Source organism: Xenia sp. Carnegie-2017, unplaced genomic scaffold, assembly GCF_021976095.1.
Source record: "Xenia sp. Carnegie-2017 unplaced genomic scaffold, XeniaSp_v1 HiC_scaffold_4, whole genome shotgun sequence".
NCBI lineage: Eukaryota > Metazoa > Cnidaria > Anthozoa > Malacalcyonacea > Xeniidae > Xenia > Xenia sp. Carnegie-2017.
Window position 1 is genome coordinate 804205 of NW_025813504.1, and position 66960 is coordinate 871164.

General features: G+C 35.1%; 4 protein-coding genes across 4 annotated transcripts; 3 read left to right on the forward strand and 1 right to left on the reverse strand.

Moving 5' to 3' along the window:
• The first annotated feature begins 6578 nt into the window (after positions 1–6578).
• LOC124455442 lies at positions 6579–8382 on the forward strand. Its single transcript, XM_047006081.1, has 3 exons — positions 6579–6846; positions 7829–8223; positions 8293–8382. The coding sequence occupies exons 1-2, from the start codon at positions 6769–6771 to the stop codon at positions 8198–8200; spliced, it is 450 nt and encodes a 149-aa protein (XP_046862037.1). The 5' UTR covers positions 6579–6768; the 3' UTR covers positions 8201–8223; positions 8293–8382.
• Positions 8383–13460: 5078 nt separating this feature from the next.
• Positions 13461–40699, forward strand: LOC124455441 (myotubularin-related protein 5-like). The gene is given in 27 exon segments (XM_047006080.1): positions 13461–13666; positions 14456–14655; positions 15347–15533; positions 15750–15878; positions 16615–16785; positions 18633–18706; positions 18991–19111; positions 19114–19185; positions 19956–20089; positions 24085–24435; positions 25574–25749; positions 25982–26241; positions 26762–26973; positions 27307–27354; positions 27744–27878; positions 28789–28893; positions 32816–33001; positions 33667–33933; positions 34719–34882; positions 35234–35396; positions 36296–36376; positions 37776–37905; positions 38445–38581; positions 38797–38910; positions 39417–39507; positions 39938–39963; positions 40368–40699. Coding segments are annotated over 27 exon segments (3975 nt in total). The 5' UTR covers positions 13461–13518; the 3' UTR covers positions 40461–40699.
• Positions 40700–41676: 977 nt separating this feature from the next.
• On the forward strand, positions 41677–59542 carry LOC124455814 (nephrocystin-3-like). Its single transcript, XM_047006433.1, has 6 exons — positions 41677–41735; positions 51224–51461; positions 51915–52394; positions 53340–53883; positions 56317–56388; positions 58423–59542. The coding sequence occupies exons 2-6, from the start codon at positions 51246–51248 to the stop codon at positions 58701–58703; spliced, it is 1593 nt and encodes a 530-aa protein (XP_046862389.1). The 5' UTR covers positions 41677–41735; positions 51224–51245; the 3' UTR covers positions 58704–59542.
• Positions 44074–49874, reverse strand: LOC124455813. The gene is made up of 5 exons (XM_047006432.1): positions 47200–49874; positions 46173–47114; positions 46033–46101; positions 44573–45978; positions 44074–44462 (listed from the first exon to the last, which is right to left on the reverse strand). Exons 1-5 carry the CDS (start codon positions 49872–49874, stop codon positions 44074–44076), a joined length of 5481 nt encoding a protein of 1826 aa, XP_046862388.1.
• Positions 59543–66960: the final 7418 nt, after the last annotated feature.

Here is a 66960-nt window from a genome sequence, read left to right on the forward strand (position 1 = left end):
ATATGGACGGATGGATAACAACTGCGGATGAAAAATTATGGATGGACGGATGACATTCGCGGACGAACGGATGAGCTATTAGAGAGTTTAAGATGCAACTGCTACGATAAACAGCTACGGTGGCCCGTGTAATAGGTAGACTGAGGCGAGTGAGGTCTATGTGCGCGCGAAATTTAACCGTTGTTTACTTTAAGAAACGTGAGGTGCTCGCGACGGTAAAATTTAAAATGTCTTTTGAACAACTTAGAACAGCTTTAAATTTGGCTTTTGCGGATAGGTTTTTAACTGAAGAAGAGTTTCTCGTTTTATATAACGAGTATAAGTCAACAAATCCCTCGTATCCTTACTGGGAATATGATCCTTTTTGATTGGATAGCGTAACTTCGTGTGAATGTGAATCAAACTTCAGATTAGCAAAAGAAGATATTCCACTGTTAGTCGAATTTGTACGCCTTCCCGATCACTTTGTGTGCTCCCAAGGGACTCGAGGTTAAAGAGGTTGGCGTATCCGTGCAGATATTTTGACATGATTCCAACATTTGCTCGGCCAGTGCCCGAACTGTGTATGCTATCGAACTCCATATTATACTGGATTTACGAAAATCATGGCTTTCGTGTAAGATCTTGGAATCAACCATTTCTGTCAAGAATTTCTCTGCAAGAATACGCCAATTCCATTTCGAGGAAAGGATGTCCTTTAAATAATTGCTTTTGCTTCCTGGATGGGACAGTTCGCCCTATTTGCAGACCAGGAAAGAACCAAAGAATTGCGTATAATGGGCACAAACGTGTACATGCTCTTAAGTTTCAATCCGTGGCACTGCCTAATGGTTTGATAGGAAATCTCTATGGCCCTGTTGAAGGCAGTTGCCATGATGCCCGCATGCTAAGAGAGTCTCATCTTCTAGAATCATTGGAAGAAGTTGCTGTAACCCTGCTGGAGGTTTGCTGTGCATATATGGTGATCCTGCATACCCACTGCGACCAAATTTGATGTGTCCCTACCATGTGGGAGGGGTTCCTGTATTTACAGCAAATATGAAAGCATTTAATGAAAGTATGAGCTCTGTGAGAGTTTGTGTCGAGTGTTTATTCAGAGATGTGTCTGACTATTTTAAGTTCATTGACTTTAAGAAGAATCTGAAGCTAGAGTTAAGTGCTGTAAGAAAACAATACAGAGTCAGTGCTTTGTTTAGAAACATTCTTACTTGCTTTTAAGCCCGGCGCACACGGGAGCTATGTGCTTAGCAAAATGTCATTCGTGTCAAGTGGTGCAAGCAAGTTGCTCTCGTGTGCGCGTACTGTTTCCGACGACTTTTGCCTTTCCAGGCAGAACTGGCAAATATCAAACATGTTTGATATTTTTTGCCACGCGTGGCGAAATGCTTTGTCGATTTGTCCGTGTGCGGCGTCTTGAAGCAAATTGCTTTTGTGTTATCATCACAGCGCATGCTCAATAAATCTCATATCAACTTCTTGCTTCTTGTCGTAAAACATGGACGAAGCGGTGGACTATGAGGTTATTAAATGCGCCTTGCGCTTCTCGTCTCATAATCCACCGCTTCGTCCATGTTTTACGACAAGAAGCTGGTAAACGCCTGCGTCTACGGCGAATTAGCAACAGGCATAAAAGTGCTATTTCGTCTTGTTCTTCGGAATCAGAAAATGACACAGAATTTAACTCATTTGAGGAAGCCGCCATTTTGGTTTGATATGAGATTTATTGAGCATGCGCTGTGATGAAAACACAAAAGCAATTTGCTTCAAGACGCCGCACACACACAAAGCATTTCAAACATGCCAGTTCTGCCTGGAAAAAAAGTCGTCAAACAGTACACGAGAGCCTCGCGCCACTTGACACTAATGACATTTTGCTAAGCACATTCTGGAATGGCATTACCTCACAGGTGTTTAAGGTGAAGCCTCCAACAGTTTATAATTATTTAGCTTAAATGAAAGGTTATGGGGTATTCCAAATAAGTATTTTTACTTTCTTTATTAAACATAACAATACATTCAATATCAATGTTTGGCATGAATAACAAAGGAAGTGAGTATTATGTTTTAGGAAACGGTAGTTAAAAATTTACTTGGCTAATTTCCCCAAAATGTCAGTCATCAACTTAAGCTGATCATTTTACATTTTCAATTGCTCTCTCTGAAGTTCAGCTTGAAGATGTATTTCTTCCCTTCTCAGAGCAAGTTCTTGTTTTTGCATCTCTATGTCTCTCTCTCCTTTTCTGCCAAAAATGTCAGGGCATCAGAGCTACCTCTTCTCTTTCGCCTTTTTACTCGAACTTCCTTCTCACTTACCTCCTCTGAGTCTGTATCACGGTCTTCATTCTTCTTTGCTTTGGCCCATGCTGCCATAGCCTTATCACTACAATCCAAAGCCGTTTTTCTCTTTTGCTCTTCTTTCTTTTCATTCTTTGTCACAAGTATTGAAGGTAATTTCATAATCTCTACTATTTCTTCCAGTAATTTCTCCTTTTCTGTTGGAGGGTCAGGGGCAATACCACTACTTGATTCCTCTTCTCTACTTTTTTTTAGTGCTCTGCCAATAACCGAGAAAAGTTTTCTCTTACACTTCTTTGATCCCTGGGTACATTGGAGAAAACTGAAACAAAAAACTGAAACATGTACACATATTGACTTCAGTGATTATAAAAAAACCCAGAAAACTGTGAAGCCTAAAACTTTAAATTGAAAGGACAAACAATAAGAAAAATATTTGTCTTGTTAGCATGTTATCAAGCCAATAATTTTCTTCTTCTTACTTATTTCGTAGCTCTTCTTTTACCAATATTTTTTGAAGGATTGCTGGCTAGAAATCGTACTTCAAGTATAAGCATATCAATATCATAAATAAATTTGTCATAAGATACTAGAACTATATATAGCCAGCCACATATTGTATGATTCATTACATCGAGTAGATTAAATTCAACAATTCGGAAGACATGACTTAAAAATATTGATGAATGCTAACCTTAGCTGTCCATTATATCATTTCCATCCCCAATTTCGTCAAAAACACGCTTCGAAATGCAGTATTTTCAACTAGATTTTGACCTTTGTATTTACTACGCTCAACAGCTCCAAAACTAACCGTCGTAGAATAATGGCGGTGTAATTTAGCATTTCAGACATACGCATTATTACTCACCCAGTGCATTTTTCTCGGCCAACGTAGCCGTTTGACGTAGCTGTTGTATCTTAAAATCACTAATATCATACAAAACATGTATTTTGAGGCCCATCCGTGTTTTACCCAGATGGATAAAACGCAGATATGGCTTAAATGTGACTTTTGCGCTATTTCGAAGCTTATCCGTGTTTTAACAGGAAGGGTAAACGCAGATATGGTCTAAAATGTGACTTTTATGCTATTTCAAGGTTTTACCGTGTTTTACCGAAAGGGTAACTGCCTCATCTTCGGCACCACTGAATTCAGACAATTATTTTCTACCGTATTTTCCTCGATTACATAACATACAAAATAATAAATGTTGTTGAGCTCCTAAAGAAAGCAAAAAAACAACTCTTGCCATCAAGTTGACTTTGGTAAAGTTACAATCATAACTGGCTTAGCTACTTAGTGTCTTGCTTTTGAAGTAACCTATATATAAAGTCTTACACACTTTATTACGGTTAGGATGGCTAAAACTTGGTCATCTTTCAAAGTAAATGGATCAATTAAGGTATAAAATGGCGTCAAATGATAAAAAAGAAAGTAGCATATGAAGGATTGTCAACTTCTCCCTCCCCCACGCTTGTAGCTAGTGTTGTTTTCTGAAAACATGTTTTTCTTTAATGTTTTCATGCAGTATTTGCCCTTTTCTCCAAAAATGTAAATTGACAAAAGACTTGTGAATTTTTGATTACTCTTGCAGACATTTTTATCATTAGTTTTTCTTTTGTTTGAACCATTGAACTAAAATGCATGGAATGCATTGAAGCAAATATATTGAAGCCAATTCTTACACCAAGACATGCGTGTTTAGTGTTTCGAGATTGTCTAGCGGATTGAAAATAGATAGTGCAACGTTATTAAAACGCATTTTTCAACGTTAAGAAAGCGAAGCTAGAATCATTTTCTATGTCAGATATAAACAAATGACTGAGGTGTTGCTGGTTGAGGAAGTCAAGAAAGAGAGCTACATAGTCTATGTCTCAGAAACTGAATGAAAGAAAACTAAATAAAAGAATTATTGTCTAAGAAATGTTAGTAGAGAAACGCCTTAATTGACAAGACGAAAATTTCAAAATATTGCAAAGGCAAGGCCTAAAGCTTCCCCAAAAGCTTCTTTCATCGTTCATTTGTTGTTCGATGCAGGCATTAACTTTGAATTCACAGTTAAATGTAAAGTGAAAGCGACAATTAATAATTTAATTATTAAATTGTAATCGGTAAAAAACTGTGATAAAGAAAAATGTTAGAAGCAATGTCTTTATGGAAGATTTCAAATAATTTTTCAAATGGAATAATTGTGAACAATAAATTAACATTTTGCAGGCATTGTGACTCTTTCAATTAAAAAGGCAAAAAATGAAAAACAGGTTGTTGTTGGAATTGATTGTCGATCTTTTCAAACTGTGTAAGCCCCCTATTGCTACCATGAAACAAGTAAAACGAAGTCAAACTATAAAGAAACAAATGTAAAGGTTTAATGCCATGATGTTTTGGCTTAGAAGCGGGCTTGAGACTATGATATTTGGAGCGGCTTACAGAAAGGGGGACGAAGTAATGTCCTGATATCGCACAGGCATCTCGCTATAGGTTTTTGTTTTAAAATTTTATAGTATCTCTTAGGAGACTGTTTACTAAGATTGACTATTGTACATAACAATTAAGTACAGCAATAATTATGCTGACTGAGGTATGTTCTTTCAGATTTTGATAAAGTCTCTGTTAATGATGTACTCAGGCATCACTTTCCTATCTTCAATGATAGTTAGATTACGTAATAACTTCAATTCAACGAGAGAAGATCTGGGATTTCTTTGCAGTTTATACATTAGCACAGAGTTTTCCGCTCATCATCTTTATGATTTTTTCGGGAGTAATTGAGTTTTTAATTGTGTACATGAGGAAATACAACACGAAACAGGGGTGGATCCAGTGTATGTGAAATCAGTCACGCGACTACTGTTTATATATTTCAAAAATTATTTATGAAATTTAATGATTACAATTTTTTGTGATCATTAAATTTTTTGTGATCATTAAACGTGAAAATTTCCCGTTCTGTATTAGTTCTTATTTCATCGTCAATATTCTGTTTTATATATAAAAAATTATACAAATACCACCTTAATAAACAGATCAGTAGATTTTAACATGTTTCGAATTATATTAACTGGCTGACTGATAAGCGGGATGGCTCGACTGGTTCGACCGATAACGGAGTTCAAGAACGCTTATTTAAGCCATTCCATTGGTCAATAGCCAGATTAGTACACTGTTATTTTTGGGGTGTTGAACTAGCACTTTCTTTAGTGCTAAACTGACACCCGCCGGTGGTGTTAAATAAAAGGTGTTATTATAACACCAATATTGGTGTTGATTTAACAACATATGACCTTAAACATATTGTAGCGTGTTAAATTTACACCTCAACACTTTAACACCCAATGAATGGTGCTGAACTAGCACCTTCTTCTGCCACAAAGGTGCTAAAGTAACACTGTTTTTTGGTGTTAAGTGGTTGGTGTTAAATTAACGCCATTAGCAAGAGTTACAATAATTTATAAAGGGCGGTATTTCTGCACCACTCTCCTTGTAAAATCATGGGTGTCAAAATAACACTCATTTTAACTGTTTTTTAAACTTATTTTTTTACTTATATCAAACTGCAGCTGTTTTCGTTCTGACACGGATAACAGAACAGTTGACTTATGCGTTCATTTAAACAGTTTAAAAACTTCGTAAAAAATAGCGACAATACATATGTTATATTAACCAGAGGTGGATTAAGCATGGATTTTATAAGGGGAACCTTGGCTTTGTGAGTTCATTAAAACTTAAAAGTAACTCTTCTTCCTGTTCAGGGTCTGTATTATCAATCTCATGATTTTGATTAGCATTGTCGTTTTCCCTATCAGTATTCAACTCTGCGCTGTTCCTCGTATTGCGCACGATGTTATGTTTTCGAATAAGTTGATTTCTCAATGATAAAAATTTCTTAAACGTCCCGGCACAGCCATCGATGCCACAAACAACATGAAAATTTGGTTCATCACGATGAACACGGCCAAAATGTGTTATTAGTAATTGAAGAGAATCTGAAACGAATTCTAGGCAAATATTACATCGATATAGACGCTCCATGACATAATTCACTTCAAGAATACAATTCACTTCTGAAGAGAGTGCCGGCTCAACTCTGTTACCATATATGGTGTGAAATGTGATATTAGCGACTATATGCAAAAACGCGGTAAAATGCTTATAGCCAACTGTCACTGTCACACTTATCATATTTCATTTCATGATTTTCATCGTGATTTCACCTGTTTGTGCTGCGTTGTCAAATTATATTTTATTGTGAACTAAACGTAAAAGTCAATATTACAAGGCTTAAAGAGCCATTGGATTTAAGTTATTTGCTTTCGACGATCTCCCTTCTTTTAAAAAGGTAAATACAAAGCTTTTTTGAATGTATTTTCTTATGAAATTTCTTGTGACACATACTTCTCCTCGTGCTTATATTTCATGTAGAAATTTTTGTATTTGTGTTTTACAAATTTTTATACGTTTAAGGTCGGATGGATTCCACGTTGCTTGATAGTCTTAAGAAGGCAGGGGTAAAGGACAGTGTAATTTCTATTCTTGAAGATGAAGAGGTATGTGTATAAAATTAAATTTAGCACGAGTGCATGAATTTTTGCGTGTTGACGTTGTGACTAGACGACTTTTTGTTGCTTTTGTTAACACTGCTTGGTAAATATGGACTCCATACCGAAAAAACAATACTTGAATTTAGTGGGGAAATTATTGAGGGAAATAAAATGTAAAGATAAAAAATGACTAAGTAATCTAAGACGTCAAGCATTATGAGTGAAAGTTCAACTGCTGTGGTTCCAAACTACATTAGACTATGAAGTAAAAATACCAAATCATTATTATTGCAGCATGCTAAGTTGATGTTCGAATAAATTACTTCATTTTTTTTACTCCGGTCCGCGGAATCCTGGCAAATGCTAATAAATTAAGCTGTTTTAGTAATTTAAAAAATATTTAGCCAGTAAAAGATGTTTTAGCCAATAAATTAAGCTGTTTTAGTAATTTAAAAAAGATATTTGGAAAACGTTTTTAACAATGGATTTGAATGATAGTTTGAAACTCGGAAAGCGAGTTTTACTATGCCGACGAGCTTGGAAATATCGTGGAAAATGTTAGCGAAAATATAGCAGAAAACGTAAACATGGATGAAAGGGACGAAAGTTTTACGCATGAAATTCAAAATTACATTATGGCACAACTGCCATAACCGCTTGACAAAAAATAAATACGTTATTTACCGTTTATATTTCGGTCCGAATAGAAAAATAGTTCCTCTCGACATAAAAAACGGCCTTTGGCCTCTGGCCGTTTGGGATCTCTGGAAAACATTTTAAAATTTATTTCACGCGCGTTCTGATTGGTCAAAGCCCAATCCAAACATCAAATGGCTGTTCTTTTTTCGCTTGAATGGTTCTCCCCAAAGTCTCAGTCAGTGCAAGCGAAAAAACAACTCGACCAGTATCTTCCTGTACGAACCTCTCGCTCAGTCATTAACATATATATATCTTATTAATTTAATTTTGATTTTTTGTACTTGAATAGTTTGATTCAGCTGGTATTATAAACAATACATCTGATGAGCTGTTGAAGGCATGTGGCATAAAAGGAGGGCAAATTATACGAATCAAAAATTCATTGGCAACGATTAACAACTTGGACAAGTTTCTACTATTAAGAAATGTTCCATCCACCATTGAACCATCCACCCAGAAGATCGCTTTATCCACTAGTCATTCCTTTGCCATAAATGACAATGTCAGCAATTCTTCAGCGTCAATTGAAGAAGCTCATTTGTCAACAGGCACACCGTCACCTACAACATCCAGTACACCTCGACATACCATAGCATCTGAAAAGAGTGATCACCAAGCTTTGTACTTGTGGAAGAAAGGGAACCGAACAAGAACTGGATAAAAAATATTAAACTTCCTATTTCTGTATGTTAAATAATATACCTCATAATAGGTCACATTCTGATGTTAAAATTTATCTTTTGTATTTTACAGTTTTCTCCAAGAGTGCATGAAGCACTGCAAGCAGGAAAACTTAATGGAAACCTTAGGGATGAGTTTACTAGGGACATTTGTTCTTCTATTAAAGCTCATACAAAGTTTCCATCCAGAGAAGAAAAACAAAGAGTGGCGTCCATGATTGTAGAAAAATATACTTTTCTTGTCGATTCACTTGGAGCTGGTACAGTAAGTCATATTCATATTATTTAATGCATAAGATAATCTTTAGAAGAAATCCTATAGCTTTTCTCGCTATCTCTTATAATGTACAGCATGAACTTTCTTCGTTACAGGGGTCATGGTTGAAAGCAATCACTAATCGATTCAAAAACATGCGTACAAAGAAGACAAATTCAACAACAAGATCTGTTTGTGTGTCTGATGATGTTTATGATATGGATAATGGTGAGACTGCAGAAACGTGCGAAGAACATAAAAAAGCCATGGTAACCGAGATGACGAAAACAAACAAAAAATATAGACTAATTAAAGAGCTCATGGAGTTGAACAAACCCCTACCGGCGCCAAAAATTTATAAATGAACCAAAAGTGTTGAATGAGCTAATGACTGAGTATCCAGCTCTTCAGCTTGTTTCAGAGGTAAGAATAAATATTTTTTGAACAGAACTATTGCATAGAAATATCCTCAAAATCATGGGGGCAGCTAATTTTACCAGTTGTAGTTGACATATTGCATTAAACTTGCTTTTTTTTTGTAACTTGTATTTTTGCAACTGGAATAGGTAAAAGCAGAATTTGGTCGAATTTTGGCAGACGAAAATGCAGCCAGCAACATGGTTATCCATTACAATAATATGGTTCAAAATGTAATGAAATGGGCAGGAAATAGTGACAACAAACACATAAAAATATTGATGTCAGAGATGGAGGCCATGCTTTTGCAAAAACCTAATAAGGAAGCTGGTATGTGTATTCAATTAAGTCTGACCATTTACGGAGTTCCAGCGTTGGATTTATGGGAGGGGTGCACAGGGGTGCTTCTCTAAGCTCTCGTCAACAGCGTGGTGCATAGAGGGATAAAAAATGGCATTTTTCATGACTTTTAAGTTTTAATTAACGCTGAACATTTATTATTATTATATATAAAATATTTAGCAAATTTATTTGTTTCTAGCATTCGGATTTTAGTTGCTCACAAAACCAAGCCCCCCCCTAAAAACTCTATGCTCGATCCACCTCTGTAGAGTTTCATCTTAAAGCATGAGCACTTAAATCTACAATGGTAAAATGCGTATACTGTAATTATTAATCAGTTGGTTGTATATTTTGCAGATGTAAGGAGTGCAGTTACAGCATTGATTATTCAGGATGTGTTGAATGAAAAATCCACGGCAAATTGCTTAGTTTTCAAGATCTGCTGCGTAAGTAATAGATACCGAAACTATATAAAAACTGCATGGATAAAATTTTATGTATGCTTTAATAAAAATACAATTATATTACTGTCATGACATGACAATATTGTGTCTCACTTTCAATGACCTAATAATTCGAATTGTGTTTATGTTTATGCTGTTGTTTAGGAAGATGACTCTTTTGATGATGAAATAGCAAACACCACCTACCCACGACTAATTAGATCGGGAGAATTAGGGAGTCTGGACCCCCTTGTAATTGCTACCGAAGGGCAAATTTTTTTAAATCTGTCAAAAAAAAATATAGAAATTTCATTGTCTATAGTACTACTTCTAGCTACATTTTATGTACTTAATATGGAGTAATCACCAAAGGCCTGTAAAATTTATGCCCTTTTGGAAGTAATTTTGATGGGTAAGCCCGCAAATGCAAAGAAAAGGGTGTCAGTTCAAAAGTTTGTGAAAAGTTTGGGGCTTTAGAGATTATAATATAGTAGTATTTCTAAGATGTTTTATATATTTAGTTATATATATATACATTTAACTTTACTTGTTTCATATATTGACTTGTTTATAGTATGTTTTATGTTTTGTATATATTTATATGTGTGAATACATGCATATAAATCATTTGATTTTTTTAAATATATTTAATGCTCAGCATTTTTGTGCCGCGTGTTTAACTGGCTTACAAAAAACAATAAGAAAAGGGGTTACAAAATAACACCGAATTTAAGTGTCATTTTGACACCGGGCGTTAAGGGCTAAATTAGCACTTTAACAAGTGCTATAATAACACCAAGAATAGGCGCTATTTTAGCACCAAACTCGGTGCTAATTTAACACCAGTAAGAAAATAACACCCGAAATGGTGTTATTCTGTACCTTTTAATCTAACACGACTTTTTAGTGTTAAATTAACACCTTAAAATTTACAGTGTAGACGATCTGGGGATAAACTTGACCGATAAGCGGGGTGGCCGGACCGATAAGGGAGTCTAAGTGCTATCGTGTAATTGTTTCGTTTAAATTTTTGTATTACTGTGATTGGTTTGACCGATTTCGACTGATAAGCAACTGAACTAACATAATCAAGCTCACTGTCTGAATTAAATGTTTGATTGTTTCATAGTAATTTTCTAAAGCATGATAGAAACTACAATAAGAGCCACTATAAAAATTTAGGAAAATCTTTTACAAATTCATATATTGACATGAATACTGCTGTCCAGGCTGCAAATTTTTTCAAGAGGGTGAAAAATTTATGGTTGAATTGTAATTAAATGCATGGCAAAGACGATCTCGCAAGAGACATTTCAGTCATTGATGTTCAAAAGCAAGCCATCATTATTTAGAGTTTTCTAAACAGAGATTTACATCCAAAGTCGTAAGTAAATTATAAATAAAGTGTATGCATGACTGTAAAGTATTAATTATGCAAGTATGTGATGCGATTTATGTCAATGTGGCCTATGATAAGCAGATTGACCGTTATATGGCAGCAAAATTTTACATTCATTCAAATGTATTTCAATGGACAAAAATCTGTAGCCATAAGGTGCCATGCTCTTATTTACCATACTATAAACTAAAGTTTGGGGCTTTTCAGTTTATGATCATTGATCATTCAATCATTGGAAAGTTTTACTGCACATTGTTTAAGATTTGAGAAAACTAATATTGATTATATGAGAAGCTGTTTACTATAACCTGTGATTATGAGTCTTTTTCATAAATGAAGCTTTTTATTTTGACAATTTCAATAAAATGGTATTAAGCCTGAATATTTCACATACAAGAAATGTTGTCCCATGTCACATATTGTCCCCTTTTCACACTGAACACCTCATTTAGAGATTTCAAGGTGTAAGTTCGTTACCTTTGAAGAGTTGCCATCATGTGACGCGAGCTCACCCAAGTGGAGACATTTCCTCACAATACAAACATGTATTAAAGTCCACGAAGATCCTTACTTGTTACGTTTAGCTAAATATGGCTTTGTCCGAACTGTTTGCTAGCAAGTTGCACACGTCTAATCTTGTAGTACGATGTTTAAACTGTCGTTCTGTATAGGTTGTAAAAACTGCCGTTCTATATAGGTTGTAAACTGTCGTTCTGTATAGGTTGTAAAAACCGTCGTTCTGTATAGGTTGTAAAAACTGTCGTTCTGTATAGGTTGTAAACTGTCGTTCTGTATAGGTTGTAAAAACTGCCGTTCTGTATAGGTTGTAAAAACTGTCGTTCTGTATAGGTTGTAAAAACTGTCGTTCTGTATAGGTTGTAAAACTGTCGTTCTGTATAGGTTGTAAAACTGTCGTTCTGTATAGGTTGTAAAAACTGCCGTTCTGTATAGGTTGTAAAAACTGCCGTTCTGTATAGGTTGTAAAACTGTCGTTCTGTATAGGTTGTAAAAACTGCCGTTCTGTATAGGTTGTAAAAACTGTCGTTCTGTATAGGTTGTAAAAATGTCGTTCTGTATAGGTTGTAAACTGTCGTTCTGTATAGGTTGTAAAAACTGTCGTTCTGTATAGGTTGTAAACTGTCGTTCTGTATAGGTTGTAAAAACTGCCGTTCGTTATAGGTTGTAAAAACTGTCGTTCTGTATAGGTTTTAAACTGTCGTTCTGTATAGGTTGTAAAAACTGTCGTTCTGTATAGGTTGTAAAAACTGTCCTTCTGTATAGGTTGTAAAAACTTTTGTTCTGTATAGGTTGTAAAAACTGTTGTTCTATATAGGTTGTAAAAACTTTCGTTCTGTATAGGTTGTAAAAACTGTTGTTATGTATAGGTTGTAAAAACTGTTGTTCTGTATAGGTTGTAAAAACTGTTGTTCTGTATAGGTTGTAAAAACTGTTGTTCTGTATAGGTTGTAAAAACTGTCGTTCTGTAGCTATAGGTTGTAAAAACTGTTGTTCTGTATAGGTTGTAAAAACTGTCGTTCTGTATAGGTTGTAAAAACTGTTGTTCTGTATAGGTTGTAAAACTGTCGTTCTGTATAGGTTGTAAAAACTGTTGTTCTGTATAGGTTGTAAAACTGTCGTTCTGTATAGGTTGTAAAAACTGTCGTTCTGTATAGGTTGTAAAAACTGTCGTTCTGTATAGGTTGTAAAAACTGTCGTTCTGTATAGGTTGTAAAAACTGTCGTTCTGTATAGGTTGTAAAAACTGTCGTTCTGTATAGGTTGTAAAAACTGTCGTTCTGTATAGGTTGTAAAAACTGTCGTTCTGTATAGGTTGTAAAACTGTCGTTCTGTATAGGTTGTAAAAACTGTCGTTCTGTATAGGTTGTAAAAACTGTCGTTCTGTATAGGTTGTAAAAACTGTTGTTCTGTATAGGTTGTAAAAACTGTTGTTCTGTATAGGTTGTAAAAACTGTTGTTCTGTATAGGTTGTAAAAACTGTCGTTCTGTATAGGTTGTAAAAACTGTCGTTCTGTATAGGTTGTAAAAACTGTTGTTCTGTATAGGTTGTAAAAACTGTTGTTCTGTATAGGTTGTAAAAACTGTCGTTCTGTATAGGTGTAAAAACTGTCGTTCTGTATAGGTTGTAAAAACTGTCGTTCTGTATAGGTTGTAAAAACTGTCGTTCTGTATAGGATGTAAAAACTGTTGTTCTGTATAGGTTGTAAAGCCGCTAACAAATAACTGCTAGGAAAACAGTTTACACACACTAAACAACAAACGTCAAGGCGCGAGGATGACATTTTGCGCCAGTCATCGCCTATTGTCACGGTCTGTGATTTCTACCCACGTAATAAATGGGCATAAAAAACCGTCTGAATAGTTTGTCAGAAAACACATCAGTTCAATTACTGTTATTTTGTTTCAGAACCTAAAACCAGGATTGATGCAATCTGCATACACTTGCGTACAAGAACATCCCATTTGGCAAAATCCACAATTTTGGGAGGAAACATTCTTTAGCGATGTTCAAACGGATATAAAGCATTTATACGATGGAACAAGCACTAAAAAGAGGCTATCCACCGATAAACGTAAGCAAATTACTCTTCTCGTCCATGAATTACCACGTTATTAAGTTCTGTTAAGAAATAATATGTTTTTCGTGTTTGCTCAGGTTAACTCTCGTGCAGAGATCAATTGAATAACAACAATGCGAAACAGATCAATTCAAACCAACACTGAAATTTTTCCGCCAACATGTATTCGTGATTTATTTGCAAATTTTCTTTCATCGATTTGAATGATTGAGCTCATATCTGTTTGCAAAGACTAATGCAAACTCAGCCATAGACCAATCAGAGGCAAACTCAGCCATAGACCAATCAGATGCAAACTCATCCATAGACCAATCAGTGCACGGGTTTTGTTGTGTTTTTTTTTTAATAAATTATAACACCCATTAGTGCACTAACTGACATCGAGTCATTGTTTTAAGCTTGTAACAAACATATAATTTCTTAGTCCCTCTACACAAAGTGTTCAGGGTATATTGAAAGTACTTCGTCTGTCCTTTGTTATAATAGTTTTTCGAATGCAAGCAGTATTGGCGACAGTTTGTCTTATTACATATTTTTCACTCTTCGTTGACATTTTTGTTGTGGCTTATGGGATTTACGTAGAAAACTGTTCCAATATCATGTGAAGATTCATTTCATGAAAAGTTTAATCGCTAAGTTTTGAATAAAACTCTTAGGTAACATAAGTGTTTTCGTGTCCCCATTTCAACCCACTCTTTTCCCTGTCAATGGCAAGTTCAGGCATTTCCACACTGGCATTATAGACCTTATAAGGGAAAAAAAGTTGAACATTTTTTGTTGCAGTGTTAGCCCATAGTTCTGGCATTTTTGAACGCCTATCCACTCCACGAAACTCACGGAACAGCCTCACGCAAGCATCGCCTCCGTCATTAGTACCAAAACAAGACCTCATTGTTATCACGAAATCTGGTATCTACCCGCAGGATGTATCTGATTCTGATTTGATAGTGAATGATGAAGCGTTAGATATTGCTGCTAAGCAGGTGAGGCTTACTTTTTCACTCGAATGTGTCTTTACATGAAGATTATTTGTCTTCTTATCTTAATGGCGAGAGAAACCATTTTGTCGAGGCCTTACTTAAATAGGCTAAATGCATTTGGATGAAACGTGCTGCGTGAGTTAGCAATGAAGAATTGTGCGTGTCTTGTTGAACATGTTTGTTCCTGATGCTTTGCCTTAAGACACAAGTTCGGTTGTCATGATTCATTCTTTTTTTTTCTTTTTGCAATTTTCGTATCGGTTTCTTTTAGCAAATACAGAGTTCTTTCCTTTTTCTTTTTTAAACCACACTTTTTTATCCTCTTGTTATCAAAATGATACCTATATGTTTTGTTACATGTTTGTAAATGTAGATCGTCCAGGTTGGTATAGTCCTGAGAAGGACAGTTTTTGTAGTTGTTGACTGACGTTTCGACAACCTTAGCAGTAGTCATCTTCAGAGTCATGAAGATGACTACCGCTGAGATGACTACCGATGACTCTGAAAATGACTACCGCTAAGGTTGTCGAAACGTCAGTCAACAACATCAATACCAACAGTCCTTCTCGGGACTATACCAACCCTGACGATCTACATCCACAAACATGTAACGATACTCCCGGGTTCAAACCATTTTATTACGATTTGTCTCAAGTTTCAAATCAAGTTTTAATGTTTTCTTGGTTTCATTCAGCTTGGCATGTGGGAAACATTTTCAAAAGATTCACAAAAGACATACGTAACAAACGAGGAAAGCATCGTGTTTAGCCAAGCCATCCACTTCGTCAATCGTATGGTGTATCTCATGATACCCCTCAGTGTCTCTCAAATGGTTAAACCAAAGAAGAGACGTCAAAACGATGTCATTCTAGAAAATACTGGTGAGCGTCTTTCTACTGTAAATTGATATTAATATATTATTGTTTAAAGTATATTCCTCGGGTCCAGGACTTTGGATGTTTTGTCTTCTTTTGTACTTATTACAGTCAGATAGAATCAATCAAAATCCACTAGTCGATCTAGAGCACTTTAAAGGCGCTTTTATTATTTTTTACACTGTTATCGAATATCATTGATTATAATTTGGTATTTTTTAGGGGTGAAAGAGAACGTAGATGGATCCATTGCAAACACTAGTATTGGATCAGATGGTCGTGCTAATCCCGGTAAAATTGTTCCTCAAAGTACAAATGGATCTGTCAGTGATGTCAATGATACCACCACGGGTAAGAATAAACAATTTCCGTGTTTTGATGGCCGGACCCAAACATACGGGAACTAAGCGATATTAAAGAAAAGCGCGGGAAACACGTCCTAAAAACGAGTGTTTGCACTGTTTTTCTTGACTCGAGCAACATTCCAAAATGTTTGGATTATGACATCCAAACACTTGAAAGCGTTAAATTATTGTTACATAAAATAACTTTAGTGTAGTGTGTTGTTAACTTTAAGCGGAAATACGAAAATTAAACTATATCTAGCGAGCAAAGCTGTAAAGGTTAGTAAAACGTAGAATTACAGCGAGGCTTTTGAATTTAAAAGCTTAGAAAAAACACCAATGCTGATTTAAGTTTACATTTCAAATGCCAGAAATGAACTCCAAGTCAATTTAGGCAAAAAAAAATCGGCTTTGCTTTCAGGCATGTTCAAAATTCTCACGACAGCAATTTCAATTTCCATGTTTGGATGGCCTAATGCAAACACGATCATCGACCAATCAGAGCACGCGTTTTGCACATTTTAATTGATAAATTTCTTCATTCATTCTTAGGGAAAATAATTACCGAAAAAAATTCCCATGTCTAAAGAGCTCAACACAACACAATTACGGTTTTACCACATTATTTTCCGAAAATCTGAAAGGACCTAAATTCTAAAAACAAGAAATTTGTACGTGGTCAACCCAAAGAATGGATAATGTAAACAAAGTTTGACATGGGATATGTTTGTTTTATGTTTTAGGGGTGGGTAGTGTGTATGGGGACGTCCATGCTGGTGACCACTGGGAAGATGATGAAACGGACACAATTATTGATGAAGTGACGAGATTTGTTATTCGCTTTGTGGATAGAGTTGGAACAGTTGCAGGAATTTCAACCGACCATTTGAAGTCTCTTTACAGCTTGGTGCCAAGTAGGGATATTTTTTTGTGTGTGTTTTGAACACATTTACAATAGAAATTTGTTATCTTACGAAGTACTGCATCTTTTTGATTTTCCACTTGGGTATTCCAAAAAAATTTTACGATCCCAAGATCAATTCGGGAAGCATGTGAAACCTTGATTGAAATTTATGTTTAAGGCTGTCCAGTAAGCAGCCAAAGTCTTTCTTTCGAAGTGAAACCTTGAATGAAATTTATGTTTGAGGCTGTCCAGTAAGCAGCCAAAGTCTTTCTTTCGAAGTGAAACCTTGATTGAAATTTATGTTTGAGGCTGTCCAGTAAGCAGCCAAAGTCTTTCTTTCGAAGTGAAACCTTGATTGAAATTTATGTTTAAGGCTGTCCAGTAAGCAGCCAAGGTCTTTCTTTCGAAGTGAAACCTTGATTAAAATTTATGTTTGAGGCTGTCCAGTAAGCAGCCAAGGTCTTTCTTTCGAAGTGAAACCTTGATTGAAATTTATGTTTAAGGCTGTCCAGTAAGCAGCCAAGGTCTTTCTTTCGAAGTGAAACCTTGATTGAAATTTATGTTTAAGGCTGTCCAGTATGCAGCCAAGGTCTTTCTTTCGAAGTGAAACCTTGATTGAAATTTATGTTTAAGGCTGTCCAGTAAGCAGCCAAGGTCTTTCTTTCGAAGTGAAACCTTGATTAAAATTTATGTTTGAGGCTGTCCAGTAAGCAGCCAAGGTCTTTCTTTCGAAGTGAAACCTTGATTAAAATTTATGTTTGAGGCTGTCCAGTAAGCAGCCAAGGTCTTTCTTTCGAAGTGAAACCTTGATTAAAATTTATGTTTGAGGCTGTCCAGTAAGCAGCCAAAGTCTTTCTTTCGAAGTGAAACCTTGATTAAAATTTATGTTTGAGGCTGCCCAGTAAGCAGCCAAGGTCTTTCTTTCGAAGTGAAACCTTGATTAAAATTTATGTTTGAGGCTGTCCAGTAAGCAGCCAAAGTCTTTCTTTCGAAGTGAAACCTTGATTGAAATTTATGTTTAAGGCTGTCCAGTATGCAGCCAAGGTCTTTCTTTCGAAGTGAAACCTTGATTGAAATTTATGTTTAAGGCTGTCCAGTAAGCAGCCAAGGTCTTTCTTTCGAAGTGAAACCTTGATTGAAATTTATGTTTAAGGCTGTCCAGTAAGCAGCCAAGGTCTTTCTTTCGAAGTGAAACCTTGATTAAAATTTATGTTTGAGGCTGTCCAGTAAGCAGCCAAGGTCTTTCTTTCGAAGTGAAACCTTGATTAAAATTTATGTTTGATGCTGTCCAGTAAGCAGCCAAGGTCTTTCTTTCGAAGTGAAACCTTGATTAAAATTTATGTTTGAGGCTGTCCAGTAAGCAGCCAAAGTCTTTCTTTCGAAGTGAAACCTTGATTAAAATTTATGTTTGAGGCTGCCCAGTAAGCAGCCAAGGTCTTTCTTTCGAAGTGAAACCTTGATTAAAATTTATGTTTGAGGCTGTCCAGTAAGCAGCCAAAGTCTTTCTTTCGAAGTGAAAGCTTGATTGAAATTTATGTTTGAAGCTGTCCAGTAAGCAGCCAAGGTCTTTCTTTCGAAGTGATACCTTGATTGAAATTTATGTTTGAGGCTGCCCAGTAAGCAGCCAAAGTCCTTCTTTCGAAGTGAAACCTTGATCGACTGATTCAAAGTCTGCTATGGGGCTGAAATCGAAAAAAAATGACATTGTATTGAATTTTTATGCCCATATTATAGTTTCTATAATGTCTACTACAATTTTTCCGTTAATATTATTGAATTACGTTAAAAGTGTAAGACGGGTTATAAACGACAGGACTGCTATCTTGTGATGCCGTAGATTTTATTATTGTATTTCAGGTGTGGTGACTATGCACACAGAATCACTGGAACCAGTTTACAGAGAATATAAACAACTTGCTCCTATTCGAAAGGTACAACTACGATACAGAAATGTATTTATACGTAATTTTCAAAACATTCTTGAGGACTGTGAAAGAACAATAATCTTAGAGTATTTACGTAACAAAACCCATCTATATCGTTCCTCGTTGAAAATTGTCGGCAAGTTATATCCATATTGTAAAATCACATTTGCAAAATCAATGCACAAAATTTCGTTGCATCGATGGCAAACTTGTCTGGTTTTGTTTGATGTAGATAAGGATGTATAAATATCATAGAAAATGTAATTTCTCATCCTTTGCTATATTAATAGGCTAAAATAATCCGACCCGCCATGTTGCCTCTTGAAGAAATGCAAATGGATGGACTTCGCTGTTATTTAATTCCGGATGGTCGGGAGACTGGCACTGGTGTGCATTATGGCGGTCCTGTTATGTTCCTGCGGAAGGCGCTGTATTTGTTACTAATTATCGGATTATATTTAAAGGAACTCCTCTTGATGAATTTGGTGAGTTTAAACGTTATCAAAACTAATTTCGGTTAGTGGATGTTGTGCATACGTAGATTGTATTGGTGTTTTGTTTTTGTTTCATTGGTGGAGGCTCGCAGTTTTTACAATATAATTTTATCTATGTCAAGACTTCATGTTATCATACCTTTTTTCATACTTGGTATTTGTTGTTTGTTTTTTAAAGTTTGTTCTTTCGAGTTTGGTGTGCTAAGATATTTTACCAGTGGTTGCTATAGGACTATGTGTATATGACATGAGCAAATAACTATTTTTGTCCAAAGTATTCTTTCTTTGTTTCTAAATAAATACCGACAACTCCAATTGGCATGTGTCATTTAAGCCAAGATACCAACATCTGAAGAACGGGCATTGTTTTTTACTTTAGAAGGAGCCCAGTTCGCCGAGGAAAATTATGCCGGTCGAGTGTAAACGGAAAACACTGTTTTTCGAGATTTCAGTCAATAAGTTTTTTTTGTTATATACCCATGAGAAAACAGAGAACAACGTACATAAACGAAATACTTACTTTCGCAAAGGAATGTTTAAATAAAATAGTAAAAAAAATTCCCGCTCTTTTTTAATCGAGATAAGACACTAACCAATGTCGGGCAAAGGTCGCGCTTTTACGATATGATAAACGTGACTTTTCATCATCTAACAGTAGATAATGTATTATCTATCTTACGTACGCTTGAGTTACTTGTATGAAAACAATGGGAAAAATGAACTTTGAAAATGCGTATTTAACAATGTAATTTAAATTTCAGCTTCAGAAATGATCGTGACGAGAAGTTTTCCAATTGGATCCTTAGTGAGAGATAAGAAACTCCCAGCTCAGTATTTGCGACATCTTAGATCTTGGTTGCAAGAATGTGTTCAATTGCGATCTGCGACGTTTCAGGTTTTTGACTCCATGCATTGATAACGTAGAGCTGATTGAATTCTCCCAGGCGTTAATAGGATTCTGACTGTCGTCAGTAAAGTTTTCAAAACCTAAAAATTTGCGGGTAGAGACGGGTACCACCCGTGAGGAAGGCTTCTTTAAATATAGTTTTTGAGGATGTTTCAAATTTCAATACTCCCAGTAAGCACATGCATGTGCCCATGCTGCACGAATCACACGGCTAACGAGAAAAACTTGATTTTACTTTGAGGAATGTTTTTAAGGGAATCCTACCCGGGGAGGAAGGTTGAACTTTTTTACAACTCTGTCAAAGCCATTTACACTCTCCAGTCAGTTGACAAAGTCTCCCATAGAAGTGGTCGGTATTATTCACTAGCTGCTTTGCATATGATGAATTATCCCCCCCCCCCGTGTTCTAGAAGCTCACACTCTCTAACTGCTATATAAAAGTGGTTTTCAACGACAAGGTCATGTCTCCATCAATTGGGAGATTTTTTGCTTAACTATTGCAAATCAAGCCATCAGATTAATCAGATTACCGTTTTAGCTTATTAAAACAAGTTATGTGGTAGTAGTAAATCTGTTAAATTGTTCACCACGATGATTTCGTGCCACATTTGGTAGTAGTAAATCTGTTAAATTGTTCACCACAATAATTTCATGCCATATTTGGTAGTAGTAAATCTGTTAAATTGTTCACCACAATGATTTCATGCCACATTTGGTAGTAGTAAATCTGTTCAATTGTTCACCATAATGATTTCATGCCACATTTGGTAGTAGTAAATCTGTTGAATTGTTCACCACAATGATTTCATGCCATATTTGGTAGTTGTAAATCTGTTAAATTGTTCATCACGATGATTTCATGCCACATTTGGTAGTAGTAAATCTGTTAAATTATTCACCACAATGATTTCATGCCATATTTGGTAGTAGTAAATCTGTTAAATTGTTCACCACAATGATTTCATGACACATTTGGTAGTAGTAAATCTGTTCAATTGTTCACCATAATGATTTCATGCCACATTTGGTAGTAGTAAATCTGTTGAATTGTTCACCACAATGATTTCATAACACATTTGGTAGAAGTAAATCTGTTAAATTGTTCACCACAATCATTTCATGCCACATTTGGTAGTTGTAAATATGTTAAATTGTTCATCACGATGATTTCATGCCACATTTGGTATTAGTAAATCTGTTGAATTGTTCACCACGATGATTTCATGCCACATTTGGTAGAAGTAAATCTGTTAAATTGTTCACCACAATCATTTCATGCCACATTTGGTAGTTGTAAATATGTTAAATTGTTCACCACGATGATTTTATGCCACATTTGGTAGTAGTAAATCTGTTGAATTGTTCACCACGATGATTTCATGCCACATTTGGTAGTAGTAAATCTGTTAAATTGTTCACCACAATGATTTCATGCCACATTTGGTAGTAGTAAATCTGTTGAATTGTTCACAACAATGATTTCATGCCACATTTGGTAGAAGTAAATCTGTTAAATTGTTCACCACAATGATTTCATGCCACATTTGGTAGTTGTAAATCTGTTAAATTGTTCATCACGATGATTTCATGCCACATTTGGTAGTAGTAAATCTGTTGAATTGTTCACCACAATGATTTCATGCCATATTTGGTAGTAGTAAATCTGTTAAATTGTTCACCACAATGATTTCATGCCACATTTGGTAGTAGTAAATCTGTTCAATTGTTCACCATAATGATTTCATGCCACATTTGGTAGTAGTAAATCTGTTGAATTGTTCACCACAATGATTTCATAACACATTTGGTAGAAGTAAATCTGTTAAATTGTTCACCACAATCATTTCATGCCACATTTGGTAGTTGTAAATATGTTAAATTGTTCATCACGATGATTTCATGCCACATTTGGTAGTAGTAAATCTGTTGAATTGTTCACCACGATGATTTCATGCCACATTTGGTAGAAGTAAATCTGTTAAATTGTTCACCACAATGATTTCATGCCACATTTGGTAGTTGTAAATATGTTAAATTGTTCACCACGATGATTTTATGCCACATTTGGTAGTAGTAAATCTGTTGAATTGTTCACCACGATGATTTCATGCCACATTTGGTAGTAGTAAATCTGTTAAATTGTTCACCACAATGATTTCATGCCACATTTGGTAGTAGTAAATCTGTTGAATTGTTCACAACAATGATTTCATAACACATTTGGTAGAAGTAAATCTGTTAAATTGTTCACCACAATCATTTCATGCCACATTTGGTAGTTGTAAATATGTTAAATTGTTCATCACGATGATTTCATGCCACATTTGGTAGTAGTAAATCTGTTGAATTGTTCACCACGATGATTTCATGCCACATTTGGTAGTAGTAAATCTGTTAAATTGTTCACCACAATGATTTCATGCCACATTTGGTAGTAGTAAATCTGTTGAATTGTTCATCACGATGATTTTATGCCACATTTGGTAGTAGTAAATCTGTTGAATTGTTCACCACGATGATTTCATGCCACATTTGGTAGTAGTAAATCTGTTGAATTGTTCACCACAATGATTTCATAGCACATTTGGTAGAAGTAAATCTGTTAAATTGTTCACCACAATGATTTCATGCCACATTTGGCAGTAGTATATCTGTTAAATTGTTTACCACAATGATTTCATGCCACATTTGGTAGTAGTATATCTGTTAAATTGTTTACCACAATGATTTCATGCCACATTTGGTAGTAGTAAATCTGTTAAATTGTTCATCACAATGATTTCATGCCACATTTGGCAGTAGTAAATTTGTTAAATTGTTCACCACGATGATTTCATGCCACATTTGATAGTAGTATATCTGTTGCATTGTTCACCACGATGATTTCATGCCACATTTGGTAGTAGTAAATCTGTTAAATTGTTCACCACAATGATTTCATGCCACATTTGGCAGTAGTATATCTGTTAATCTGTTTACCACAATGATTTCATGCCACATTTGGCAGTAGTATATCTGTTAAATTGTTTACCACAATGATTTCATGCCACATTTGGTATTAGTAAATCTGTTGAATTTTTCACCGCAATGATTTCATGCCACATTTGGTAGTAGTAAATCTGTTGAATTGTTCACCACGATGATTTCATGCCACATTTGGTAGTAGTAAATCTGTTGAATTGTTCACCACAATGATTTCATAACACATTTGGTAGAAGTAAATCTGTTAAATTGTTCACCACAATGATTTCATGCCACATTTGGTAGAGGTAAATCTGTTAAATTTTTCACCACAATGATTTCATGCCACATTTGGTAGTAGTAAATCTGTTGAATTGTTCACCACAATGATTTCATGCCACATTTGGTAGTAGTAAATCTGTTGAATTGTTCACCACGATGATTTCATGCCACATTTGGTAGTAGTAAATCTGTTGAATTTTTCACCACAATGATTTCATAACACATTTGGTAGTAGTAAATCTGTTAAATTGTTCACCACCATGATTTCATGCCACATTTGGTAGTAGTAAATTTGTTAAATTGTTCATCACGATGATTTCATGCCACATTTGGTAGTAGTAAATCTGTTAAATTGTTCACCACAATGATTTCATGCCACATTTGGTAGTAGTAAATCTGTTAAATTGTTCACCACAATGATTTCATGCCACATTTGGTAGTAGTAAATCTGTTAATTGTTCACCACGATGATTTCATGCCACATTTGGTAGTAGTAAATCTGTTAAATTGTTCACCACAATGATTTCATGCCACATTTGGTAGTAGTAAATCTGTTAAATTGTTCACCACGATGATTTCATGCCACATTTGGTAGTAGTAAATCTGTTAAATTGTTCACCACAATGATTTCATGCCACATTTGGTTGTAGTAAATCAGTTAAATTGTTCACCACGATGATTTCATGCCACATTCATTATTTTATCGCCCTCTTTCGGTAAAAATGATTTATTTGTTGTAGATGTTAAAGCTTTGTTTTGATGAGGAGGTCGGTGCCGAGAAAATTGAACTGTTTCGTAAAACGTTGACGCGATTACGATATCCTTCATCGGTCTTAGACACATTCTCGTTTAAAGAAGCGGACAAGAAACCACCTGCAAAAGTTGTCCGCCTGCAAATTCCACCCGCAGAAAGTCAACCGCGCAATACTGGCGCTAGAATACCTCGGGCTGTTAGTGATATTCGAAAGGAAGCAAAGCAAGCGAGAGGATCGATGAAACGAGGCCAAACTCGAAATGGCATATCATCCCCTAGATTACCTAGGAATAATTTTTCATCTGATGGTTCTGTAGAAAGTATGAGCGGCGAACAGGTGAGTGGTTAGTAAGTGTTGATAGTAAATATACCTGGGTGAAGGTGACAATAGACGACTCGTTGTTTGAACGAATAATTTCCGTGGTTTGTTCTATTTTTTACTTCGAGCCGATAACAAATCTTGTTCGTATAAGTAGACAATGACCCACTATTGAAGAAAAGGGAAGAAAAATATCTTCATAAAGCCGAACGGTGTTTTTTTACATGCATTTATAAAATAAAACCAAACGCGCGCGTTGATTGGTTGGTAGCTGAGCTTGCATTGGCCTTCGCAATCTAATCTGAGGTCAACCAGTTAAATAAATCAAAGAGAATTCGCAAATCAATCATGAATGAGGATTCGCAAAGAGAATTCGCAAATTAATCATGTTGAAGGAAATATTAAAGCGTTGTTTTAAATTTATTTTCCTGTTTGTACATGCTTAATGCAAAATGCGGAGTTTGTCAAGTTTTTCAAACTTATGAGCACATTACTTACCATTAGTTACCATTACTTACCATTACCTACCATTAGTTACCATTAGTTACCATTACTTACAATTACTTATCATTACCTACCATTACTTACTATTACCATTATTTACCATTACTAATCATTACTTACAATTACTTACAATTACTTACCATTACCTACCATTAGTTACTATTACCTACCATTGTTACCATTATTCCATTACTTACATTCCATTACTTATCATTCCATTTACTTTTATTACCATTCCACCATTTCATTACTTACCATTCCTTCCATTACTTACCATTCCTACCATTACTTACCATTACCTACCATTACTTACCATTACCTACTTACCATTCCTTACCATTACCTTCCATTACCTTCCATTATTCTTCCATTTACCATTACTACCATTATTACCTCCATTGCCATTACTAACTCTTAACCATTACCTACCATTACTAACCATTACCTACCATAAACTATCATTACCATTACAAATTACCTACTATTACTTACCATAGGTAACCATTACCTACCATTACCTACCATTACCTGCCATTACTAAGCCCTTAATAACCATTACCTACCATTACTTACCATTACCTACCATTACCTACCATTAGTTACTTTATGGTTAGCTTTTCTGCAATGTTATTGGTTATATATATTCTGTTAGGTTGATGGATCTTTTGTGGTACGAAATGCGCCGGTTATTGAAAACTTGAATTTAACCCCGTATTGTGAGGAGTATAAAAGACTTGGCTTTGGCTCTGTACTTGACGAACGTATAGGGAGTAAAAGTGGATCTTGGAGGCTTTCTATGGTCAATCTTTCGTACGCAGCCTGCCGAAGGTAAAGTTATAAGAAAAATGGTGGAGATAATTTTCAATTACAGAATTGTTATGTTCAAAATTTCCGAATAAGACTTAGGAGCATTTAACCCTTTCATTATTGCCATAAGTGTTTTAAAACTCATATTTACTCGTATAATACATTTATTTTGCGAAAGGGTAAGCTTTACAAGTCTTTGAAAAATAAACATGTTTTGACAAAATAGTCATCATATTGTGGATTTTTCTTTCAGTTACCCGGCTGTTTTAGTGGTGCCACAACACGTGACCGATGACTCTTTGTTGCGAGTGTCTAAAAACCATCGCCATATGCGTTTTCCTGTTGCGACGTGGAGACATAAAGTCAATAAATTCGCCGTTTTATTGCGATCTTCTGCCATTGAACGAAGCTCTGTGGCATCCATCATTCGCTCTGGTGTAGCTGCAAGTGGTGGAAGCACTGACGCAATACGTTCATCCAACGTGGAGCAAGATAAATATTTATCTGCCGTTGGTTAGTTGTTTATATTTATCGTTTCAACACTCGTCCCCTACCCTCACATGTAAGTGCCCCAGCGCAACGCCCCCTCTCCCACAAACACACAGATCTATCGCCACCCTTGGTATCACAACAATATATATTACTTTACTATATATTACTTAAGTATGCATATATATTACTTAAGTATGCGCACGTTGTGGATTCTCGTTTTTTTAAAAATCACATTTTGAAATAAAGTATCTTCAAAAAATAAACGAGAACTGATGAAAATGAATTGTATAATTGTTTTTCTAACACTGAGTGATTTAGATATAGCTTGATTTTCTACGCTATTAATTTATGGATACTGTTGATTTTTGTAAGATATGTGTCACAATATAAGTATGTAGGGACTATTTGCCATTCTTTAAGTTTTATTAACATTAGCAAATGTATCTGCATTTATCATTTTTTTCTTATGGATCCTAAAGTTTTGCTTTAAGCATTATTATGTGATTATGTAACCGTGATTTTCTATGCTTTTAATTTTAAGTGTCTTCAAATTCTGTATCGTGGAATAAAGCGGAGGCGAAACATCGTTCATTGGCAGCCAACGTCAGCATGTCTAAAGCAACGATGAATCTACGATCAAATGACAAGGCATCTAAACGTGTTTCTGTTGTGGATTCCGTTGATAAAGCAATAACTGAGCAAGGATGGGAGCCTGCTGCACTATACGTTTTTGGAGACAAAAGCAATTTAAAGGTGAGATTTTTTCCTGAAGCTTTGGTGAAAATAGGACTTGACATTTTCTTGCCGCTCGCCCTACGGGCTCGTCTTTACAACAATACTTCGGTCCGTTATTTCTCCGTAAAGACCTCGAGCTCGGTTATTAAGGGCTTAATATAAAGCATACGTATAGTCGTTCACTAACCAAAAAATAATTTATTGAAACGAGCTTTTGCAAATATATAATAATGATAAATTATTTTTGATTATTGAACGATTGCTTTATATTTATAGCAAATTGCTTGTAAAATAAAATTCTTTTTCAGATTAATTAATTGAATATCTTACCTTACCGTTTATCTTTCACAGAATTTAAAGAAAGATTCGTATACCAATATTGATTTTGTTCCTATTGAGGTATGTCATTTTGACTATCGTACAATATGTAGTGTGTAACCTCTTCACCTTAAAACAGCCTGGGAGTGAGGAAACAATGAAACGTTCGCCATGTTGGTTGAAATTTGCGTTGTAAATAAAGAAAATACACTGTCAAAGTCATTCAACATGGAGACCATTACGTAATGTGATAACACCAAGAAAATAGTTGCAACTATACTAAGATTTTACAATAGCAGCTTCAAAATGGACAATGAAATAAAATGTCATGTTTTTATTGCTGTGTGTCCACAATTCTTTCGTTCAAAACAACTTAATTAAAAGCAATCAAGCAAATTTTCAAATGCACATCTTCAATGTACGATCTATTGATCTGTTTAATCAGAGGTCTTTTATTCCTGTCGTACTAGATACCGGATGTACGTGATCTCAAAACCAGCTTACGTAAGTTGTTCAAAGTTTGCTGTCCCAGCAATCCCCCTAAAGATTCCACTCAAGGTGATCCATTTTTCAAGTCGTTGCAAGATACTGATTGGTTGAAGCAGGTATCAGCTGGTTTACGCTGTTTTATATAATATATGTATATTGATGGTTTCAATTGTATTATGATAATCTAACTCATATTTAACAACAGGTTCTCTACTGTGACGTTTCTCAACATGCTGTAGTGTGATTTTTCTAAATTCTAAACTGTTGTTGCTAGACAATTCATTATTTCCGATTCTTGTGTCGTCAAAAAAGGATGGAATCGTATTCCAATGTCAAATTTCTTATGTATATTCGGCTGTGTATAGTTTCAGCATGGTAATTCACAGTCTACTCTTATACTATACTCATTTTTGGATATTTGATTTGGATATTACGGGGTGGTGGGGTGGGGTGTGTATCTACTTTTGATTAGGAATTGGTAGCTGCTTGTTGCCGAAAGTCAGGCTATTTTCGTTAAATTGTTCAAACTCTGTTCCATTGAACGCTACAATCGCAATTTCTTTTCCTTAATTGTTTGGTATACTTAGTATTTTGTTGGGAAATTTCCACCCCTCCTGTATTCCATCTGGCCAAAGCTAGAAGTTTTGCATCCTTAGTTGTTATGTATACTTTGTATTTTGTAAGGAAATCGGCACCCCTCCTGCATTCCATCTGGCCAAGGCTAGAAGGGATGCACAACTCTCGTAACATCTCGATCCTAAATTCGTTCTTGTTCTACTGTGAACCATTGGATTGTTTAAGAAATATATTAAATCTCAACTAGCTACGATCCTAAGTCATCAGTCAATAGAAAGGAACATTAGTTTGCGTTTTCCCATAAAGATAAAACAGCAACCTATGAATAACTCTATCCAACGAAGTATATTTTTATGCCACGAGAACGTTCTTGAAAGATATGCAGAAGAAAGTATTGTAACATAGACTTTTCGGGGTTTTGGTGTATCTCATGCCTATTTTTATTTGTAGTTATCGCTTGTACTTCGGATATCCGGTGCTGTCGTAGATCTTTTGGACATTCAGGGATCATCTGTTCTTGTCTCGTTTGAAGATGGATGGGACATTACTACACAAGTAAGCTTCATTTAAGCACCTAGCTTATGTTATTTATTAACAAAAGTTACTTGTTACGTATGCTCCTATAAAACATTGAGGTCTTGCAAAACATCTTTTATATTGGGTCATACTTCATGTAAGATCTCCTTTTAGTAGCGTGGAGTTTGATCTTTGGTTATACATTGAGTTCTATAAGACCCGGTGGGGAAGGGTGCCTGGACCCGATTGTCAAAAACATGGCGGTAATTGGGATTTGGTAGTCAAAACTTCCACTTTAAAAATTGTTTTCAATAATCACTCCCTCCTGATTTCTAATACTGTTTATATGAACGACAACAAGTGAAAAAATACTATTACCATACCGTCAGCATATCATGTGAAAATAATGCTTCAGCATGGCGGGAAAAACACAGTAAACACACGCATCTAAATAAAGAAAATCGACGGCAGAGAAACGCATATTTTGGCTGTAGCATTTAAGTTATTTTATGATATTTTAACCTTTTAAAAGTGAAAATCAAACGGCATTCTTTAGTGGACCTGTAAGTCTCGTCAAACTTATACATTATTTCATGCTTCTGTGTGTTTGACTGTAAACAGTTTGGTGCAACTATTTTTCTTGCTGAAATGGATAAATCTGTGTTAAAATGCTCCTAAGGAAGCGAGAAAATGTTTGCTTCAGTCCTTCGACATAAGTCAACTGAAAATTTACCATGGATAAGTATAAGTGTTATTGTCATTGCCTGATAAATCTGCTGAAAACTGATAAAGAAAGTATGTTGAACTAGAAGAGCTGCAAAAAGAAAAAAATTCAAAACACCAAGGTGATATTGTTGGTTGGAAATTTGTATTTTGTTAACTGCTTGGCAGAACCTTGGGTCTATTACTGAACAGATCTACAATAATTTTCCATTGAAATAACAAACTTGGAAACTAGTTTGGAAACTAGGAAAGTGCATTGGCTTCTCTGACAAAAACACTCTGTCTATTGCTGCATGAAGGCAAAATAGTTAATTGACAGTGTAGGTGAAGAAATTTAGCAAATTCTATAGATATTATTGTGCCTTACTTAGAGTCTTTCGGAATTGTGTAATGTATGTCAAGAAGAAGATACAATTTTTCAAAAATGATAACCTTTTCGAGCACTACTACTTTTCTGTTCTGTTTGAACAACTTATAGCTATCAATACTAATTATTTATATGTACAAATTTACAATTGGAAATTAAATGATAAACAACTTGATAAATCTTTGTATTTTACATCAAGCCTTTGAATTTGTTCCTTTTATCTCTTGGTAAAAAAATATTAATAAAAGACATACAAATAAATTTTCTCGAAATTAGTATTTTGTACCAAGAAACTAAACATAATTGAAAAGGTCACATGTTGAAGACAGACTTTGCTTCTTTGACTAGGTTGCTTGACCATGAGCAATTTTAATTTGTTTACAATTTGTCTAAAGAATTCTTTTTATTGATTTCTACTAATTCATAATAAGACACAGATAAGTTCTTTGCCATCTATTTTTTCTTCTTCTACATTTAACTTCATTGTAACCAATACATCCGATGTGAATTTGTGGATCACCTTGAATCATACCAAGTATGGATTTGGTGAAATGAGACAATATTATGTTTAATTTTCATGCATATTAATGATATAATCACAAGCTACTGTTGAACAAAAATTTCAAGGTAGGAGCAAATTTTAGAACATTGTTCAACACACTCCTTCTATCTTGGTTTTGAAGTAGTAATCTGTTTACTATAACAATAAATACTTCACTTACAGAAACATTAAATAGTACTTTAAAACTGTTTGCATAAATCCAACTTTCCAAACCCATTATAATTACACTATACAGTCAGTCTACACTATACAGTCAGTCAAATTGAGCAGACAAGCAGTTTAATAGTTTTTTTTTATTATACAACATATACCATAGTTCTCATTAATTTTGCATGGCACTGCATTCAATTTTAACACAACTCCGTTGTAAACTTTCCCTTCATCTTTTAAAAAAAATATGAACAAATTCTGCCCCATTTTTGGGAGGTAAACTCAATTCAAATAAGTAGAGTTTAGCTTGATCATGATACAAGATGGATGCAAAACTCGATAAAAATTGGCTGCTTCGCCTCGTCTGGCGAGCGATAAAGTGAAGAACAAACAAGACTGGACCAAAATAACTTTAAATTAAAACTTAGTAGTTGAAACACTCTTCAAGTATCGTGTTACAAAGAAAATAGTAAAACTACTACTGTGCTACTTACCGGAGTCATGAAATGTTTCCTTTTCTGTCGCTATTTCAGCATCCGCAAACCACGGAAGTTTGCAGATTGTTTAATAAATAAAATTTTAAAAAAGTATTTATGTTAGGAAAATAGTTTTGATATTTTCTTTACTCCCAATCGTGGTGGTAAAATCAGGGTAGGCGACAAAATTTTTATTTCATGAGCCCGCGTCTTCCCGCTGACTTTGACCACCAAAATCCGCCATGATTTTGACCGCGTGGCGTGCGCTAATAATTTATAGTAATTTTGTTGACGTGCTCCCTCCAGGTCTTATAGAATTCAATGAGGTTATACATAAGTGGTAAAAATTCACACATCAGATTATTATAGTGTAATCTTTCTTGGTGTGTTTGTTATCTGTATTATTATTTTTACGATAGTCAATGGCGATAATAGTGCAAGCCCTCAATACCCAAGGGCAAGATCTTACGTTTTGTCATATCCAGTTCCTTTGAAATCGAATGTGTTTTTTTCAGTCCATTTTAATATGCATATATAAATATTCTCCACTGCCCCCCCCCCCTCCCAATGATCGAACTGGCAATGTCTCTGCTTCACGTCATTGAGTTCAATAATAACTGGAGCGCCTATCTCTAACACGGCTTTAATTAGCGGCTGATGCCAAAAAATGGAGGATTTGTTCCATTACCGCTGAGATTTACCGAAATTGACTGCTTTTCTGAAAATGTCACAATTTCTCTCCCCTTAAGAAAGAGTGAGGAAAAAGACAGGACAATTCATCAGCATCAAAACACACATAACCTTGTTATCTTTATTTGGTACTTGACCTTTACTTTCAAAGCATTCAAGGCATCTTTATTAAATCCATTACATCCATCCATAGAATTAGTCCAAGTTCAAATAACTGTTGTACGGGAAGTCGGTAAATCATTTACCTTTTTTCGTATTCAGCCTTAGCATTTTGCAGTTAGACTCTGTCTGGTCAATAGCATCTTCCAATTGTCTTAATATAGTGATCTATGAAATAGTGGTACTGCAGCATATTCCAGAAACATTTCGCTATCCGATCATCTCTTCATGTTGTGAGCAAATTGACCGGAACAAACTCTTCTCTACTTTATGGGTTCTCTTTAGGGTGATCGTTTCTTCATAGTATCTGCCCACTGGGTAAAAAGAGCAGAATCTTTTTTCGCGTCAGGGAAACTATTTTGCAAACAGATTTACGGTTTCACACATTAACAAATAAGTGGAAAAGTATGTTGATATTTAAAAACATAAATAGGAAAACATCAGTCGGATTTTATCGCTCAGGCTTCAAGTTCAATTGCATTTCAATTTTTGATGAACAAACCAAAGAAATATCTCACCTGTGAAAGCGACATGTTCCTTTTTTGTGGACACTACCATATCCAACGATTGTATGATTGAAGTGCTGGCATTTTAAAATAAATGCCAAAAAAGATATCGTGTTTGTTTTTGAATAATGCTGTATAATTAGCTATGGACATCAGGGGGAGGTCGAGAATATAATTTTTCTGCAAAGCGATCATTTCAGCGGAAATAGGTCCATTGACCGCCATTTTTGCGTCAGGTCCCAGTCCACTTAGCCGCTCCAGTTATTATAGAACTCAATGCTTCACGTACGAACAACTACAGTTAATACTTTATGTTGTTTTTTTGTAGGTGACGTCATTTGCTCAAGTAATGTTAGATCCATACTACCGAACGATTAATGGTTTTAAAATTTTAGTTGAAAAAGAATGGTTGTCCTTTGGACATCGTTTCTCACATCGCTGTAATCATACACATTCAACTCAATCAAGTGGATTCACGCCTGTTTTCTTGCAATTTCTTGATGGCGTCCATCAGGTTATCATTGTTTCTTAAAGTTGTCTTAAAAAATTGGAGTTAAGATGGTCTGGTGTCCGTCGTCTGAGTATTGTGCGAAATGTTTTTTTTTTATATTACACAAGAAAAACGTTTGACAAAAGCTTGTGTTAAGCATATTGTTGGGTTTTTTTTGAAAACTTTATTCGATCAAAAATTTTAGTCATGAAGTTAAGGTGCTTTTCTCGCTATAAATTCCACATTTACCATTAACTCTTAAAAGCAACTCTTTCGTGGTCATTATCTTCAAAGTTTTCTTGCATTGTACGACTCAATAAACATCTCAATGATGCATAGTTAAGGTTCAAAAAATAACTTCTCTAGATAGTTAAATTCATTTTAAGAACATGTGCACAATATTTTTTCAATGGTCTTTTCGGGCCCAGAAATAAGTTACTCATCGCCATCAGTGACGCACTTAGGAGAACACGCTCGTTTCATAAAGTAAAAACACCGTATATTATTAAAGAATTTTGGTGGGAAATGTTTAGAAATCAATTGTCTCCCATCTTTTTTATTTGCTATAGTTCAAAATTAATGATAAAGTGACTTAGCTATTTGTTCATATTGTTTGTGTTCTCAGTTATTTATTTTTATTTGAAAGTTTGGAAAAATTACTCATTTCTACATATTTTTTATGTTCTCAGATATTACGTCAGTATCCACTATCCTTCGAATTCAACGAGTATTATTTACATTTTCTCGCCTATCATCATGTCTCCATGCGTTTTCGTACGTTTTTACTGGATTCAGAGCACGAACGTGTGCAGATGGGTTGGCTATCAGATGCTGAAAAGAAAGATGCAAAGACTTCTAAATCTCACATAAAAAGTCTTTGGGATTACATCGACATGCTACACAAAAAATCATCATTATTTTATAATTTCAAGTTTTCGAAAGAACATTCTGAAAAGGTGAGTTGTTGCTTTGCAGCCATATTTTAGCAAATCTTTGCAGCAACAGTTCGCATGCAATACAATGAAATTACCTGCATGCTTTTCGGTCATGTAGTTGTGTAATCACTGTCAAATTGATTAAAACAAGATCAAAGAAAACAGGCATTTAACTCAGTTTATTTTCAATGGACGCTTTGTATATCTTTTATCTAACACGTTTATTGGTTAAACTTGTAAACTTCATTTAGTAAATCCTAGAATATCCTTGATTTGTTGTGTGGTACTTAAAGTGACATTATTGGACTGTAAAACCCATTGAACTAAATAGAACTGGAATGTTACTTCCCGCCAAAATTTTAAAGCCACCAATTCAACTAGTCCCAATCCTTCCACGCACGGCCTATAAAGTCCATTTACAGTGATAAGCTAGCGGGATTTCACCCACAGACACGCGTGTCTGAGAGTAAAATTTGTTAGTGTCAATGGTTAAACCTGAATATTTTTCTTCTCTAGACAAATACGAAGAGAAATACTTATGTCTGTGTATAATTATATTGTGCTGTGTTTTTAATGAGATATAACAAAATTTAAACAAAATTTGTTTGGGTAAATAGGAAAGGTTTGATTATAAATTGGAACGAAAATATATTTTTGTTGCTAGAATTTCGCTCACAAACACAATAATTAAAATTTATTGAGCATCTAAAATACATTTACTAAGTCACAACGACTCGTTTCCTTTATTTTCTGTAGAAGATTTTCTTCTCTTAAACCAGATTTATACATTATCTCTAAATTCCCAGGTGCTTCGTCCTCATTGCAACGTTTCCAATCTAAAATTATGGAGTTATTTTGTTTCGGAGAATGTCTCCACTGGTCCAGAGTTTGATCAAGAAGTTATAAATGAGACAGAAACTGCTGCCGAGGAAGGACAACAGAAGTTAGAAGACAAGTACGATGCCAACAGGTATGAATAAGTTATTGCGTTAAGAAGTAAGCGCGTTCCATTTAAAACGTAGCAAAGTACCTCTACGATTTGCGTGTTTCCATTAAAAATTAGTGAAGTACTACTATACTTAGCGTGTTTCCATTTGAAAATTATTGAGTACTTTAATAGTTAGGATGTTTCCATTTAAACATTATTTAGTACTTCCATTGTTTGCATGTTTCTATTAAAAAATAAGTTCAATGCCATTCGTACCTTGCATGCTTAATTTTTTGTTGCAAACTTTACTATATGTTTAAAAAAGTGACTTATAATATTCAAACGTGCGTAAATTATTGAATAAAATAGCTAACGCTTCACATTGTTTACTAGACGCTGTCGAAGTGGTATGTTTGGTGGATCGGTTCATTACGACAATAGTAGCTGTGCATATCATTTGTACGAATATAATCGCATCGAAGAAGAGGCTGACAAACACGCAACTCGTTGGAAAAATATATGGCAGCGTTTGGAACAGCCTAAAATAACGAAAACGGTATTTATAGCAAATATACTTTCATTGTGACGTGTTGTTTTACTTTTACTTTGTAGACATTAAGTAAAGGTCATCCACTGGATCTTTGTAAATGGCTTGTGAATATCATATTTTAGGTCTCATTTAGGCAGCATAACTACTTTTGCTTACTGGAGTGTGTGTATGGTGTGAATACCATTACAGATTGTAGTGTATGCATTGTATGTATGAATACCGTAGCAGATTGTGGTGTGTGCATTGTATGTATGAATACCATCACAAACTGGAGTGTATGCATTGTATGAATACCAGACTGAAGTTTGTGCATTGTATAAATACCATTACAGACTGAAGTGTGTGCATGGTATGAATACCATTACAGACTGAAGTGTGTGCATGGTATGAATACCATTACAAACTGAAGTGTGTGCATGGTATGAATACCATTACAGAGTGAAGTGTGTGCATGGTATGAATAACATTACAGACTGAAGTGTGTGCATGGTATGAATACCATTACAGACTGGAGTGTATGCATTGTATGAATACCAGACTGAAGTGTGTGCATGGTATAAATACCATTACAGACTGAAGTGTGTGTGGTATGAATACCATTACAGACTGGAGTATGTGCATTGTATGAATACCATCACAGACTGAAGTGTGTGCATGGTATGAACACCATTACAGACTGAAGCGTGTGCATGGTATGAATACCATTACATACTGGAGTGTATGCATTGTATGAATACCAGACTGAAGTGTGTGCATGGTATAAATACCATTACAGACTGAAGTGTGTGCATGGTATGAATACCATTACAGACTGGAGTATGTGCATGGTATGAATACCATCACAGACTGTGGTGTTTGCCTGGTACGAATGAACACCATAACTGACTGGCATTTTTTCTTTACAGTTTTTAACATACAATGAAGAACTTTCCAGAGTCCGTAGTGGTGTACTACACAAACGAGATACAATGGACATAATACTTGAGGTAGTATTTATGATTCTTTTTCTTTATGATAATTTTATATTGATTCTAGATAATTTATAACTTCAATGACCATTTTATGATTACCTGATCTTAAATTAATATTCTCGTTCATGCAATATACTCGTTCTATTTTGTAATTTTTGGTAAAATAATTTCTATATACAAAAGGATTTTTGTATCAGTTTGGCAACTTTTAAAAATGAACTTTTTTAACATTTAGTTTTGCTGTGCTGGTAGCACTAAACCATGAAATTGTATTCATGTTGTCTTGGAATATGTTGTATTCTTTAAGAACTAGAAAACACTTTCTGAGTTTCTAGAGAGTTTAGAAACACGTGATTGGTAGAAACAATAAATTACATGGTAAAGAGTAACACGAAGTGCGTGTGTTTGCCAAAATTTCGAGTTTCTTTAAAATTTCACGAGTGTTTCTATATAAATCTATAGGATTAGGCAAATATTTTTTGTATTTTCTTTATGAAATAACGTTTTAAGAAGAATATAAAGACAATGAATTTTAATAACATGTTTATATTTTTGCCTTAAAACTTTCCGCAATAACCACGCAAGTTTTCAATAATTTTGAGAAACTGAAGCTCTCGTGCAATAAAGGGTTTTATAGACACGGTATTTTCAAGCATTGCACTAATCAGCACCCGTGTTTTTAAAGTTTTTTTCACACAATATGAGATTGGTATCATGCCGCCATTTTGAAAGATTCTCGAACACAGTTTGTACAAAATTTTAATGTCTCTGAATTCTGATTTTTTGATAAAATCTTGAAAAGTAGTCAGTTAACGCATTAGTTTAATCTTCATTTAATTTCTTTTTACTGAAATGGAGGTAAAATTGACATCTTAATGTTGGAACTTTTGTAAGTGACCTACCTTGTGGCGGCTCACTTCACATGACAACACACCTTTTGTACTGTTTTCAGTAAATAATTTGTTTTGTTAAGTGACCTACCTTGTGGTGGCTCACTTCACATGACAACACACCTTTTGTACTGGTTTCAGTAAATAATTTGTTTTGTTAAGTGACCTATCATGTGGCGGCTCACTTCACATGACAACACACCATTTGTACTGGTTTCAGTAAATAATTTGTTTTGTTTAAATTTTCATAATACGTTGATTCCTTTGTTACGTTTGTTAGGCTTTCCATGCCTGTTTTGATCTTAGCTTTAAAAAATGTCAACATTGTTGTGTTTTGCGAAGAATAGACAGCAATTGCTTAAATTTGTAGTTCAAAATTATTTCTACAACTTTTGCTGCGTATTTATACCTTTGAAGTAGAGAGTATTTTTGTTACTTTTATAAGATGACCTTGTAGAAACTGATTTCACTTAGTTTCTTTTAAAGCTACATACTATGTGACAGATGTTACTTTTATATTTCAGGGGAAACTTCAAATCGAAGACTACAGTAACCAAGGTTTTTCACGACCTCATTCATTTGAACCTCACAGTTTCTTTACGCCAACCAACTGCGATTTCTGTCTACAAGTGATATGGAATATTGGAAAAGGAGGTATGGTTTGCTTGTGTATCTATCTATCTATGATGGCCATACAGTTGACTTTCCGTTGCATCTATAAACACGCTTCTTTATCTTGTCTACTGTGCAAAGTTTCTATGGAAATTTTGCTAATAAAATTTTACAACTAGCAAAGCTTTATAGCAGAATGCACGCGCGTTCATGTTAGTTAAATATACCCTAGTATAAATTTAATTCTGAAATCAAAGTAAAACAATCGCAGCCAGACAATATTTTTTGCTAGATTTATGATAATTGTTATGTCATACAACTGATAATTTATTTCATGATGATTGTGACGCCGCTTTTGTCCATCATGAATTTCAATGAGTGTGTACCGTTGATAATTTAATAATTTAAGAAATTTATTCAAGCAAGTCTATCCAAAATGAATTAAAATGACTTGGCTCGGTCCTGGCATCTTGATACCCAAAAACTGTTCACCACGCGTTGTAGTTACGATATATTTTGTGGAGAGATTTTGTCTCCTACCACCAAAAATTCTTTTGTATTTTAATATGTGTTTTTTATAGGATTCAGATGCACAGAATGTGGATACAACTGTCACGAGAAATGCTTATCACGTGTTCCTAAAACGTGTCCTAATTACAAGAATCTAAAAGACCAGAATGATAGAATGCCATCAACTAGTAACAAAAGCTTACACGAGGTACAATATAGTACACTAGTGAACTTCCATTGATGTTTGTTAACTGCAAACATTTTTCTTCACTTTTAAATTTATAATTATATAATATGTAAACAAAGAAGATATTGTTAAGTTTCACTTTATATTACTCATTTATACCGGATTAAGCTTTAGTTACACTAGACAAACTGATTTATCATGAATTAGTCATTTGAATAATCTTTATCATTCCATAGTCTCCAAGTATAAACAAATCTTCGAAATTTTTGTGTGGGTATCTATGGAAACGAGGTGCTTTATTCAAACAATGGAAGCAACGGTATTTTGTATTGGATACGGAAAGACATCAGGTATTGTTCTTTATTGGCAATTTTAGCGAACGATATTTTGATGGAATGTGATAATGAAAGATGGAAAACGGTGTAAAATAAAGCTTCAGATTGTCAATGTCTACTGGTTTCTGTTAAAAATTACTATAGAAAGGTTAACTTTGTTGTTTCTTACCATAGCTTTGTGCCTATTTGATTTAGTCCAAATCATACTTTGCGATACCTTATTTTTGTGATTTCACGTTAAATTTTCATTGTTCTATTTGTGACATCACGTTAAAAGCAAGAGTAACAAAAAGTGCATTTTAAAAATCGTTACATTACTGACAGAGCATGGAATTGTTAAAAGAACTTCTGAGAACGGGAGGTCCATGATTTAAAGCTTCCGACTTTTTTGATGGTGAAAATCGCAAAGTTTAAGCTGTGCAAATTATTCGATGCACTTATTTCTAGTTCATTGCAATTTGCTGTCCTTAGCTTTAACATTTTACGATGTCTATGTTTTCACAAATTAATTGGTTTTGTAGCTTCGTTACTATGATGAAGTAAGCGATGTTCATTGTCAAGGTGTTGTCAACTTATCTGAAATTATTTCATGTGAAATGTCACAGTTGAATTGTAAGTTTTATTTCAATATTTTGCTCTATAGTCTTATTTCTTCCATGGTTTTGATGAGCTTTTAAAACAATGCTCTATTGACTTTGGTTGCATAACTGAGAAAAACGACTTTTCTGTTAACTTTGGATTTTTGCGGAGGGTGTTGTGTGTTCCAAATTAAAACTTCTCCTGGGATATTACCTTAAGAGCAAATGTCTTTGTGCACCAGCTTGAATGAATTGCAAATTTTTAAGCTTTTTTGGTATCTGTGGAAAGGATATTTATTTCTGTATATAAAAATTAATAATATATTTAAGTATGGAACAAGTTGCAATTACGTATTTAATTGTACGATAAAACTGTAAACATGATTACATGATTGTAAAAGTGCTGTTATTGTATTGTCGTGTTTTTTTTTTATAAAAATTGCGAATTTCATTGATATTTTTAGCAAACGAGAAGCAAGTTTTTTTCGACGTAAGTAAATATATTTGTGTATCTTTCATCGCTGTGTTGCTTGTTTGAAGCTTTAAGGTGCTCTAAATCATCACGAATTTTGATTGGTTTAAATTATTGTGTGAAAAACCATTTGGTTAATCGTGCTTGCTATTTTCTGTAAACTATGTAAGGGTGGCTAGTATTAAATAATGGGAATAAGCTCTTTTATGAACTTTTGAATTTTCCCCGAAACTTAAAGATGATCCTTTCTTTACCACTTTTAGTTGATTTAGATTGACATTGAAAAAGCAATTAAATATTTTACGCTGATAACATTGAACCCTGTTTTTAAAACTTTGAAATAAAACCGATATAAACTATCATGCATGTAAAATACTTTTTCTTCTTAAAGACTATTTTCACTGCCTTATATGCTTCTATAGCTTCGTACAGAGAAACGATTGTATAATTTGTATGCTGCGACGGAGGAAGAAGCCAAGAAATGGATATCTAAATTACAAAGCTTGGATACGTAGAGCTTCCACGATCCAATCAGGAATTTCATTATAATCAAAAGAAATGTTGTGCATATGTGAAATATTTTAACATTTTAGAACGCATATTTAGGGTAATTTATGTATGTATTTTAATTTTTTTTAAATAATAGTATCATTTTGAGACACGCACAGGTTTCAAATAAACATGACTGAAATAACCAATACGAATTTTCGTTGTATTTCCACATGTTATAAAAATAGTGTGACACCAGATATAATCAATGAAGCTATTTATTTTTCATCAATTACGTATTTTAACAATAAGAGTCTCACTACTATCAAACGGTAGGCTAACGAGTTTAACTTATCTGCTCAGTCTGAACCGTACCCCGAGTCTAGTGTACGTGATTCCAACAATGATTCACAATAGGTTTTCCAAACAGATTAAAGGTACAGAAGTCAAAAAGGCTTAGTTGATATCTCCAAGACTTGTAGGGTGTTGTTTTGTCAACCTATACCGCCGTATAAGTTATCTTCAATTTGCTGTGCCTCGTAAATTGTCCTCAATAAGTTGTACCCTGTAAGTTGTTCTCATGCAATATAGTTAAATTACTTACATATATATATATATATAATAATGCCACAATAAAAACCAGAATAAAAACTTCTGTGCAGTTCTATAAAATATGCTCACTCATGCAAGAAAGCTTCTAGATTTCCTTCTAATAATGACTATAGATTTCTATTGAATTACCTGGATGAGGAAAATGGCTTGTGTGCAGCTGGTCGAAATATAATGGAGGACGTGAAGACTCTCGTTTTCATTGTGTTAGTAGAACATATTAGCGAATCTTAATAATATGAAAAGTCGCTGGAGGAGGTTGCGTTCTGACCTTTTAGCAAAGTTTTAGGAAAATTGTATCAGCCGGCATTTCAATATTATGCTAAAAATATATCAGCATTTACACTCTTTCTGTGCAATTTATTTATAAATAACATTTAATTATAAGTACTAGATAAATGATCAAAGTATTAAAGCGTGCATATGCACTACGATAAAAACATCGCAAAGTTATAATTCAAATATACATCTAATGTTTTGCTCAATCAATGTTCACTATATTATTTTAAAAATGTTATGATTAACAACAATAAAAATCATATGGTGTAATACCCTTGTTTTACATAACAATATACACCTACGAAGGTTCAAATTCCTTTGCATAAAAACATTTATTATACACGGAAATGAAGGATGCGTATGATGTTTTTATGAGATGAGTTTAAGAAATTTGAAGTCGCTATCAGTTCAAGGTAGGTTAACAAAAATAAATAAAGTTGTAATTACTATACGTCATAGATGATCAGTTATTTTATCTGTACTATTAATGATTTCGTACTTTGAATATATTCAAGGCTTGCTTTAATTCTCAAGCGTTAAAATTTTTACAAAACCAATCGTACTCAATAAGCATTTAAAAACTATTTGTCGTGCGTTCCTTTAAAGCAGTGAGTTATGATTAAAGGGAAACATGATTGGACGATTTTAAGTTTTGAATGCAGACAGGAGTCGGACGATTCGACGATTTAAAATCAATAAAATTATTCTTAACATGAATTTATAGATATAACAAAATAAGGCCAAATTAAGCGTTGTATTTATTTGTCTTCTGATATAAATTTGAATCCACCACTGAATGACTAGTATATAGCGTAGACACACTATAGATTAATTTTGACTGAATTTTATGTATTTCAAAAATATAATATTTTGTTTGAGCTTTTACTGAGCCTTTTCAATGTCTTATTTGCATACGACGACATGTGAATTATATATAATTTAGATAAACTACTTCATGGTAGGTGAGCGCGTACGATTTAAAACTCAACGTAGACAATTCCGTTCTTACGAAGGAACTTAATTGTTTTGTATTTTCCGTTGTTCCTTTTCTTTTGGACCGAAATGTAATGTATTTCCCGAGATATTCACGAAGTTGATTGTCGGAATTGGAATTTTATTTATTTCGGCAATAAAAATTCTTGAAGAAGTCTATACCCGTATACTAAAAGCTCACTCACATTCATATATATTGAGAGCGACATAAAAATCACACTCTATCTAATCATCAGCAAAGTCATTTCTCCATCTATGGCAAGATTTTCTCCTAGATATTTCAAATCAAGCAATCAGTTGAGAGAAATTGAGCTTTGAATATGCATGAAGTGCTTTCGAAGCCCCACTCATTGACTGTGCAATGTTTGGCATATTTTCCGTGCGCATGCGTTGAATTCACCGTTTTTCTGGCTAGTAACTTGACGACTGTGTACTATATTGTAATAAAAAAAGATTTTGAATATTTGTCATCTCATATTGGTAAGATGGCGAAAGGTTGTAAGAAAACAGGAAAGATATATAAGATATATATATAGCGAGAGCTCATAATTTCATTGCTAACAAGTACGTAAATGCTTGTTCTTTGGTAAATTCGAACGTTTCAACGTAGGGTATAGGTTTGTAAATATTGTTATGTTAACGAAAGTCGAAAATAGAATCTCTTACGTTTTCGTTTCTTCTAAATTATATAAATTAAAATAATTGACGTGTAATTATGAGGTATTATTTACTACAAAGACTAACGAGTGCCGGAGTGCAAAACGTACTTGTAGAAACGTCGTAATATTACATGTTGCAACATGCATGTCAACTTTCTAAACTTACGATAAAGTAACCATTCACTGAATCCAATAATGATTCATGAGGCGTTTTTGTGAAGAGACCGTTCATTTTAAGAAAAATACAAGTTTACGCCAATAAGAGTGTATTCATTTTAACGTACCGAGAAAATAACAGAAGTAATGACTCTTATTCCAGATTGACTTTATGAATTTATTAGCAATATTTGAAATGTAACAGATGTTCGCCACACATTAATTAAGCACCGGTTAACATTTAAATGCGTAATAACAGAGTTGCGTTGGGATCTTTTGTTATCACAGGAACGTTTACAGACGCACTTCCCTCAATATCAAGGAGAATGATATTTGGTTCTAAATATCCATCATCAATATAATTATTGGAGACGTTTAAACTAAATAGTCCTCATGAATTTAAAGTGTGCTTTGTTTCCACATTTGATTTTCGTTGCCTGAAGAAATTGCATCAGCTTGAATCGTTACTTTTCCAAGGCTGAATCATTTTTTAATTCTAGTGAACGGAATATGTTCATAGCAATATGTGTTTACCAAGTTTAAAAGTCCTCTTGTATATCTTTTATACTTTCATGCATCTCAAATGCAAATGGAATGTAAAGAAACAGTAAAATACTACAAATATATAAAACATAAAATGTAAATTAGTAAACATTTTTCTGTCTATAAAGAGTCCTACATTTTTGCAAAATCATTATTACCGATTCGTTGATATTTTAATGATCATTCGGAATATAAATCTTTGTACGAAATAGAAACAAGATTGTTCGCCATCGATATGTATATTTCACTGACATTTTGATTGACATGTTTTTCTTCTATTATGCATTTATAATTACTACTCTGATCTTTCTTACACTCCCCAGGGTTGACATAATAAAATGTTGTCAACAAACAAAACAAAAAAAAACAAAACTATTTTTAGCTAAGAATGTACAGTTATTTAGAACTTGTTTGTATTCTGCAATCTTCGCAATTGTCCTGTTATTCCCGCGCTGCGTTGTGGTCGATCAGTTGGACGAAGGACTTGTTCCTTTTCGCCTTTCTTATCGTTTTCTACTCTTTCGTTAATGTCTTCTTCCTGATGAACCTCAATTGGAATAAGTTGCCTGATAGAACGCCGCAACAAGTGTGAATGACTAGAGTCTCCACGAAGGACTCTGACTTGTGCAGCTCGTGTAATTCCATCGCCACCTTGTAACAATTGTTCAACCTTCGCCACCTTCCAAAAGATACGTTTTGTTTGATCGTTGCGAATAATGACGATATCTCCAACTGCTATTTCGGGATTTTGATTACCTCTTGATTTTGAAGTGTATTGCTCTCGTAAGGCTAAAAGATACTCGTTTCTCCATTGAAGAGTAAAACGTTGCAGTAAATTTTGTGATGTTTCGCCTTTCTCGTCAAAGATTGATAAGTGCTCTGAATTTCAAAGTGCTCACTGTTTGGCATGGTCGTTATTCGTCTTCCATACACCAAGTGCGACGGGCTTAGCGGAAGAGATACAGCTTCTTCATCGTCGTACACGTAGGTTAGGGGTCGTGCATTTATTACGCCCTCGATTTCAACCACAATAGTATGCAACTCGTCGTAGGTTAGATTGGTTCTACCAACTACCTTTCGCAACGGACGTTTCACGCTTCGAATCAAACGTTCCCAGAAGCCTCCCCACCAAGGGGCCTTTTCGACGATAAATTGCCATGTAATCTGATGGTTTGCAAGATAGCGCAACACTTCCTCAGAACGACATAACTTGCGAATTTCTAAGCATGCAGCTAGGAAAGTCTTAGCATTATCGGATATAAGAAGAGCTGGCAGTGCTCGTCGACTAGCGTATCTGCGGAACGCGCGGAGAAAGGCTGGAACGCTTAAGGAAGGAGTGAGCTCCAGATGAATGGCTCTAGTAGACGCACACGTAAACAATAGAATATACACCTTTGTTGGATTATCCGACAAATTATTCCTTTCACAACTCTCTCGTACGAACAACGGTCCTGCAAAGTCCAAACTTACGTTTGTGAAAGGGGGATCATCCGACACTCTGCTAACAGGAAGATCTAGAGGAGGCGTTCCCTCATAAGGAAGACCTTCGGCTTTACGACAAACGACACATTTCCTGACTATTTTCTTTACTGCTTCTCGACCACGGATTATCCAAAAATGCTCTCTAATGGTTGTTAGTGTATCACGAATCCCGCTGTGCTTCACATTGTGGTGAACCTCGCATATTAATAACTCCACAAATCTTGATTCCTTTGGAAGCAATACAGGATTTTTGCTCTCCAGATTCAGCAATGAATTCTTCAGTCTCCCACGGCACCGCAGCACGTGATCACCGTCGAGAAATAGCCCAAATTGTTTAACGTAAATGGGTATTGAAGAATTCATATTCTTTGACAGAAGGAATAGTATTTCCTTTTCAAAGGATAGTTGTTGAATAGACCTTATCCACAGCAGCTGCGCCTTCCTTATTTCGTCTGAGCTTAGTTCTTCTGAGGTTGTGAGTTTGTTTGTTGTTCGCTCGCACCGTGGCATCTTCTTTAATATGTTGATGAATCTCATTACATAAGCAGTTGTTCGAAGAAGTTTCTTCATGGAGCTATAACGAGTAATGTCGATTGCTTTGTTAAGATCTGGCATGGCTCGTTGTTCGATTTCATTCGAAACTAGTGATCTTACGACATTCGGATGCTCTTTCACAATTTCCCTCAGAACTTCGTCACTTTGTGAGAGGTTGCCAACTGGACGTTTTGGCCACTCTTCTTCGCCCTTGCCAAGAATTTGGGTCCATTGAACCATAAGGAAGAATTCGAAAGTAGTTGCCCAGAAATACCTCGTGAGGGTAAATCTGCAGGATTAAGTGATCCAGGACAAAAGTTCCAAGATTCCGTCAACGAAATACTTCGAATCTTGTTCACTCGATGCTGCACGAATGGTTTCCATGCTCGATCGTTTCGTATCCAGTGGAGTGCTGTCATCGAATCAACCCAATAAAAAACTTCCAGACTCCACTTGAGTGCCTTTAACAAAGACTCTACTAACTTCGCTAGTACAGTCGCTGCCACCAGCTCTAAACGGGGAATCGTTTGCTTTTTCACTGGTGCGACCTTTGTCTTTGAAGCGATTAATTTCACGTCGATGGTACCATTCTCATAGACTGTTCTTACATAGACAACAGCACCAATTGCACTTTCAGATGCATCACTGAATCCATGAACTTGTGTAGTAAGGTATTTCGGTTGGAGTAGATAATAGCACCTCGGTACACGAACATCATTTAGAAACTTTAACTCTGACAATAAAACGTTCCACTGTTCACGTAGATTGCCATGCAGTTCACAGTCCCATCCCAATCTATCCAAGCACATGATTTGAAACAGAATCTTAAGCCTTATCGTAAAAAGAGACAAGAATCCAAGGGGATCGAAGATTTTAGATGACCATTTCAACAACGATCGCTTTGTGACAGGTAAAGAATTGGCGTACTCGATTATTTCAGTCAAATTGAATAGAAATGTGTCCTCCACCGTATCCCACACCATTCCTAGTACTTTGACTTGAGTGGGTTCCGTGAGCAGTGACTCTTTTGCAATTGTCGACTTTGTAAAGGACTGATCATCTTGAGTAACGCTTGATTTGTCACTAATCAAGCTCAAATTCTTTTTACCTTCTAACGCTTCGATAGACTTCACTACGTTACTGGAATTCGAGTTCCATTTTCGCAAGTTGAATCCACCCTTGGCCATCAACTGCTTTGTTCCCTTGTATATTTGCAAAGCGGTTTCATCGGTTTCAGCACCGGACACAAAATCATCGACATACAGAGAATTTTTCAAGTGTTCAACAGTTTCTGGCTCCTGCTTCTCGTGTGTCTTCAAATGATGGTTGATAGTAGCTCCTAGAATTGCTGGCGAAGGTCGTAGACCAAAAACCAATCGACAAAACCTTAGCTTTAATACTTCTGAATGAGGATCCCTAGCGTCCCTTAGCCACAAAAAAACGAAGCATGTCTCTATCTTCCTTGTCAATTCCAATCATTAAGAATGCCTTCTCAATGTCAGCAACTAGCCCAATCTTGTTTTGTCGAAATTTGACGAGCAAATCAAAGATTTGTGGAATGAGGTTCGGCCCGGTCAGTAAGCAATCGTTTAGTGAAAATTTGCGCAAGTTCGTCGTAGCAGATCCATCATATACAACGCGTAGCTTCGTAGTAACCTTATCCTTTCGTATGACACAATGATGGGGAAGATAGTGAATTTTACCACAATCCTTATCAGATGCCGGAACCCTTTCGACTATTCCTGCTGCCAATTGTTCAGTAATACCATTATTGTATTCTTCAAGATTTTGTGGATCCTTTAGCAGTTTTCGATGCAATGATCTCAATCTATTATGACAGAGTTCGTAATCGTCATCAATTTGCACATGATCATTTTCCACGGCAGACCAACTTCGTAGCGTGTTCCAGTGAATTGAATATTTGCACAAAATCTTGTTCCTCGGGTGAGTTCTCTGAGTCAAAGGAGTCAATGCCAACGCTCTCAGTTTCCCAAAACGCTTCAATGATATTGTTAACTCATCCCTATCGGTTACGACAGTAGAATTATCAAGGCAGTCGGCTGCTAAAATGAGGCTGTTCAGAGTATGTCCGTCTGATTTTTGTGATGACCATCCAGACAAAAGCCATCCCAATTTGCTGCTCATCGCTGTTGGACCATTTTCTCCTCGTACGACATCACCTGTGACTACGTCCCAATAATGATCACCTCCTATCAAGATGTCGATTGAATCACAGCTACCATTTTTATCGGAAGAATCAAAGTCTGCAAGTTCTAAACTATGGAGATGTGGATATTCGTCTATATTTATCCTTGTAGGAAGTGGTGCACATATTGTTGGAAATGCAATTGCTTTAATCTCTACTACCTCACCTCCACTCTTGTTTGCAATGCTCACCTTGAACACTTCGCAGCTTTCTCGTTTACTCTTGCTTTGGCCAAAGGTATTTAATTGAAGTGTCTCCTTACCAATTGAATTTAACCTTAACCGGCCTTGAAGTGACCTTCGAATGTAAGACCTTTGGCTTCCAGTGTCAAAGAGAACTCGTGCTGGAACCGATTTTGATCCGTTTGATACGAGAGCTCTGGCTGTCTGCAAAAGAACACTTCCCTTGACAGTTCGTGTGACAGCTGTTGTGGTTGGAGAGTTTACACCTTCTGATACCTTCTGTGGATAGGTGTTATCAATTGCTTTTTCATTTTGGACACCCTGACTGTTGGTAGCAGGATAGCTGCAAATAGATTGGTGATGCCTCCCGGAACAATGTCGACATTTTCTTGTGACTATACACTTGTTTGCTTGGTGTCCCTTTTTTAGACAAATAAAGCAACGGTTGGAGTCCCTTAGAATTTTAACTCGGGCTTCCCTTCCCTTTACCTCTTCACAAGATGCTGAATAATGTGATCCTTGACAGTAAACGCATTTAACCTTGAAGCTATGGGCACCGTCTTTATCATTTTTCGTCACTACAAATGTTCCAGCTGTCGATGGCTTGTTGGGCTTATCTTTGTTCTGGGGTTTCTCAATTGAACGCGATGACTCGCTCATTTCACGTGCCTCAACTTCAAACTTTATGGTTTTGAGTAACTCTTCAATTTGCCAAACATCACCAGTAGCTTTTCGTGCTACCTGCAATCTTATTTCACTCGGTAGTTTGGACATAATAATTGGTATGAGCAGACTGCCGTACTGGTTTGCAGATACCCCAAGCGAATCAAGTCCTCGCACTTGAACACTTATTTGATCGAAAACATATCTCAATTGCCCAGTACGATTTTCAGAACATGCAGATATTTGTAGGATTTGATCCATATGTGCGGCAATGACCTGTTGGGTTCGATCAAATCTATCTTGCAGAATCGCAATTGCTGCGTCATAATTTGCGGATGTTAAGGTAAGTCCCTTTATCGAACGTGCTGCACTACCCTCAAGCAATGAGAATAGATAATTGAATTTGTTTACCTTAGACATACTCTCGTTGCTGTGAATCGTAGCATTGTATAAGTCCCAAAAGGCGTTCCATTCTGTGATCTTTCCACTGAATTTTGGCAATTGAAGTTTGGGAAGCTTTGGCATCATTATCGCTGGTGTTGTTCTGACAGGGGCATTCAAAATCGTAGAATTCGCATTTATCACTTCATTCGTAATCGTATCAATAGCATTCGTGTTCGTATAGACCGTATTCGTGTTCGTATAGACCGTATTCGTGTTCGTATTAACCGCATTCGTATTCGTGTTCACCGCATTCGTGTTCGTATTAACAGCATCCGCGTACGTATTATTCTCATCGTTGCTTATCGTTGTGTTACTCGTGCTTGCTGTTGCTACCACTAAAGGAATCTGTTCGACTTGTGGTGTAGGACTTTGCCTTCTTTTTATAGTTTCTTGACAAATCTCCGGTTTTCTTGCTCCTTCGATTTTACGTCTAGTGCTTAGAATTCTATCCGAGACGGCGGCTGCTTCTTCAATTTCGTGTTCAATATCCGTTACATCGCATATCCCAATGATTTCGTCGTTTATTTCGTCTAAGATCTTCATCTTACACTCGAGTTGTTCAGCGATGACATTACATCGTTCGATGTCTACTTCAGTGGCATCCAGAAGCTCGAGTGCTTCTTTAAGCGTACAAACGCCACGATAACCGCCTCGTTTGGCGCGAAGTCGTTCAATATTATCCTTCGACATTTCTTGGTTTTCGAATGAAGCTGTTCTAGAATACCGTCGTATACTTACTTACCGGCCCCACGTTGGGCGCCATTTAATGATCATTAGGAATATAAATCTTTGTACGAAATAGAAACAAGATTGTTCGCCATCGATATGTATATTTCACTGACATTTTGATTGACATGTTTTTCTTCTATTATGCATTTATAATTACTACTCTGATCTTTCTTACAGATATAATTATTAACAAATAAAGCCGTAGCTAAAGCTATATGCTTCACAAAACGCGGTGGTTTTCCAAGTAAAAAAACTCGGTCTTTTTTTAAAACTAAAATAAAATTTTGACAAAGCAACAACGACGACAAACATCTTCGTGCAAATCCAGTACACGGTCAAACTTCGAACTCGTACTTGAATTAAGTCGCACTGTATAATAGTACACACTTACTAAAGCTCACTATTGACGCTAGAACATCACATTAAACACTACTTAAAAGTGTATTATTAACACATAGAACATGCTGAGCTAACTGCGTCAAAATAGCAGAGTGGGAATAAACAAAGTTGTACCAGATTATTATTTTCTTTTCCACCAGTACAAGATTAAAAGACCAAATAGGAATGACGGTGGATAACGTTTACCAACGTAGATTTTCCAATATTTTGGTTTCGCGACCTTTTTAATAATCAAAAATATACGTCATGGTTAGAACAAGTTTGTAAATATCGATCGTCCAGGTTGGTATAGTCCTGAGAAGGACTGTTTTTGTTGTTGTTGACTGACGTTTCGACAACCTTTGCGGTAGTAAACTTCAGAGTCAAATGGATATTTGACTCTTGGATACTTGAAAATGGATATTTGACTTCATTTGACTCTGAAGATGACTACCGCTAAGGTTGTCGAAACGTCAGTCAACAACAACAAAAACAGTCCTTCTCAGGACTATACCAACCTGGACGATCGACATTTACAAACATGTAGCGATACTCCCGGGTTCAAACCATTTACTTTATTATGGGCAGAACAAGTTATTCAATTCAATTTGAAATCAAAATGTTTCCTATGGCCATGAAATGTTGGCGTTTGTCTCCATTTAAAAACTGTCCGTGCAAGAATCTAATTTGTCGTATCGTCGCATGTGTTATCGGGTTTCTTTTTTGTGATACCTACAGAAACTATATAACCAGTCTTTTATCAGATCAGAGAGTTAACTGTTATTTGGCTTTATAAATGTTTCAGAATTGTCAAGGCAGGCCATAGACGGTAAACATCAAAAATTAAAATAATAATAAATAAAAACGAAGTAAACCTATATTGCCTATTTGTTAATAATGAAAAGTACATGAACTTTAATAAATTTTTCTAGCGGTGGAAATGTCAGAAAGATAATGAATTTGAAATACAATTATTTGTCATTCAAAAAAGAATCACAACAGCAAAATGATGCTAAGATATCAAGCAAACATGGCATGGAGTATTATAAAATCGGAAAATACAAAAAAGCTAAGAAATGTTTTAAGAAATGCCTCGAAAGTCAGAAGACCTTACTAGGTGATGAACATGTTGATGTAGCTACGACTTTAAACTATCTTGGTAATGTGTATTATGAGACCAACAAATATGCCAAAGCCAAAGAGTTTTACGAAAAAGCGTTGGAAATTCGACAAAAATCACTTGGTCCTGAGCATGTTGATGTAGCTACGACTTTAAACAATCTTGGTAATGTTCATTATGATGCCAACAAATATGCCAAAGCCAAAGAGTGTTATGAAAAAGCGTTGGAAATTCGACAAAAATCACTTGGTCCTGAACATGTTGATGTAGCTACGACTTCAAACTATCTTGGTAATGTGTATTATGAGACCAAGAAATATGCCAAAGCCAAAGAGTGTTATGAAAAAGCGTTGGAAATTCGAGAAAAATCACTTGGTCCAGAACACGTTGATGTAGCTGTGATTTTAAAAAATCTTGGCATTGTTTATTATGATATCAACAAATATGCCAAAGCCAAAGAGTGTTATGAAAAAGCGTTGGAAATTCGACAAAAATCTCTCGGTCCTGAACATGTTGATGTAGCTACGATTTTAAACAATCTTGGTAATGTGTATTATGAGACCAACAATTATGCCAAAGCCAAAGAGTGTAATGAAAAAGCGTTGCAAATTCAACAAAAATCACTTGGTCCTAAACATGTTGATGTGGCTAAGACTTTAAACGATCTTGGTAATATGTATCTTTGTACTAAAGAATATGACAAAGCAAAAGAATTATTTGATAAAGCGCTAGAAATTCAACAGAAATCATTTGGTCTTGAATATGTTGATGTAGCTACGACTTTAAACAATCTTGGCAATGTGTACCATCGTACTAAAGAATATGACTTAGCAGAAGAATTATTTAAAGAAGCGTTGAAAATTCAACAAAAATTACTAGGTTCTGAACATGTTGACGTAGCTAAGACTTTAAATGATCTTGGTAATGTGTATAATGAGACCAACAAATTTACCAAAGGCAAAGAGTGTTACAAAAAACAGTTATAAATTCGAAAAAAGTCACTTTTTCTTGATCATGTTGATGTGGCTACGACTTTAAATAATATTCGTATGGTTCTCAAAAAGCCTGAAGACTATACCAAATCAAAAGAAGTTTATGAAAAAGCCCTGCAAATTCGAAAAAATTTTCTAAGTCCAGAATATGTTCATATGGCTAAGACTTCACACGATCTTGGTAATGTGTATCTTTGTACTAAAGAATATGACAAAGCAAAAGAATCATTTGAAATAGCGCTGGAAATTCGACAAAAATCACTTGGTCTTGAACATGTTGATGTGGCTACGACTTTAAATAATCTTGGCAATGTATACCATCGTACTAAAGAATATGACAAAGCAAAAAAATTATTTAAAAAAGCGTTGGAAATTCAACAAAAATCACTAGGTCCCGACGATATTGATAAAGCAAAGACTTTAAACAATCTTGGTAATGTGTACCATTGTACTAAAGAATATGACAAAGCAAAAGAATTTCACGAAAAGGCGTTGGAAATTCAACAAAAATCATTAGGTCCTGAACATGTTGATGTAGCTACGACTTAAAACAATTTCGGTAATGTGTACCATCGTACTAAAGAATATACCAAAGCCAAAGAGTTTTATGAAAAAGCGTTAGAAATTCGAAAAAAATCACTTGATCCTAAACATATTGATGTAGCTACGACTTTAAACAATCTTGGCAATGTTTACTATCGTACTAAAGATTATGACAAAGCAAGAAAGTTGTTTAACAAAGCGTTGGAAATTCAACAAAAATCACTAGTTCCTGAAAATGTTGATATAGCTGCGACTTTAAACATTCTTGGTAATGTGTATTATGACACCAAAAAATATGCCAAAGCCAAAGAGTGTTATGAAAAAGCGTTGGAAATTCGAAAAAAATCACTTGGTCCTAAACATGTTGATGTAGCTACGACTTTAAACAATCTTGGTAATGTGTATTATGAGACCAAGCAATATGCCAAAGCCAAAGAGTGTTATGAAAAAGCTTTGGAAATTCGAAAAAAATCACTTTGTCCTAAACATGTTGATGTGGCTACGACTTTAAACAATCTTGGTAATGTGTATTATGAGACCAAGCAATATGCCGAAGTCAAAGAGTGCTATGAAAAAGCGTTGGAAATTCGAAAAAAATCACTAGGTCCTGAACATGTTGATGTAGCTACGACTTTAAACAATCTTGGTAATGTGTATTATGAGACCAAGAAATATGCCGAAGCCAAAGAGTGTTATGAAAAAGGGTTGGAAATTAGAAGAAAATCACTTGGTCCTAAACATGTTGATGTAGCCACGACTTTAAACAATCTTGGCAATGTGTACCATCGTACTAAAGAGTATGACAATTTTGGCAATGCGATTCGTCCCACTAAACTATGTGACAATGCAAAAGAATTTAACGAAAAAGTGTTGGAAATTCGACAAAAATCTGTTGCTTCGGATCATGGTGTTTTTACTGAATCTTCAAACAATATTGGTATGTTATTCTTTATTTTTGTATAACTTAGCATATATAAGCGTTTCTAAGTGTAAATTTTGAGGTTTTTGAAATTTTTAGACAAAATTTTTTAAGTCTTGTGTGTTTACAAATCATGAGTTCTTTTCACTGTAAATTTTGGGAGGTAAAAATTACCCTTAAAGTTAGGGTGAAATGAGTGCCACAGAATGCCCCGGTTTTGAAGGGTAACATTTTATTGGGGTAATATTTATTTAAGGGTAAAATTTACGGTGGTAATATTTAGTTAAGAGTAAATTCTATTAAAGAGTGAAATTATCAAGGGGTAAAATTTATGGGGGTAAATTTTAAAGGGGTGATTTCGATGGACATGCAATTCCCCCATAAATTGGGGAAAAAAGAAATTACATAGAATGCTGCATTTTTTTAGGGCACATGTGCAAATACAGGAGGTAATGCTTCAATGGGGTTAAAACAAACTCTAAAACTGTAATAAGAATAAATTAAAATAGATCAAAAAAACAATCTCTTTATTTCAACAGAAAAGCAATGAGCGTAGCTATCTCGAGAATGGAGTGAAGGTTGGCAAATATTAAAATGCGCGTTATTATCAATAAAAAAGATTAGATTCAAGGAAAAGTAACGAGTTTCAACATGCAAACTTAACTACTCAACCATTGACAGAGTATTGGCAAACATAAATACTCTACCATTGGCAGAACATTGATAATTGGGAGGGGGGGAAATTCATATATTCATATGTTATAATTCCTAAAATTAATTATTTCAATGTAAAGTAGAACGGGCACAAATTAATAATAGCACCCCCCAATTTTCAATACTCCACCGCCCTTGAGTATTCCCCTCAATAATTGAGCTAGCTACGCCAACATAAAACATGAGTACACAGTAACAGAAAAAATGGTCTAAATGTCCAGTGTAATGGTTTAAATGTCCACTTAATGCTTAGTTTAAACTAGCAAGAGCTTTAATAAATTTTTGCAAGCTAATTCTATTGATAGCAGTGTGCTGCAACCCAACAAAAACGGAATCAATAAAAAGAAATACATCCTTATGATCTTGTGGATAAGCTATAGAAAATACATAGTATGTTGCATAGAGCGTAAAAAGCACTGTGTGTAAAGGAAATGAAGTTACGTCAACGAGTTGTCGTCCTTCGACGCACAATAGTAGCCTGTCAGGCCTCAGTATGTTTTCACTACTAACCAAAACTCGTGGATATGTGGTGCGGGTTATTTTGTTCGGCAAATCATCATCTTCCTAAAACATGCAAAAAAAGAAAATGCTTCAGTGTTTGAAAGTTGCCTCGATGAATGCACTGTATGGAAAACGTAAATATTACCCTTTATTCAATTACCCATCTGAAGGTAGTAAATATTACCTTAAAAAAGATAACTTTTACCCCCTAAAATTTAAACAGAAAAGTGAATTTTAGGAATATTTATAAAATTAGTTAAAGCTGTATCTTGTGAATTTGGGATTCATTTAAAGTATTAATCTTATTTTAGGCCGTTTAACCATCCTCAGCAATTATCTATTCTAATTATAGTCCATTTGTAGAGCTATCTTAAAATAGATAAAAACGATTTTTTTCTTAAAGTTTGATGCAAATCGAGAACAATGTAATGCACTTCAATATATATTTGGGAGCAAAAATATTTTAAATCTCTTTTAACATATAAATAAAACTAAACTAAAACTATACTAGTAAGAAGCAACGACATATGCAACTAAATTTTGTTTTTGGTAAATTTTTCATTGTTTTCTTTCCATCTTATGCTTTATTATGTGGTTTGCAATTTAGGGCTAGAAACTACTTAGAGCCTTTTCATTCCAATTCTTTCTAAGCTGATATGCCTAATTACAATTTTTTTGACTTTTCACTGGTTCATATATTTTTCTTTTTTGAAGTATCTGCTTTTTACTTACTTAATATAAACGTATGCTTTAAAAAAATCTCAAGTTATCTATTTAAATTTTTTTGCTTTTTATCATAGCTACAAGGCTGGGGAAAGTTAGTTTTAGTACAAATATATTTTGTTTGTTATATATATGACAAGTTAAAAAATTTTCTACTAATTGCTTTTGACTTTTGCTTGTAAAAAGTAGAGAAAGTAAAAAACTTAAGTAAAAATCAGGACATAAATAAAGTTTTACAATTTTTAAGTTTTTTTATTTTTAATATTTTAGAAAAATACTAGATTTACAATACTTGATTTTAAAAAATTTCTTTATTACTTGGAAAGAACGTGTAGCTAAAATTAAATAATTAACTTGAAGAGCTGATCCTTAGTTTTTTCCTTTTTATTTAATCCAGTAAACTTTATAAACCCCACTTAAATCTGTCTTTCCCTAGAAACATATTTATCGTAGAAAGCACCCTTCTATTGTATGCTATGGTTCACTTGCCCTACTTTTATATCTTTTTCAAAGAAATAATGTCTGATGACACTGCTGATGCTAAAGCCCCTTCAAATTTACACGTTCATACGGAGAAAATAGAAGGTATGCTTATTATATTAGAAGGTAAATATACAAAATTTAGAGCTTTATTAGATGAACTCTTTAATAGTCAAAAAGAGGAGAAATTGTGAAACTACTTAGAATCTAGATCAAGTTGTTTCCATTGATTCCTTAAATTTTCTTTAACTTTTGCTTATAAATATTGTTCAATGTTATAAAGCTAAGTGGTTAGAACATTTTAGAATCACAGATAACGCGAAACGTTGCAAATTTTAGTGTTATTTTTAGGTTAACACATGTTATGTTTTGCGATATGAAGATACTTTAAAAAACCAGCATTGATTATAACAAATTTTATATGCAAAACCTCAAACGTAAAAATCATCCAGGTATCTCACTTTTCCCTATTCCTTCCCAAAAAGAGATACAGTTTTATAGGGAAAAATATGGAAGAAAAAACGAAAAATAATTAAATTGTATTCTTTATTGACTATTTTAATATCACAACTATTTTACATCAAATTTGAAATTAATCATTTTGACTACATAAATAACCTATCACACAAAAAAAGTCATCGCTGAAACCAAGTAGTTTCTCGCATATAGTGAGATTCAAATCTTAGAACATGTTTGCGTTAAATTCTTTATGCTGCAATTTTCTTGTTAACGCACAATATCAAACGTATAACAAATTTAAAAAAAATATAAAAACTTAGAACACAAAAAGCATGAGAGCAAAATACTTCTGTGCATAATTTTTATCTTCAGACAATAAACACTGGCATGACAACATTTACGCTTGAAACAATTTAGTTTAATTAACTTTTTCATATCTTCACTAGGTTTCGCTATTTGCCATTTTTTACGTGCGAAATATGTGAAGCTCCTTGCATGCAGTTAATTTAAAAACTGAACAAATTTTCTTAAGGCTAATTTGATTGTACATCTTTCGTGCCATGAGTGAGGAACGAACGAGTAGAATGAAAAGAACGTCTACCTTTTCTTTCCCTACACAGGCTCACACTCTTTCCAATTACGCATCCAACTTAACCGTCTCTGCAACGCTGCTTTCCCTCCCGTTAACATTAGATTTGTTTTCCTCCTTCTACACACGTTTCCTCTTTCTTTCCTTCCAAGTATAAGATTCCCAAGTTCCTGAAATCTGGTGTTGTTTATCTCTTTAAGTGTCGACGCTGCAACGCGTCCTATGTTGGTCAAACCACACGCTATCTTCAAACCAGAATCTCAGAGCACCTGGAAATTTTGCTCCTGACAGTAAAACAGTCATTATGCCCTACCAAATCCAGCATCCTGTCTCACATCAACATATTAGGTCACACAGCTTCCTTTGATGACTTCACTATCATTTCATCCTCACCTTAAACTCCTGACTTAATAATCCATTAAAGTCTCCTGATCTCATTACTAACACCTACACTGAATGTCCAAGGCAGTTCCATCCCACTCAAACTTTTCTAAATAACTCACTACGTTTTTCGTCCATTTCACACTCTATATCAGTATCTTCACTCATACTTTATATAATATTTTTATACAGATATATTATGTTCATCACACCTCACTGTATTTCTACACTCATAAGTACATTTCTAATATGTAAAAAAACGCACACTTGATCATTTTACTTACCTGTCTGATGATGTTTTGTGTAAAGACGATACGTTACAAACAATAAACAATTTCTTAAAAAAAAATGGCTTCATTTCAAATTTTGAGTTGGGCAATCATCAGCATTGCCTGAAAATTTATAGCTACGTACCGTATGCAGTTTAAATGATGCAAAAAATTACGAATCAATTTTACTGTAGCAAAACGCACTTTGATAAAACTTCGAATGTAGATCACATAAATTTGGTGTTAGCATTTTAGCACATTACTGCTGAAACACTATTATATTGTTAACAATAGTTGTACTAAAATCAACATGACACACGTTTGAGGTATTTTAACAAGTCTAATGCTATGTATATCTATATAGTTGATGTAGAATGTCCAAAATTTTCTTCCAAAGTAAAAAGTGCAATTAACTTGCTTCTAAATGTGCTTTTTTTGCAGAAATTAAACAAATTCTGCTAGAGTTTGCCAAAGAAATTTCTGATAAATGGAAGGATTTGGCAAGATTTCTGAATGTCAGCGATGCGAAAATAAAAGAAATTGAACTAGATCATCGTAATGTGGAGTGGCAAGGGTTTGAAATGCTAAAGTTTTGGTGGGATAATCGAGAAAAGAATCAGTTGTGGTACGAAGAACTTGCTGTTGCTTTTAGCAAGATCGAGAAAAAAAATTTGGCTAAAGACCTTGTTAATAAAGGTGCAAATGTTGCTAAATACTGTTAAACTGAAATTAAAAGGTCATTTGTTCATTTTTTATAATCGCCATTTTCATGTAAATCTCAGAAGCCAACATTGGATTGGTTATATTGATTTACATTTTAATAATATACATGAGAAAACTTCTCAGTTCTCATTGGTTAATTAAGAGCAGTGCAATTTATTGTAATTATCAGTGGAAAAAATAAGAAACACGGTGCCGAAAAAAGGAAATACAGTGCAATTTTTTTTAAAAAAAATTTGCTCCTGATTGGTTAATCAAGCAAAGAAGTGATCTAAGAACCAGTCAAAATAAAACATTTCAAAGGCGTGAAAGTTAAATTAAAGTAAGCAAAGCAAATGCAATGTCTGGTGCAAGTTTACGTAAATTTTCCTTGGTGAACGAGCTAACACTTCACCGTTTGCAAGACGTGTTTGGAAAAAATATGAACACTGCCAAAAGTAGTTACCTTGTTCTAGCTGCGTGTGTGAAAGCTATAGTGTTATAAAAAGTAATATCCAATGGAATTGTAATATACGAGCCAGCCAGATTTAAGAAATGTTTTCATGTATATTAAATCCTTAATAACTGAGCTCGAGGTGTTTTGGAGAAATATCGGACCGTAGTCTTTTTGCACCAACCGACCCCGTAGTAAAGTATAGATCGTGAAATCGAGGTTATTAAAATGTTTATTATATACGGCATTATTTGACCTGAAACAAAGCTTGCTTTCTTTCTGGTCCTTGCTGTTTTGTAAGATTTGGCTTTCACTTTTCTAGTTTTTGTTAGTAAAAATATATCATTTCTAATTTTGTATCGTCTGCATAATTAAAATCTTTTCGTGAGTTTTTCCTTTTACTCACATTCATAAATCGTTTTTTTCGTTTTGCTTTTTTTTCAAGAAGTTTGTTTACATTTTACATTTGACTATAAAATTACGCATTTTGGACTGTGGTCCATTCATTGAAATAAATATACCTCGAAGGCTAACTGCCATACCTTAATCATGATTGGTTGAAGCCAGCTTGAGCACAGTAAGATTTACACTCCCCCCTGACAACATGTGCGCGTGCTTATTCGACGGCAATAAGTATTCCACGTACAAGGAGTTATTTGGCTCTTTTTGTGTGTTTTTAGTATTATTTATTTATTTGTACGAGCTGTTAAATATTATAAGGATATAGGAAACAAAACAAAAGAAGAATCGCAAGGAAATGACAATTAACGATCGATGCTATTTCAAGCGATATAATTCAAACTAACAGAAAACCATAGACGTCTTCGGAAACAGTTTACACACTGTACAGTTCACGGTCGATAAGTAATGTTTATTAATAGTTCATAAAATTTCGTTGGTTTGTAAACAATATCAATTTAAGTTAACTGAAATCTGTAACTTCGTTGCCATTTTTAATATAACGGTTTCATTAAAACGTTTGCTGTACTTGAAAAGCCTAAGGGTGAAGTACTTGTCGGCAGTGTACGTAATCAATTTCATCTCGTGGTCTTCATCAGGGTCATGGTCAACTCAGGAGTATAATCATCAAAGATGTTTGAATGACTTGATTTGGCGCTAAAGATGACTGACTTCCATGATTATTATACTGCGCAGGTTTTTGCTTGAGTTTATGTCATGTCGTTTCTTGATTTTTGGTTCTCTTCGCATCACACCCATGTGTCCTCAGATTTTCTTTTCAGAAGTTGCTTGTATCCCTTTGCCTGAGGAGATTTGGAATTAAGAATGTCAAATACTCTGTCGATGATTCTTGTAAATTTCACTGTAGCCTCACTATTTTTGGCTTTCTAAAGTTTCATTGAAACATTCAAGAATTTAATTGTATTTGCCATAGATGAGCTAAGAATTTGGGCTCTGTCGTGCCCTACTGATTTCTTTTAGAATTCAATTCACTTTCGAAAGAAATCAGTAGGGCACAACACAATATATTGATATGCACCTCCCCAATTGAATTTCTAGTTAAGACTCGGGGCTCAGGTATATGTCCTATTGCGTGTCGCAAGATCAATAAAAGATCAGCAAACAGGAGTGCCACAGGCAGCCTTGAAACTTTTTTATGTGCAATCGATTTGCGTAAATATTAATTACTTTCTTTGACTCATGTGCAATGCTTGTCACGCGCGCAATTTAGTTTAACACCATGCACGTATGTTTGTTTACGCATGTATTCAGACTGCATTGCTATTACACTTTTTGAACTAAATGCTGCCAATCTGCGATGCCTTTGAACATTCAAAAAGATGAAGGATGACAAGGTAAGTGGCCTTGAATTATATACGTTTTGAAAAATTTTTGCTACAATCCAAAAACATTGATGTTTTTCATACAATAGAAAAAATTTTAATGTTTAAAATACTGCAAAAATATAGTAAAAATAAATGTTATTATTGTGCCGCAGTTGTTTTCTATGTTTTGTCATTTATCTATGGAATATTTACGGTTTTCTGAAAATGTTTGAATCAACGTTCGGTAATTTTGTGTTGAAAGTTTCCTACCTTGTCAAAATATAAGACTGCTAAGACCATAAAAAATTGAAGTTAAACAAACATATTGCACATGAATAAGAATTGGTGTTCAATACATAAATCGATTGTAAAAAAAACTCAAATGGATTTCAAGGACGCCTATTGGGATGTCGTAAAAGGTTGTTGACTTAATGGAAACACTTAAAGTTGCCTGGATAATTAACGGCTGAAAAACAATGTTAGGCATTTTTGTTGTGCTGAAGCAGGTCATTGATAAAACATCAAAAATAATGAAAAACAGCAAAACAGGAGGAAGGCGGGGTTGCCTTAAAAGTCAAATTTAGCATACGCCAGCATCAACGAATGAAGTTAATCCAAACTCATCCAATAATAGACACTGACATGATCATTTTTTTATGTTAAATTAAAAGTGTACTTTAAAATATCTTGCTCACGAAAATAGCAAAGCTAAAAAGCATTTGAAACATATAGGGGGTAAAATATCGTGCATGTTGTTTATACAAATAAAGCCTTTGTCAATCTTTTTGTTAGTCTGAACGCAAACACATACGCTTAGCTTTTAAATCGTGGGTTTTTTAAGTGTTTTTTTTTCATATGCCATTTTTTATAATCTTCACCTATTAAGGATAGATTTGAGTTTATATTAATTTTAACACCAATAATTGACGATAGTTCCTTGTAAATAAGCGCAGTGTTTGTCACTAATTATAGAATTCTAGCAAATTGATTTCCTCTTAATGAATTTGTTGAATTTAAACGAGAGAAAAACTATAATTTCTATAAATGGCTCTATATATTTGATTGTGTAAACTTGATATTTTATTTAGATAAACTATTTCGTGGTGGGTGAGTGCGAAGGATTTATAACTCAACGTAAATGATTTCTTTCTTACGAAGGAACTTATTGTTTTGTTTATTCCGTTTTTCCTTTTCTTTTGGAAAGAAGTGTAACATATTTCCTGTAATAAATAAGAAATGTCGTCCATGCTGTAGTGTTGTAGACACGCCCCTTAAAAGTGACAATGACATGTATATATATAGGAATGAAAAATATTGTTGAGATATAGATATTAGAGAGCACAATAGATAAATACTAAAGGAAGAAGATAAATTCTAAACATTACATTGGCGACGAGGAATAAAATATCAACGCAAACATGGCAACATTTTTATCTCCCATGCCACATTTCAATCCGGATGAAGAAATCGGAGGAAACATTGCAAATAGATGGCGCACGTGGTTGGCAGATTTTAAAACATTTTTAACAGCCAGTAATATAACAAATAGAACTCGGCAACGGGCTTTACTTCTTTATCAAGCAGGACCCCGAATTCGAGAGATATTTCGACAATTTCCAGACCCGGGAGAAGATGATGATTTTGCTAAAGCGGAAATACTTCTTACGGAGTATTTTGAACCACAGAAAAATCGGTTATATGAAGTTTACAAATTTCGACAAGCAAAACAAGTAGAGTCCGAAACAATCGACCAATTTCATACAAGACTGCGCTCATTATCTAAAAACTGTGAATTTGCTGATGTAGATTTTGAGATAATGGTTCAAATTGTTATTGGTGGACGATCCAGTCGTGTACGAAAACAAGCATTAAGAGATCCTAAATATACCTTAAAAGATCTGTTGCTTGAAGCAAGGCGCGAAGAAACAAGTAAAGTACAAGCGGCGGACATCGAAGAGCATTTGGACAGCCACGTTTTACATACACTAAAAAAACCTACAAATAAAAACTCCCAAGCCGATAAACCACAGAAGATATGATTTTACTGTGGAGGTAACTACCCCCATTTATACAAACCGTGCCCAGCGAAGAACAAAACATGCGCCAAATGCGGGAAGTTAAATCATTTTGCAAGCCAATGTCGCAGCCGAAACTTGCAGAAAATCAAAACACCCGCTAAACCACGCCAAGACATACGACCAGTAAAGGCTGATGAGGAGAAAGATAGCAGCAGCGACAATAATTCGGAATACTGTTATGCGGTTTGTAACAACAACAAGCCTAAACGTCCTGAAACGTCAATATCGCTCAACGGACTATATGTCAGAATGACAATTGACACTGGCTCAAGCATAAATATATTCGACAAGAAGACTTTCCGGAAATTGTGAAATACTGAGCTTGAACCCACATCCGTGAAAGCATACCCGTTTAACTCAAAAACGCCAGTCAAGATGGAAGGGAAGTTTCGTGTTCTTGCGGAGTCAAAACACAAGTTCACAGTTGCTACTATATATGTGACATCAGACGATGGCGGCTGTTTACTCAGCTCGGAAACAGCGCAAGAACTTGGACTTGTAAGCATAAACTTGAACAAAATTAACACATCGCCAGAAAACTCAACACTTACAACAAAAGATACAAAGCTCCATCACATTTTGGACAAACATGCACCTGTCTTTGACGGACTTGGTAAGTTAAAAAATAAGCAAATTAGACTAGCAATTGATGACTCCATGCTCCCGGTTGCACAACCACAGCGACGAACACCGTTCCACCTACGCCTGAAAGTGGAAAGTGAAATACACAGATTAGAGAACGATGACATCATAGAGAAAATACCTGAAGGCATGCCCACTGACTGGGTCTCTCCGGTGGTGATTGTTCCCAAGCGTGATGGTAACATTCGATTGTGTGTTGATATGCGGATAGCAAATACGGCTATCAAACGAACCAGACATCCAATACCAACTGTGGAAGCTGTATCCATGGAACTCAATGGAGCATGTATATTTTCAAAGTTTGATCTTGCTCAAGCATACCACCAACTAGAGCTATGTCCAGCATCCCGCAGCATCACAACATTCTCAACTCATTTCGGTCTCTATCGTTATAAGCGATTAAACTATGGAACTAATGCCGCAGCTGAATTATTTCAACATAATCTGCAGGAAACATTGCTAGGAATTAAAGGGGTCAAGAACATTGCTGACGACATAATCGTATTTGGAAGTAATAGAGCAGACCATGACCGTGCACTGGATGAAGTTCTTACCCGATTACAAGATCACAATCTCACACTTAATTACCAAAAGTGCAAGTTCCTGAAGAAGAACCTTGAGTTTTTTGGGTTATTATTCTCAGAACAGGGGGTCTGCCCGGACCCAAAAAAGCTTTCGTTAAAACTACAATACCCACAACGGTCAGCGAAGTGAGAAGCTTACTGGGGATGGCAAATTACAGCTCTAAGTTTATCCAAAATTATGCTACCATTACAGAACCCCTTCGAAAACTAACACGTAAGTGTGCGCGCTTTGCATGGACGTGGGAACACCAAGCAGCTTATGACAAGTTAAAAAATGCACTAACCAACAGTCCAGTTATGAGTCATTTTGATACATCAAAAGAAACGTCGGTATTAGTGGATGCAAGCCCACTTGGCTTATCAGCCATATTAACACAAAGAGATCCTGATACAAACGCCGATAACGTGATCTGCTATGCTAGTCGGGCTCTTTCGTCAGTAGAACAACGATATTCTCAAACTGAAAAGGAGGCCCTTGCTATCATGTGGGGTATCGAACACTTTCACATCTACCTATTTGGGGCATCGTTCACCCTGATCACTGATCACAAACCATTACAACTTATCTATAATAATCCTCGGTCCAGACCTCCCGCCAGGATTGAGCGATGGTTATTGAGACTTCAACAATACAATTTTCAAGTCATTTACAGACCAGGTGACACGAACGCTGCACACTTCTTATCCAGACACCCACAATTACAGACTCCCAAACGCAACATCGCCGAAGAATACATCACGTTTGTCACGACAAATGCAGCTCAAAATGCCATATCAATTGAAGTCATCAAAGAACATACGACCAAAGACATAAGTCTTCAGGCGGTAAGAACAGCGGTCGAGTCGGGTGATTGGAGCAATCAGTCTGTGAAACCATTTCTTAGCATCAAAGATGAAATATCTATGGACAACACGAATGGCATACTCCTACGAGGAACGCGGATTATCATTCCAACAACCCTAAAAACAAGCGTTGTGAAGCTGGCCCACGAAGGCCACCAAGGAATAGCCAAGACTAAAGCTTGGTTACGCCAATACGCCTGGTTCCCTAATATGGACAAGGCCGTCAAGGATGAAATTGAAACCTGTCTACCATGTCAAGTAAATGGATCAACCAGCCCACCAGAACCATTAGCAAGTCCAGAAATGCCAGAGGGCCCTTGGAAAACCATCCATGCTGACTTCTATGGTCCGCTCCCTACTGGACAATATATCATCGTGCTGATCGATAAGTATTCGCAATACCCAGAAGCCGAAATAATCTCAAGTACCTCCGCCAAAGCACTGATCCCTAAAATAGATGCTATTTTTGCACGGCATGGAATCCCATTAAAGTTCAAATCTGACAACGGTCCACCGTTCAACAGTAAGGAATTCTCCAAATATCTACATAAACTTGGGGTGAAGCACGAGACATCAATCCCAGAGAAACTCAGAGGCCGCGGCATTCATGAAGCCTTTAGCTAAAGCGATCAAAACAGCCCGTGCGGAACATCGCAATTGGACACAAGAACTTTCAAGATTCTTACTCAGCTATCGCACTACGCCTCATTGTTCAACCAATGTCCCACCAGCTCAACTACTATTTAACCGACCATTGAGAGGTATCATACCAATGCTAAACCCCAAGGACAAAGTGCTAAATAGACATAAAGAGGTGCAGGCGAATGATTTTGAAGCGAAATCGAAAGGAAGAGAATTGGCAAACAAAAGAAGAAGAACTAAAGAATCAGATATCAGGGTGGGAGACAAAGTCCTCTTAAAACAAAGGAAGAAAGATAAATTCACAACAAAATTTGAGCAAACACCATACACAGTGATTTATCGTAGAGGAGCTAAAGTAGTCGCTGAGAACCATAACCATCAAATAACCAGAAATACATCGTTCTTTAAAAAGATAAGAGACAAGTCGAGAGAATCAACTGATGAAGATGAATACAACATCCACGAACAGCCGTACAGACACAACCAATGCGTACCAGAATGTGAAGAACCAGAACACATCATAGAACCAGAACCAGAAGAGTCAGCTCCAAGGAGATCAACCCGACAAAGAAAAATAACAGAGCAATATGGGAACTCAATAAACCCAGATTTTGTTATCCGTTAAGTTGAGGAGAGATGTAGTGTTGTAGACACGCCCCTTAAAAGTGACAATGACATGTATATATATAGGAATGAAAAATGTTGTTGAGATATAGATATTAGAGAGCACAATAAATAAATACTAAAGGAAGAAGATAAATTCTAAACATTACACATGCTTTTGGATTTATACTTTATTTCGGCAATAAAAAGTCTTGAAGAAGTCTTATGTCCGTATTTTAAAAGCTCACTTACACTAACACTGATTAAGTGCAACAAAATATCACACTCTATCTAATAATCAACAAAGACATTTCTCCATCTGTGGCAAGATTTTCTCCTAAATATTTAAAAACAAGCAATCAGTTGAGAGAAATTGCGGTCTTCGAATAATTATGAAGTGATTTTCAAAACCCATTCATTAAGTGTGGGTGGACTTTTAGAATAAGGACGATATAATGAAATACATGTAAGGGTAACTAGCGGGTGTAATGCTTGGCATATTTTCTATACGCAATTGTTAAATCCACCATTTTTCTGGCTAGTAACTTCATGTCGGGGTACTATGACATTATATAGAAAAAATTGTTATTTTGGAATGTCGGTCACCTCATAGGCAGAAGATTTTGGAAGATGCGGAAGGTTGTGAGAAA

What these genes read in the sequence shown, in the direction of transcription:
- LOC124455813 (XM_047006432.1), bottom strand. Translation starts at nt 49,874, where the DNA reads ATGTCGAAGGATAATATTGAACGACTTCGCGCCAAACGAGGCGGTTAT. An exon ending in GCAGCGACTGTACTAGCGAA is followed by an intron (nt 46,102 to 46,172) that starts GTTAGTAGAGTC and finishes ATTCGATGACAG; the next exon opens with CACTCCACTGGATACGAAAC. An exon ending in TCGAGTGAACAAGATTCGAA is followed by an intron (nt 45,979 to 46,032) that starts GTATTTCGTTGA and finishes TTAATCCTGCAG; the next exon opens with ATTTACCCTCACGAGGTATT.
- LOC124455814 (XM_047006433.1), top strand. Translation starts at nt 51,246, where the DNA reads ATGAATTTGAAATACAATTATTTGTCATTCAAAAAAGAATCACAACAG. An exon ending in AGTGTTACAAAAAACAGTTA is followed by an intron (nt 52,395 to 53,339) that starts TAAATTCGAAAA and finishes TTAAACAATCTT; the next exon opens with GGTAATGTGTATTATGAGAC. An exon ending in TCATACGGAGAAAATAGAAG is followed by an intron (nt 56,389 to 58,422) that starts GTATGCTTATTA and finishes CTTTTTTTGCAG; the next exon opens with AAATTAAACAAATTCTGCTA.
- LOC124455442 (XM_047006081.1), top strand. Translation starts at nt 6,769, where the DNA reads ATGGATTCCACGTTGCTTGATAGTCTTAAGAAGGCAGGGGTAAAGGAC. An exon ending in CTATTCTTGAAGATGAAGAG is followed by an intron (nt 6,847 to 7,828) that starts GTATGTGTATAA and finishes GTACTTGAATAG; the next exon opens with TTTGATTCAGCTGGTATTAT.